General features: G+C 35.9%; 2 protein-coding genes across 2 annotated transcripts; one reads left to right on the top strand and one right to left on the bottom strand.

Moving 5' to 3' along the window:
* Window positions 1-28,169: 28,169 nt before the first annotated feature.
* LOC141620640 (putative disease resistance protein RGA1) lies at window positions 28,170-31,124 on the bottom strand. The gene has a single exon (XM_074437459.1). The coding sequence runs from the start codon at window positions 31,122-31,124 to the stop codon at window positions 28,170-28,172; it is 2,955 nt and encodes a 984-aa protein (XP_074293560.1).
* Window positions 31,125-46,809: 15,685 nt separating this feature from the next.
* LOC141617840 (phosphoribosylaminoimidazole carboxylase, chloroplastic-like) lies at window positions 46,810-54,308 on the top strand. Its single transcript, XM_074434977.1, has 15 exons — window positions 46,810-47,147; window positions 47,643-47,858; window positions 47,935-48,046; window positions 48,296-48,358; window positions 48,627-48,765; window positions 49,122-49,177; window positions 49,335-49,408; window positions 50,049-50,370; window positions 50,661-50,748; window positions 50,852-50,956; window positions 51,359-51,462; window positions 51,644-51,761; window positions 51,884-51,978; window positions 53,639-53,745; window positions 53,846-54,308. The coding sequence occupies exons 1-15, from the start codon at window positions 46,819-46,821 to the stop codon at window positions 53,937-53,939; spliced, it is 2,022 nt and encodes a 673-aa protein (XP_074291078.1). The 5' UTR covers window positions 46,810-46,818; the 3' UTR covers window positions 53,940-54,308.
* The last annotated feature ends 17,781 nt before the right edge of the window (window positions 54,309-72,089 follow it).

Below are 72,089 nucleotides of genomic sequence, written 5' to 3'. Positions count from 1 at the left end.
AAATCAAAATTGACTGATTTAGAAAATAAGAGCGTATCCCTTAATTCTTCTGTTCCAGCGAATAGTTTAAACTTGCTTTATGTCATGAGGGGGAAATAAAGCAAGTGTAAACTATTCATGGGGACGGAGAGAGTATTATTTAGAAGCGACAACCATATATAAATTTGCTACTCAGTAATGAATAATATATTTATCACAACCTTATCAAAATATAATCGGAAAATGCTCCTAATGCTAATAGAAACGTTCAGATAATGGAAATAAGATACGTGTGATAGAATAAAAGAGTATGACGTTTTTGAGGAGGCCAGTAATGTTTGGCTCAGGGTTTAAGAGGTCAATTTATAGTTTCTAATTTAAAATATAATCGAAAAATACTCCTACATAAATGATGGTGGAGATGAAAAATCAACAAATTAATGTAAATGTAAATAATTCTCAAAGGTGAAGAGTAAGCGTTTTATGTTCCATTTACTTGTGGTTTATCTCATTTTATAATCTTCTAAATTAAATAATGAGTAGTATGAAATGGACTGGGGAGTATATGAAACGCTTTTATTTATTTATTTATGTTTAATTCGCAATTGTTTTAGTGATTCCTTAATCTAGCAGAATCACCAAATTCAGTGATGCCACGTAGGAATTGTTCATTCAAAGGGTGTGCCATGTAAAATGTTTAAGTTTGTCTTTTTATAGTATTTATAGATTTCAAACGTGGCAGTCCGTAAACAAACATGGCATTTTTAAATCATGCGTGGCATTTCTAAATCCTATGTGGATTTGTCTACATGGAGTTTATGGGTCATTTTAGCCTAGGCTTTTAATAGTATTTTATAGATTTGCAAGCACTAGAATATATGGCTAAGCATGAAAGCTAAATGGACCATGGAACAAATTACAAGGCCAAGCATGAAAAAATGTGAAATGTAGAATGTTAATTGAATCACAAAATGAAGCCCACATTACAAGTCCACAAAATTCTACATAAGATGCTCAACTTAGGGCATTAGCAATAGACAAACCTTCAATAGGTTTGTTCTTATGCCACATAAGATAATATGCAAATTCATTTACTCACAAACCTCATACCAACAATAGATAAACCTCTTCAAGGTTCATAACATGACCCACTATACTATTTATTCTCTCACATTCTCACTCCACAAACCTGGATACTAATTTGTAACCCCTTTCATCCATAAACCTCAACACTCATCACCAACAATAGAAGGTTTGTAGACAAACCTCTAAAAAGATGGACATGTCATTCTACAAACCTCTTCATGAACCTCTATTGCTAATGCCCTTAGGATGCTCTTTGGAAGATCTTAAGATGCTAAATATCACACTTAATTACCAGGTTAAATGTGATATTTAGCATCTTAAGATCTTCCAAAGAGCATCCTAAGTTGAGCATCTTATGTAGAATTTTGTGGACTTGTAATGTGGGCTTCATTTTGTGATTCAATTAGCATTCTACATTTCACATTTCTTCATGCTTGGCCTTGTAATTTCTTCCATGGTCCATTTGGCTTTCATACTTAGCCATATATTCTAGTGCTTGCAAATGTGATATGAAAAAGCCTCTAAATGCTTAGATTCCTACAAAATGTAACAAATACAAACAATACACCTAGAACACAATATTAGCTCACAAATATACTAATTGAAATATGATATGCAATCAAAATCGAGCTAAAATGAGGGGTAAAAGTATATATAAAATGAACACATCAGTAATGTATATGTGTTGTGGGAATCTCAGTATTGTTTAAAGATGTGAAGTGAGTCATTTGGATTGTTGGAATTTGCTTCTAAATCAGTGTTTCAGTTTTATAAGCCACCCATTTTTTCCAGAGTTAACGACCAAAACTTTTGACTCGCGAAATTAGATAATTCATATTGATGGCAATATTAGTTTTGTATCAATTTCTACCGAATAATTGTTGTACTTTCTACATATGTTATAAGACTCTTGTGAGCAATCAAAAATAACAAAAATAAAAACTTATATAATATTCTAAAGTATGTTGATAGTGAAATTTATTGCAAATTCTTATGTAGACTATAGACGGGAATCAACCGATAAAAAAAAGTTAGTGATAGGAAAAAAAATTAGTCGTAGGTAGGAAACACTTAGTGTTTCAAAGCTCATTAAACTCATTAGAAGAATTTGAGTAGGACTTAAGGATCCCTACTGCACTATATATAATCAAAAGAAGAATTTTTCTTTAATTTCTAATTAACTGTTATACTGGGACGTGCTAAATCCCACACATCATTTTTCTCAATCCCGCACTTATTTCCCTCTTATTCCAAGAGTACCCCTCTCATTTCTCCCCTCCCCAAGAAAATGAGAGAGAGAAACATGAGAAATGGAAAAACCCCAAATATCTATTTCAGTGGCACCTGCCCCCGCATCCCTCAACCGGCAACCTTCCTCGCCGCTTGTCCCAGTGTCGTCGACCACACCCCCATCCACGCGACGGCCATCCCTTCTAACCCCTCTCCTCGCGCCGACAACCCCCTCTCCGTAGCTGACCATCCCTCGTCAGCCACCATCCCCGCCAATTACTCTTCTGCATCTTAAAGTCTGACCTTCTCAAATTCAATGGCCGGTCATGATGTCATGCTGCAACTTTTCGCAACATACATTTGAAGGGAGACAAAACTAATCACTGAATTCAATTTCTCAATCTAACTTTTGTGAATTCAATTGTTTTGGCAAACCCTAATTGTTAAAAAACCATTTTTTAATAAAAAAAATCAACTAAATCGACTAAAAGACGGGTCTTAATAAAATTATTGATAAAAGAACGAAATTACGTTTAATATGTGCGAATTACGATCCATAATAGTCGAACGATGAAGGAATTGATTAGGTTTAGAGAGAGAAGTCTTTTTAATTTTTTTTTTACCGAAGGGGCAATTATTGGAAAATTGGGGTAAAATGTGTAGGATTTAGCAAATTACCGTGCGGGATTTAGCATATACGTATGTTTATGCGTTTGATAACATAAGAATTTGACAAGGATTTGGAAACAATACAAATAGTGTTATTATTACCACCTATAAGGAGAAGGGGAGAAATATGCACTACCAAAAAGCCTTCAAAGATTGCGTTGTTTTACTTCGTTACATGTTTCATTCTCGAGATTTGGTCATGGTCTAATTCAAACTTGAATAGATAGTTTGATCCTATGTTTCTTATGTCATTTTTTATCGACTATCAATTAGTTTAACATCATATAGAAAACCGGAAGGAGTAACAAACTGCATAAACAAGAAAATGACACGAGAAGAAGATAGGAATATGTGATACATTAGAAGTCAAATTAGGAGCAATTAACAACTTTAAATGATACTCCAATACAAATACTTCACAACTCAATTACACTTCTTTAATATGCACTTATTTTAATTTTCCTTCTATAATTATTTTAATTGATAATTAAGTTGGATACATTTTCTTATTTCTTTTTTGTGTATGTAAATTTCTGACGTTGACGATTTAAATTGAGCTTAACATCACTCATGTGCATGCTACCAGTTCATACACATGTTTATAAGGTTATATGTTTATAACTTATAGGGTTATATGAATAATTTCTTGGGTGCCATAAAATTTAGTATGTATCATGTTCACTTATTAGTTTGAGTAAATAGGGAGAACATAATTTTAAATTTATGTTTTCGAAAATACTTCATGAATGAGTTAATGTCTTTAAGGTTATGTTTTTTTTTGGCTTCATTTCAGTTTCTTTTAGTTCAGTTCAGCTCTATTTAGTTCAGTTATGTTAAACTCATCACCTATAAGTTTAGTTCAGCTTCTATATGTTAAGTACAGCTAAATTAAGTGCAAAAGAACATAGTCTTAGAGTATTATTACATTATAATCAAAGAATATTACAAACTGGCATGGGCATCGCCCGTGCATTAAATCTAGTAAATATATATTTGAGGCTTTTTTCGAGCGGCGTGGTAGTCTCCAACTTTTTCAAAATACTTAATTAAATTTTAAAATTAATTACTTATAATTTTTCTATTAGAATTATGAAATAATTAATCATTTACAATTTTCCTATTAAAATTAGAAGATTATTTTTAATATTTTTTGTTTATTTATATATATGAAAACTTCGATATACTATTGAAAAAAAACTTAGATATATTCATAGTCTCTAATTTTATACGCATTACTCAATATGATAATTCACAACATAAAACGTCTGTAAGCTCAATTTTTTTCTAAACACTTAAAAAAATAATTAAAAATTAACATAAAGAATAATATAGAAAACCGTTTAATAAAAATTAACATATATATATAAAATAATATAGAAATAGAGTTTAATACTGTAATTATCTAAACATCATATTTTAAATATTATATCTAATAACTTTATAATAGTTTCAAGTCTTTGTAATTGTTCCGGGTGTAATTCCAGAGCAAGTATTGTTACCACCCGTGCTTGTAGAATGACGTCTTTGACTGAGTCCTCCTTTGGCCTCTCCTGAAACAATGAACAAACTGAGGGCTCGGCTTTGGCCGAGCGTAATTAATCCAAGTGACTTAATTTTTTTAGTACTAACTACTCTCGAGAATGCAAATGAATTCCATAACAATTCTCTCATTCTAAATTTGTTCTTAAATGACCTGATTGCTTTCTATGACAAGTTGAAATTGATCATTACACGATCCATTCATTGTGTATTTTATGATTATAAGAGCAAGCATGCCCATTTTATTTCATCATAATAATTTCTCGACCCTCGCTGAAATTTTGCTATAATTGCGTATTTGCCAATATCATTCTAACATCTAGATTTGCACAGATTTCCTGGGATGTCCAGCCTCTACTACACACGTAGTAATATACTCTATATTAAACAACAGTTTTTATAAGGATGTTTGCTTCAAAGGTACACGATAAGTTAGCTTAGAAAAAAAAAGTTTGACATAGACTATATTAATCAAATGTAAAAGAAATGATTGGGACGAAGATAGACCTGGCAAACGAGCCAACCGGGTCAGGTTCGGGTCGGGACAGTTTAGGTTTTCAAAAATTTGGTTTGAAATATGGGACGGGTTGGGTAAGTGGGAGAGTTAGGGGGGCTAGCAGGGGCGAGGGCGGTTGGAAATTTCATTGTTTTAGTTAAAATTTTCCAACATTTTTCGAGTTTACCTTAAACCATTACCCGTTTGCCCCTACTGAGATTTTTCGCTCCCGCTGGGGTTAATTTTTGGCTCCACCACTAGGTCGGGTTGTTTCAGGTTTAGGTCATTTTCGGATAGGTTATTAACACACTATTTAGGGATAGCAGTTAGTTCCAACAATAAACATTATAACCCCCGTTTTTTCCTCATTTTCAAAATTGAAATCAAATAATTTAAAAAAATTAAATTATACTCCCTCCATTATTCTTTCTATGTCGTTTTAGGTAATTGATAAATTTACTCTTTATATGTCGTTTTGCATTTTCTATGCACTCTCTTTTATAGTGGGATTGCAAATTAATTATTTATTGCCTAATTAATGTTATAAATACATTTAATGTACTTTCTTAATATTTGTGTTTCTTCCTAAAACGACATATAATGAATAATGAATAATGAAGAGAGTATTTAATATTTCAACAATATTCATTAGTCACCACTCACCATGGCTATATTGACCTAATAATAAAAATTTAGTTATTTTACTAAATATTTTATTACTAAATGATTAATACGTAGATTAAAAAAAACATTTGAAAGAAGTTCACGCACATAAAAAAATATTTGGCGAAAGATCGGTGTCGCTAATAGAAATAGAATAATTTTCAACTCTAAAATCAAATTCACACAAAGAAAAAGTAGCGATACGTAATATATATAAAAAGAAAACATAATCAATCAAAAAATTTGGTGAAACCAATATTATTTATTAGTAGTTTGCACAAATAGTTACAAAACACAAGTAAAGTACTATGTTTCGTATCGATAGTATAGTTTAGGAAAATAATATCATAGGCCATATCATATATCTCATATTAGTTCATCTTCGACTCTTTTGCGTAATAAAGACATGAAACAAGTAAAAAATAACGTAAATAGATACAAAATATAATGCTTTTGATGGGATCTCTCAAAATAATCATATAGTATGAAAAAAGATAAATAGATGTAAAACAAATATAGGTTAATCATCATATTTATCATCTTTTCACATACCCTACATTAATATGGTATAATTATTATTTTATTACCCTGCTAAACTCAAATGAGGTCTTTACCTCAAGTTGTTGCTTTTTTATTACTGTAAATTGATTTCTTCCAATTTGACAAAACTTCATTAAGTTTCGATTCAAATTAGGCCTTCATGACCACTTGGACGAATTTTTCTCTCCCCGTTTGTGAATAAATGTTTTCTTAATTACGTTTCTTTACATGTTGACGTGCGTTTATGTGTTCAAACTGTAAAGCTAATTGGATTTTTTTATTCGGTTTGATCAATTAGAAAAACATCTTAAAAATATTATCAAACGACATTTTTAAGGAAATTTTAACATAAACAGTTTCAACTTTACACTACCTTTTCATAATTATTCCAAGTTTTAACAACCCACGCGATTGCACGGGACATAAGGTCAACTTCAACTTGAATGGCAAGTAATACACTCAAAAGGGGTCTCTAAATGATCTCGGACAATCCAACCAATACACACCAAAAGAGCATACGACTACATTCATTTTGTGTGGCGAAACGCAGGAAAGCCGCTTATACTAATAAACAACCATCAAAAAATAATACTACATCATCTAATACTAATCCCAAAAATACTAGTACTATGCTACATAATACAGAAGTGAGGGAGATTGCTGTGGAGGTTTGTCAGAGCGAGAGTTCGAAGGCGGCTGAGCTTCGAGCTTTCAATCTGGATAAGGAGCTACTGCTGATAACTGAAAATCCTGCAACTGAAGAAGAAGGTTGGACTGAAGTCACTAGGAAAGGGAGTTCGTCCTCTTCGATTAATTCTGGTAAGCCTATACTCAAAATTGATCTAGCGGATGTACAACCTGAACTGGATTTCTGGTCCACCTCGGTCTTCTGTTATGCCCATGGAGCAAATCCACCTGGTACTATGGTGGGTGGATTTGTACGAAGGTTATGGAAGAATCTATCGATTGATAAAGTGTCTTTTATGGCAAATGGAATATGTTTGATTCGATTTCTTAAGCCTGAAGATAAAGTGACTGCTCTTCAATCTAGTCCTCTTTTCCTTGATAATAAGCCTTTTATTGTCAAGGATTGGAAGCCGGACTCTAAGTTGTGTAAGGAGAAACCAAATGCTATTGCAGTTTGGGTTCGTTTTCATGATTTGGATTTCAAGTATTGGGGAGCTGCTTTACCAAAAATTGCTGGACTGGTAGGGAAACCTATTAAGTGTGATTCAGCGACTAAGGAGAAGGAGTTTTTGGGATATGCGAGGTTTCTAGTGGAGGTTAAGGTTGGACTTCCACTACCTGATACTGTTGAATTTCTGGATGAGAAAGGAGTCTTACAAAAACAACAGGTTCATTATGAGTGGAAGCCCTTGGTATGTTCTCGTTGCCAGGGAATAGGTCATGATGAGGCCATGTGTAGGAAAGTTGAGGGAAGCAAGCGTCCTACTGTTGTTAAGAAGGTATGGGTGCCAAAAGTTACTGCTAAACCCGAAGTAGCTGAAGCTCATCACAAGAAACAGGATAGTGTGGAGGGGCCACTCCCTACTTTTGATCCTGCTACTGTGGTGACCCCTATGCCATACCAAGGCACTGTTCTCAATTCTATCACCCCTGCTAGAATGTTGCCTCATAGAAGAGAAGGGATTCAGAGTGGTCCTTCTTTTCTGGAGGCAGTCAATAATTCACTGAGAAGGAATATTCTGAATAGCTTGGGGAAGGGGAGGTTTGCCTTAAATATTCATCATGGATAGGATAGGTTTTTGGAATGTTAGAGGCCTCAATAAATGGAATAAGCAAGGTGATGTTAGGCGTTTCTTGCACATGAATAATGTAGGGTTCTTTGGCCTTATTGAAACTAGGGTTATGAACATTAATTCTAATAAAGTTCAGCAAGGGCTTGACTCTCACTAGAAGTTTATGATGAATAATAATATTCTGGATAAAGGGAGAATATGGATATTGTGGGATGCTTCTCAGTTTACTGTTGTTGAACTTGGCAAGGAACTTCAAGTGGTGCATCTGAGAGTTACTCATTTAAGCTCTGGATTCAGTTAGGTCCACTCTATGATTTATGATTGTAACAGGGATTGTGAAAGGGTTGATTTTTAGAGCTCTCTGAAACAACTAAAGAATAGTTTGGTGGATCCTTGGTTGATAATGGGGGATTTTAATAATGTTCTTCACTCTGATGAACGTATTGGATCTCCTGTTACTCAGGCTGAGGTCCAGGGTTTTCAAGATTGTGTTGATGAATGCGGTCTTTATGATTTAGTTTCTTCAGGTGCCTTCTTTACCTGGAATAACAAACAAGATGGCCTTGATAGAGTGTTTAGTCGTATAGACAGAGTTATGGCTAATGATCAGTGGCTTCTTTAGGGGCCTTCAGGGACTGTTACTTTCTTGCCTGAGGGTCTCTATGATCATAGCCCCTGCCTTATAGAGCTGTGGCATACTTATCCCAGGCAGAAATCTAGATTCATATACTTTAATATGTGGGGCAAAGATGATCATTTTTTTAGCATTGTTCAGCAGGTCTGGGATAAATCAATCACAGGGTGCTTGAGTTTCCAAATTGCCAAAAAGCTGAAACTTCTGAAAGGCCCTCTTAAAAAATTGAATAGAGAAGGTTATGGGGACATTGTCAACTCTGCTCAGGTGGCTAAGATGGTTTTGGAGGATATTCAGGGAAAGTTACATCAGGATCCATCAAACACTATGCTTATGGCTGAGGAGAGGATTGCTTCCAAATCATATCAGGAGTTGGAAGCTGCAAAGGTTCTGTATCTTTCTCAGAAAGCTAAAACTCTTTGGCTGAATAATGCTGATGAAAATACTCATTATTTTCATAGTACCATCAAGGCCAGAAGAGCTATGAACAAAGTTTTAAGTATCCATGATATTAATGGTTAGTTGTGTGTTGAAGCTGATACCATTGAGCATGCTTTTTTAGAGTTTTATGAGAGACTGTTGGGCACATCTGAGGCTGTGGTTAAAGTATGTGCTGGAGTTGTTAAACAAGGGAAGTTGGTCTCCCCTGAACAGGGTGCTGCTATGTGCAGGACTATTACTAAGGAGGAGATTAAACTAGCTTTGTTGTCTATTCCCATTGAGAAAGCCCCTAGCCCAGATGGTTTTTCTTCTGGATTTTTCAAGGATGCGTTTAGTATTGTTGGAGATGAGGTGTGTGGTGCTGTCTAAGAGTTCTTCAGGACTGGTAAACTGTTAAAGCAGTTTAATGCCACTATCCTTACCTTAATTCCAAAAAAAGACTGTCCTGCTTCTGTTACTGACTATAGACCCATTGCTTGCTGCAATGTGATCTATAAGTGCATTTCTAAGGTCATTTGTAATAGAATTGCTAGCACCCTTGCTGAGTTAGTGAGTCTTAATCAGAGTGCTTTCCTTCAAGGGAGGGATATCATTGATAACATAATGATTTGTCAAGAACTGGTCAGACTCTACAACAGGAAGACCTGCTCTCCTAGGGTCTTGATGAAGGTTGATCTCAGGAAAGCCTACGATTCTATTGAATGGGAGTTTGTAGAGGGAATGTTGTATGCTTTGGAGTTTCTTGAACCCATGATAACCTGGATCATGCAATGCCTCACATCTCCTTACTATTCTCTTTCCCTTAATGGGACTCAGTTTGATTTTTTCAAAGGCAAGAGGGGTCTCAGGCAGGGAGATCCCATGTCTCCCCTGCTCTTTACCCTCTACCTTGAATATTTTACTAGGATTCTGAATGTGGTTACTCAAAGACCAGAGTTTAAGTTTCACCCCATGTGCAGGAAACTAGGCTTGTGTCATCTTGCTTTTGCAGATGATCTCCTTCTGTTTTGCAGAGGTGACATGGGCTCTGTGAAAGTTCTTATGAGAGTCTTCCTTTCTTTTTCTGAGACCTCTGGTCTTCGCATGAATCAAGAGAAGTCTGATATGTATCTTCATGGATTGTCTGCTCTGAATGCTGAAGCAATTCTGCAGCTCTCTGGATTCAAGCTTGGCAAGTTCCCCTTTAGGTATCTTGGCATACCCATATCCTACAAGAAACTCACAAATGCTGAATGTAACCTTCTAGTGGATAAAATTGTGGCCAGGATACGAAGTTGGGGGGCAAAAAACTGAGTTATGCAGGAAGACTAGTCTTGGTAAGGTCTGTGTTATCACAGCTGCACAACTATTGGTCTAGGATTTTCCTTATACCTAAGGGTGTCCTCAGTAGAGTGGATGCAGTGTGTAGAAACTATCTGTGGTCAGGCACAGATGATTTCCACAAGGTGCCAGGGATTGCATGGGATACTTGCTACCTTCCTTATGATAAGGGTGGGTTGGGTATCAAACATAGTTTCTTTTGGAATCTGGCTGTGCTAGGGAAATATACCTGGTAGATTTCCCAGAAGAAGGACACTTTGTGGGTGCAATGGGTTCATCACATATATTTAAAACAAACCAATTGGTGGGATTACAAGGCTACTACTAACTCTAGTTGGACTTGGACACAAGTTTGCAGAGTTAAGGACATTTTACAGTCTGGTTTCTTATCCAATGGGTGGCTAACTAAAGATTATGCTCTGAATGAGGTCTATGAATGGCTGATCAGGGATCATTTGCAGGTCAGTTGGGTCCCTTATGTTTGGAATAGGCTCTGCTTACCAAAGGTCTGCTTCATTAATTGGGTGTTTGTCTATCCAAAACTGATGACTAAGGATAGACTACTGCGGGTTGGGGTCATTAGTGATGGGATTTGTGATTTATGTGGTGCACATCAGGAGAATCATCAACATCTCTTTTTTTATTGTGTATACAGTCAGAGGTGTTTGGTTTAACTTCAGCAATGGTTGGGTTATGTCTGTCAGAGAGATATTGTTACGTGGCTCATAACATGGAGATGTAGGTTTTTGCTACAAAAGAAGGTAGTCATGACAGCTTTTGCAACTTTGATTTACTTCATCTGGCTCAATAGAAATTTTGCTCGAGTTGAAGGAGTGGTACAACATCCTCAAGCTGTGCTGGGAAGGATTCAGAATGTATTACGAGGGAAGATTAGCTCTTTAGGAAGTTGTAAGAGTTATAGGAAAGCATTGATTTGACTTCATAAGATAGACTTAGTCTAATATTACTTGAATCTTGTAAGATGTGAAGTGCTTGGTGTAATGTTCTTAATTATTAATACAATTTACATTTCACCAAAAAAAAAAATACATTCATTTTGTGCCATGGGGAATCAAGAGGGGCGTAATAGATTGGGTTAACAGGCGTTTGAAGTCAGGTTTTAAGAGTGTTGGCAATAAACCAAAAAGAGCAAAGAAAATGAATAGAAGAAAGTTATTGCGGGTCCAAGGGGTTTAACATCGAGTTGACCAAAATCACCAAAAGATTAAGGATAAAAGATCAGAGTAAATCAGGACGAGTTGAAGTGATTAAGGTTTCAAAAGAGTCTAGGATGAAGGTCAAATTAAAGGAGTAGAAGGTAAGTAGAAGATGACAGAACGAGGGACAAACCCACACAATGTGGATGATGCTCTTACAATAATGGTCACACATGCTAAAGAAGGCAAAACATGCAAACCTCGAGAGGAGAAACTAACATTATGTGAGAGTATACCCCACCAAGCAAGCTACAAGAAAAGAAAATTACGATGCTTGGTACATGTGGAACATAATCATTTAAGGTTAGCTATGAATAGATAAGGTGAGGGTTAGAGCACTCTTTAGAATAAGAGAAGTCTAAGGAGAAACTTTTAAAGTAACACCAATAGTTGATATAACAGTCACAATAAGGTTAAAAAGAAATTGAGTAACAAGATATTTTGATGATGAAAAAAGAGCACACTAAACTCATTGTCAGAAACGGTTCAAGAGACATTGACAATAATAAAGATATGAAACACATGGTTGAGATGGGAGGATAGGTCCAAAAAGAAGGGATCTAAGAGGTTTAAGGGTATACTGCATGACTGCATCTATATTAGTCGTTTATCATACTTTAAATTCAAAGATCAAAAGAGAGGAGGCGTATACATGTTGTATGTTGTTGGAAAATGTGTCATCAACAATAGTGTGATCACATGATTTAATATCATAATTAAATATCATATTAAGAATACGTGAGGGATGATTTATTATATAATCAACTGATCGTCATTAATCGGTAATGATTGGCTGACTAGAGTTTGACATTACTGTCGTGTGACGGTGGTGGTTAGTTGATCCCTTAAGGTCACACCTAAAGGACAATTCCCTTAATGGATAAATTGATTAATTGTATGATGATACAAGGTAATCAATTCCTTAAAAATTGAACAATTTACTTGTGATAGAGAATATTCGTATCTTATTGTAATGGGATTAAATAAGATTTATTTTGGTAATAAAAATGCTTTATTACTAAAATTGCTTATTGTTTGAGAAACAATAGAGATAAGAATGAATGATTGATTATAATTGCAAGTTGTTGTGAATTATAATTTTATGACCCATTTTATTTATGTAATAAAGTATCACTAGTCAATTTGTTCTATGTAATTTAATTAATTTATAAAATGATATTTATGTGATAAATATGCATTAAATTAATTAATAACATGTGAAATACTACATGTGACATATTGTGTGACAAATGACAAATTGACAAAATAAAATGGTAGTCCTTGTTATGGAGGTTGGACCAAAATGGAAGGTGTGTTAGTGGGTTTTTGGTTGTTTTATTTTATTTGATAAAGTGGTATGATGATGCCTATCTACAACTAGCCTTAGACCTATTCTTACACATCTTACACATCCTATTCTTGTGAATACAAAAAGAGGAAAGTAAGATTCCCTTTTGGACACACCCTACCCGGCCACACCTCCTCTTTAAGAGAACTTTTGTTCTCATTTTTTTACTATACTCATATTCATTCACATCTACATGCAAAATACTTGCTTATCCTTCTCTCTAGTTTTCTCAAACAAGTTTTTGAGATTCACAAGCATTTGTTCATCCATTCTAATATCACAATAAGATTACTAGTGTAGTAATAGTAATAATATTAGAATCATTTTAAGGGCACTAGTATAATAATCTAGTTAATTAGTATACTAGTTTAAGGGTAAGTCTTGGGTGCAATCTAAGGAGGATTTCTATACTTGGCATCTTGGAGGATCATCCATCATATTAAGCTCAAGAACAAGTGAAGGAAGGTGACCTTACTTGTGCCCAATATTTCGAACCAACCTACAATGTAAGGGACATTGTTTTTCTTATAAATCTTTCATTTTGTTATGCATGCACTAGATCTAAAAAACAAATAATTAAGAAGTTAATTAGTTCACTATTATAGGAGTCTAATAAGAGGTAAATAAACCTAACAAGTGGTATCAGAGCATAAGGTTGTTGCATGCATAATCGGTTAATGTTATTCCGAGTTAAAAAGTTAACATATAAAACTCAAAATTTGTGATTTATAAGTATAAGCCACGAAATCATCGTGCATGTTATATATTCTGGTCCTAAAATATTTTTAGGTCATTTTTATGATTTATGGAAATTTATTGTTCATTTTAATGATTTTTGGTCATTTTATTACATTTTTATGACTAAAATGGGAATCAAAATGCTAAAAATAGTTAAACTAAGTCTCTAACCTTAAAAATTTTATATGACCTCACATGAATATTTTACAAGTTGTGTGTAAAAGCTCGTATTAATTGGATTAATATTGCATGATTTATGATTTTTATGACATAAAAATGGATTAAAAGAGGTAAAATGGTTAAAAATAGTTAAATTTCGATTTAGGCCATGAGATTTTAATATGTTGTCACATGCATAATTCACAGAGTGTATGTAAATTTTGAGAGTAAATTAACTCATTTAGCATGATTTATGAATTTTTAGAGTTAAAATGGCATAAATAGTGACTATTTTAGCATAAATAGCTAAAACGATTTGCATGGCATGAGAAAATTATTTTAGGTTGCATAAATATCCCACTAATCAGATCTAAAGTTGTAAAGTTTATTAGATTAAATTTTGGATACTTTAGATGTTTTATGAGATAAAACCGATAAAATGCAACTATATTTTCTCAAAATTAATTCGAAAATTTTAACCATGAATTTTGACATTATTAGTGTCATGGAATTATTCCAGAATGTTCAAAAATTTAAAATTCAAAATTTAAAATTTTTATAATTTAATTTGGATTTATTTCATAAATATTATGATTTTAAGGTCAAAAATGAGCATAAAATTAAATCAAGTTGAATTATTGTCAAAAATTGAGTGATGACTAATTTTTGAGTCCTAAAAAGTGTTAGGATAATTAACTTGAGCTTAGATGTGATTTAAGTGTTAATTAGTGATTATAAAAGGTTATTATCACGCATTTTCATAAAACCGGGTTATATATACGACATAAGTTAAATAGGGCGATTTGGCACATCATTTGGCATGATAGGTACATATTATAATGCTGCATATTTCAATTGTTGAATGTATTTTATTTAAATAATTTTGAATTATGTAATTTTATCTTAGTATGGCCTTAGTTTTAATCGATATTACCCGTAATGAAAGGGAATATTGATTCGGTTGTAATTTAATGTGATCTCGTATCACTTTTATTTTATTAGTTTTTCCATTTTACAAATGTATAATAGGAATAACTTTGTATTTTTATTATTATTTGTAATTATGGAGTATCTTCAAGACGGTGCCATTCGGAAAGGTGATCCGACGAAGACGGAGTCTTGGGAAGCGTGCCATTTGAAGATTCAAGGGACCAAAGGAGTTGGTTTCCGAATATGTAATAGATTATTAGATTTTCTATTTTAGGAAGGCCATACTAGGAATTTATTTTATTTATTTCTTTGCATTTCTTTTAATATGTTACATTCATTGCCAAATCGCCATAAACAACAACATGCATTTCAAATCGAGTCATCGACCGTGTCAATTATAATTATCGTAGTTCACCGCTTTAGTTCACTTAAAACGTGATAGATAATAAATTGACAAGACCTCTCACATATAATAATTGAGAAATAGCCTTACCAAATAGTAGAAACTATGAATCCCAATTTCATAAGGGAGTTAAGCCGGCTTCACCGTAATACAAACCTTGTTACGTTGGGTAAGTGGGTAATAAAATGTTATTACATCGAAATTTGGATTGAGCTCAACGGAAGTATTCGTGACCGTAGTCGCATGTGTTCCGGGTTAAAGATGAAAATTAGAGTAATTTTTATCAACCGAGAGTTCTAAAAGTAGAATCGATTAAGAGGTTAATCCACCGAGTTATATTAATAAGGGATGACTCGACTCACCGTACCCGTATTAATATGAATTTGGATCTCGGAATCATTTATGTTAGTTGGGTGGAGGTCACTACATAGATGCTTAAATACTTGTATTAAAATATACGAGTGCTATAAAACGATAAATGTTCATTAATTCCTTAATTTCCTATTTTGTAGTCAAAATTGTTTTAGCAATCGCAATGGCAACTCCAATCACGTCCGCATCCACTAGTTCGACCATGCTCACCAATGTGTCATGCCTCCGATCCTTCATAGATCGATGTAAGTTAGAAAAGAATGGGTCTAATTTCGCCGATTGGGACGCGCAACTTCGCTTGGCCGCGGAGGGTGACGACAAGCTTCGTTACCTTACCGAGGCATCTCCCACCGAACCTAATGCTAGGTCTACCGCCGCTGCTAGGTTAGCCTATGAGGTTTACCAAAATGAGTCGGCCGCGATCAAAAACGTGTTGATCTTTGCCATGGAGGCCGAACTCCAACGAAGTGCTATAAAGATTAGCACCGCTCATGAGATCTACATGAAGCTTGTGAACATGTTTTCACGAGCTCCTAGGGTCATACAATATGAGGCGGCCTCCGCATTCTTTGATCTTAACATCAAGGAGGGCCAAAAAGTGAGCCCTCATGTGCTCAAGTTGATGGAGTATGTTGAGACCTTGAAAATGCATAAGGTGGAGATTCCCGATGAACTCGTGATTGCTCGCATCCTTCATTCCCTCAACAAAATTAAAGCATATGTTCAATTCCGGGTGAATTTCAATATGCAAGATAAGAAGGTTTCCCTTGATGAGTTGCACAAAATGCTTGTGCAAGCCGAAAGGGATATGGGGTTAAGTGTTAGCTCCACCAAACATGTGCTCAATGTCAATCATAAGAGCAAGGGAACCTTCAACAAGAGCGGGAAAAGGGGGAAGAAGCGAACTCCCAACAGGAATATAGCTAAAGCTTGTGAAGATAGTACCTCCAAGCCCAAGTACAGTGCCTCCACCAGGGACAAGTGCCACTATTGTTGTGGTGTTGGGCATTGGAAGAGAAACTGTTCCAAATACCTTGGCGACATCAAAGCTGGAAAGGTTATTCCAGTAGGTATATAATTATCCCTATCTTTTATGTTTCAATCTCAACTTTGGTATGTTGATACAAGTTGTGATAATTACCCTTTTTATTGTAAATAGGGCCTCCTAGAAAGGACAAAAGCAAGGAGAAGCAAGCCTAGAGGATCATGTGGGAAGCTAGAGTAGCCAACCGTGGTGATGGATCAATGGAAGCTTCGCTTTAATTTGCTTTGTCTTTAACTTTATGATGTAATTGAAGTTTTTAGAACTATTTTGATTTCCTTGTGTGACTTGAAAATTGGTTTGTAATCCTTTAAACAATTGTCGTGCTTTGGATATTTGTGGTTTGGTTTTCAACCCAAATCACTTGTTTTATCACTTGTTCTAAAATCATCATCATAAATTACTTGCATAGTGAAACATTAGATATACAACTTAAATTGATAAAATAGACGATTATGATGATTAGATCATTATATGTCCATAAGCTATGAATTTGATTTTTCTTATGTCATTGTTACTAAATGTAACAACTTACTTATGTAAGTACAATTATAAAGTTGTGATGAGCTATTGAACTCATAAAGTAGGGAATTTACGATACCATACGGACACATTATTCTAAACGGATGGTCAACCATGAGATACCTAGAATAGAGAGTCTATTAAACAGATGACATGGACAAGACTCGTATATTACATGAATCAAACTGCCATGTTAGCGATGACCTTTTGAAAACTAATTCATAGTCTAGATAAATTCCTAAAATTCCACCATATATATGTTTGTAACTCACAAAGCTATCTCTCAAGAAGATAGATGTATTTCTGAGAGATAGAGTGGGAGTAGATTGGATCTTTGCAAACATGTTTTATAATGTTACTTTGTGATAGTAATAGAATTATAGAGTGGGAGTGTAGTTGAACTATAGTCTATGAAGATAGAATGGGAGCATAGTTCAGTGGGAGTTTATCGCACATGCCTTATTGGTTAAAATATTACTTTGTGAAAGTGATAGTATCATGACCTTGTTACATACGAGCCATAGCTTTACAATCCGAAAATGGTTACTCATGAGTAGATTTACTTTAAAGTAAGGGTTTCTTTAAAGGTAAATAGAGCTTCAGAGTACACAAATGCATAAGATTTACATGAAGATGTTGATCAAGATAAATTGTGTTAGGAATTGCCGCATTTCATTTTAATGAAGAATGACAAATAAAATTCGCTTTTCTAAAATGGAAATTTAGAGAAGGAAGTGTTTGAAACACAAAACCTTAGATAAATATTTAAGTGTCCTAACATCTTATGCGTAGCTTTCTTAAGTGAACCTAGGATGGTCTTAAGCAAGCATTAAGGGATTATACTTTTCATGTGATAATAGTGAATGGTTTCATTCACATGATTGAAGAATCATGATTATACATGAAGTTAAGTGGGAGCCAGAATCATGTTTCCATGTCTTATATATTGAAGACATATTACTTATTGAGAATAATGTACCAATGCTCTCTTCTGGCAAGAGTGATGGGGAGACTTGGAATGGGATGCAAAGTATTCTAGATTTTTGAATCTATGTGAGAGAATATTGGCATAGAGTAGAGAGTCTTATGACGATAAGATCTTTCATACATGCTGTACATCAACAAGATCAAGTAAGCTATTCATGTTGATAGAAGTGGAAATACTATGATGGAGTCATAGTCATTCACTAAACCTATTAAGTTGTTGATCACATGAAATCGATTGCTAATGTTTCCGCCATTAGAACGATCATGTATGCCAACAGACGCACGTGCTGTGATGAACCATATGCTAGAAGCATGATAAGTCAATAACAAGTTAATTCATAAGATGGTTTTGTGAAAGTCTTAAAGGACAATTGAATACTTGTTCATATGTTTGGATGACAAACTAAGTTAAGTGTTGAAGGGTTGCACAAATTTTAGTTTCCAAACTGAAAAGGATTTGTCAAAATCCTAGACTGCTTTATTGATTAAGGAGTAAGAAACTAAAGAAGTGTTTTAGTTTCGATCATTGCAAATTCTACAAAAGGAATCTAAGTAAATTGTGATAAAATGATCAACGTAGGGATTAAGAGTGAATCCCTCTACAAATGACTTTATCACAAGTTATGCGATAACAGTGGGAGCATATTTCAAGTTAAAGAGCCCAAGTCTGGAAAGAGCACTAGACAAATGCTTAGAGATAAATTTAAATTATTAGAAATAACATTGAATAGAAGAAAATAGCAATTGACAGAGTTGGAATATATGGATATAGGGTATATCTGTTTGCCAAGCTTTTATTGCATTTAAACTAGTGTTAATAATACACTAAAGATTATGGGATATGAAGTAGTAATAGTGTATTAACTATTCATATGTGATAATCGCATTTATCGTTTGAGTTTTATTAAACTCACCCATTACTTTGTTAAATCCAAATGGGTTGTTGAGAACAAATTGAACCCCATTAAAGTGAACTGGATTGACATGGTATTCGCCCCTAGTTACTTATATGAGGTGACGTCTCGAAGTGACTAGAGTGTGATATGATTGATGGCAAGTTCAAGTGCCATAGAGTCATATGGGATGACTAGTCGATCACATAGACAGACTGTATGGGACACTCTGTCGGGCAGTGACCACTTATAGAGTTCTGGTAATTCATAAAGCCCGGTCGTGGCAAGATCTACTATAGTATTCTTATTAGTCAATTCTTTTGACTAGAGACTATTCGCCCAAGTTAGCGCAAATTTCTGATTAGCTTTGATTTATACTCTACGACTTCGTAAATGAGGTCAAACTGGGTATATTTTGGGTTATGATGAACTGTGGCTGAACAAAGGGAATAGTGCAATAGAAATTGTCCACCCCTTGTCAGGGTTGTTTGAAATCTTAAGGCCACTCGAGGAGTAGTTAACTGGAAATGCGTGGCCACGCTCGGAAGGTATCTATGGTAGATAATTCCGGTCAGACAGTTACTCTCCAGATCGAGAAAACCACTCAAGATATGATCAAATGTAAGTACGACCTGCAAGACACCTTGCATTGAGTGGGAGATTGTAATAGGACAAGAGAATTGGTGACGCACACTTGTCTCGGACAAGTGGGAGATTGTTGGAAAATGTGTCCTCAACAATAGTGCGATCACATGATTTAATATCATAATTAAATCTCATATTAAGAATACGTGAGGGATGATTTATTATATAATCAACTGATCGTCATTAATCGGTAATGATTGGCTTATTAGAGTTTGACATTACTGTCGTGTGACGGTGGTGGTCAGTTGATCCCTTAAGGTCACACCTAAAGGACAATTCCCTTAATGGATAAATTGATTAATTGTATGACGATACAAGGTAATCAATTCCTTAAAAATTGAACAATTTACTTGTGATAGAGAATATTCGTATCTTATTGTAATGGATTAAATAAGATTTATTTTGGTAATAAAAATGCTTTATTACTAAAATTGCTTATTGTTTGAGAAACAATAGAGATAAGAATGAATGGTTGATTATAATTGCAAGATGTTGTGAATTATAATTTTATGACCCATTTTATTTATGTAATCAAGTATCACTAGTCAATTTATTGTATGTAATTTAATTAATTTATAAAATGATATTTATGTGATAAATATGCATTAAATTAATTAATAACATGTGAAATACTACATGTGACATATTGTGTGACAAATGACAAATTGACAAAATAAAATGGTAGTCCTTGTTATGGAGGTTGGACCGAAATGGAGGGTGTGTTAGTTGGTTTTTGGTTGTTTTATTTTATTTGATAAAATGGTATGATGATGCCTACCTACAACTAGCCTTAGACCTATTCTTACACATCTTACACATCCTATTCTTGTGAAGACAAAAAGAGGAAATTAAGATGCCCTTTTGGACACACCCTACCCGGCCACACCTCCTCTTTAAGAGAACTTTTGTTCTCATTTTTTACTATACTCATATTCATTCACATCTACATGCAAAATGCTTGCTTATCCTTCTCTCTAGTTTTCTCAAACAAGTTTTTGAGATTCACAAGCATTTGTTCATCCATTCTAATATCACAATAAGAATACTAGTGTAGTAATAGTAATAATATTAGAATCATTTTAAGGGCACTAGTATAATAATCTAGTTAATTAGTATACTAGTTTAATGGTAAGTCTTGGGTGCAATCTAAGGAGGATTTCTATACTTGGGATCTTGGAGGATCATCCATCATATTAATCTCAAGAACAAGTGAAGGAAGGTGACCTTACTTGTGCCCAATATTTCGAACCAACCTACAATGTAAGGGACATTGTTTTTCTTATAAATCTTTCATTTTGTTATGCATGCACTAGATCTAAAAAACAAATAATTAAGAAGTTAATTAGTTCACTATTAGAGGAGTCTAATAAGAGGTAAATAAACCTAACATATGTAACACATACAATGTTAAACGAATTAAAATACAAATGAGTTGTCATTTTTTGTTTTGTTTTACCAATTAAACCTCTCCAAATTACTATCTAAGGGAAAAAATGTGCTATCTATTAAATGTCGATTAGTTTAACATTAACTACTATCTAAGCAATATTTACTGTTAATCAAATATGTTAGCATTAAAGTTGATCTATAGTCCCTTTTACACAATAAAGGCTAAAATATCCTTACGCATTTTATATTTATTCAAACAATTATTTTAGAATCCGTGCAATGCACGGACATCACACTAGTAATTTATAAAAGGTAGATATTACTATGCATATGAGTGAATATTTCAAAATTATCATGAATGTATGGTGGATCATGATAAGTCGTTGGTTGAAATAGGTGTAGCCATGCAAAATATTCCATGAGTTAGATAATAGTAATGTCAGTACTAAGTGACAACATAAAAACTTTAGACATTGTAATTCCAATGTTGCATACTGTTGGGTTCTCTTAATTGATGATGACATACCCATTTAACGTGTGCCTTCTTAGTTTACTATTTCAGGTTTAATCGATCAATTTGCAAGTCTTAATCAATCAAGGATCGTCAATCGTTTGCTACCCAAGACATAGAGTCGTTTGGTCAACCTATGTAAAAGATGAAAGAGTAGAATACATGTAATAGTAACAGTCAGGCATACCGTTTCTTATAACGGGTAGTAGTATGCTTGACCATCTCGTTGGACCCGTCACACTTGGAGCAAAACTTTCATTTTAAATATTTCACTTTTATCAAATGGGCTTTCATGCATCAGTTTACAATCTTGAAATATTTAAAAGGGTGGTCTTTAAAAAGGAGTTTGTAAATGGTACTTCAAAAGATTTCCTCTTTTATGCTACAACCTTTGTTTGTCTTTTATGAAACTTGGTTTGGTTCTTTCTCTCTTTAACAAAAGTTGTCTTCTTGTTAATGTCCTCTCCTCTTTGTTTCTGAAAACACAAAGGCTCTTTAAGGTTAATTACAAAATCTCTTTTCTCCTTTTTGCTTCTTAGAAAGAAGTCCTTTTGGTGCTAGTTTGGGAAGGTCAACTCTTTTGTCTCATGACCAAAAGTCTTGACCAAAAATCCTAGCATGCACCCACTCGTTTTTCCCTCCATAAAAGGAGCATCACCCTTCACTTTGAAAGTAAGACTTTTACTTGAGAAATCAAAGCATTTTGCAAAATCAGTTTTAAGAACTCAAAGCTTTTTAATTTGCAAAAATTTTCTAAAGTCTTCAAGTGTGTCAGTCGAAATCACTGTTACTTCAAAGTATTGTACTCTCTCATCTAGAAACGTTTGTAACAATAAGTTGTCCTTCTCAATTCTTTTCGAAGAATCAGTCTAAGGAAACTTGGTTTGTAAACATTTTAGTTAGAGTGTAGAGTTCATAGACGGAGTAGTCTTAGAACTCGTGTCGCAACCGGAGTAGGTTGTTGGTCCTTTTGTTGTTAGTGTTTTACAGTAGTTGGAGTAGATTACCTCACTTATCAATAAAAGAAGATTGGACGTAGGCCTTTAGAGTGTCGGCTGAACCAATTCAAAATCGTTGTGTTGCTTTTCTCTTCACTTTTAATTCCGCTGCAACATATTTACTCGTTTTCAATTTACGATTTTGTTAGTAACAGTCCTGAATACTGTCACTCTTGGTCTTCTGTTTTTACTTCATAAACTAAGATCATCGAGTAACAACATTCACTTCCAAACATCACTTGTTTCCTTGAACTTCCGTGATACACATTTAATCACTTTATTAATTGATGTATCCATTTGTTCTTCACATTGTTCATCAACTTATCTTTAAACAATAAAGATTTAAGTTGAAATTTTAAAATAGTACCTAATTCACCCCCTCCCCCTCTTAGGTACTTAGAATCCATAACTCTTCAATTGGTATCATAAGCCAAAGTAGTTGAATATTGCTATTTTTTCAAAGGTAAAATGATGAAAAAAAACAAACAAATACCAAAATAAAAATATACATTTGAGAAAAAAAAAGAAAAAAAAAACTATTAGTTATTCACGTTGATGTCGTTAATCTTGTAGTTAGTCTCCAATATATAATTATTTAAGCTATTCTAGTATTTTACTTCTCCATATAGTCTTCTTTTTCCAACGAATCGACCCTATAATAAAAAAAGTAACTAAGTAATTAGTCTGAATTAACCAACAAAATAGTGAAATTTGTTTTATGCAATATTATCGTTGTTAACTTAAGTTTCCTCTTAAATAGTGAAAGAAAAAGGGAATGGGAATGAAGTTGTAGAGATGTAAGTATATTACCTTTGAATAGCTCAACACCACAAATCTTGATAGCCCCTAAATGAGAACAAAACAAACACAAACGATGAAATTGAAAATGTGATGAACATTTCATAGCCCAATGGAACTTACATAAAAAGTAAATAAATTAGTTAATAATTTTAAAACCATAATACACTTGTCTTGATGTTAATAGAATGATAGGAAAGTTTAGAGATACATTTAGTTCTAGAGACGATAGAGATAAGAAAAATTTTGGCTTATAATTTTTCTCTTCCATAAAAAATATATAAAGAATTGACGATATATATGAATGTTCACTATCAAGTGACACGTGACACATGAGCGTTATGTGGTGTACCCCTTTTGCTTTTGGTCTAAATATTTTTCCTCTGATTCTAGCTATTGGAATTCTAGTCGTTAAAACATAATCACACAATAATATCTTCTCTACCGAAGATGTCTTAGTCTAGTGGCTAAGACAGAGGTATTGTGGACAATAGGTCCCAGGTTCGAATCTCTCCTCCCCTATATTGTAATGCGACTAAGTGTGCGCTTCGATTGACCAAAAAAAAAAACAATAATATCTTCTCTTAAAGTCTGGTTTTATTACCACTCATTGCCGGTTTAATGGCCATTAATTTGGTGATTTTTTGGCATCTCTATGTGGTTGTTGGAGCATTTTCTTCACTATAAAAGCTTCCATTCTCCAACAGTTTTACACACACAAAAATACAGAAACATTATCTCTATATCTTTTATAAACTATATTCTGAGAACAGTTCCCACTTCCGTCTTTGCTTTGGTGTGCAACAATGTGCGGAAGGAGTCGTTAACCCTGGAATCGGTGACCATGGAACCCAATGAGCACCTGTGTAGGAGTCTAACTGATTTAGGGCAGTATCTTACACGACGTCTCGATTAAGGTTATATCGATCAGATAAGTTCATATTTCCTACAATAGGAGGCGTTAACCCACTTATTTATAAGCTAATCTCTTCACTATTATTCTACCGATGTGAAACAATGCCCCTCATACATATATAAGAAGAGACCACAACATAGTCGGTGTTATCAGAGAGTTCTGTTTAAGTTGGCAACATGATTGAGCATTTTTGTGCGTTGGAAAATTTATTAGGGCCAAAGTTCGAAATTTAAAAATTCGGAAAAGTTCGAAATAATTACAATATCCGTAGACGGCAAATTTAAAAGTTCGAAATAATTACAATATCCGTAGTCGGCAAATAATTGCAATATCCGTCTTATTATTTCAAAAAAAAATAACCTATTTGAAATAAAAATTTGCATATTTTGGGAGCAGCCAACTAGTCAAGTGTCATCAAGTTGACGAGTCCTAAGTTTTCTGCAAATTACCGCCGCCTCATCCCCTCCTAAAAATCCTCTACCTTCTGTCTACCTTTCCTAACTCCTAAGTTTTCTGTAAATTACCGCCGCCTCATCCCCTCCTATCACCGCTGCTCCACCTCCGATTCCGCCGGAGGTTTGGCCCTTGTGTCTGATCTCCGGCGGTTTCCCTTACCTTGATCATGGGTAGATTTGGTTCTGTCCTTTAATCTGACATGTTTCCTTCAATCTCCGACTTGTCTTAGTATCCGAGGTGCGTATTTGTCCAAATCTGCCTTCATCATATCTTATGCCTCTTTCTTGGTTTTTGATTAATTTGCTTTTGATCTTAGTCAAGCTTTTCCAAGAGATTTACCTCCCCCGATTTGATTTGGTTTTTTTTTTTTTTTTTTTTTTCTCATTTAACACCAAGGAGTTTTCCTTCAATCAGAGACTTAAATCTCTTTTCTATGTTTGTGTTGAGGTTTGTCAGGTTGTCAGTTTATTATCTCTTAAGGCCTGCAATTTTATCTCTTATTATCTGCTTGTGACTTGGAGTTCCAGTCTTTCTGTCACTCTGTTGTTCTTATTTCTTTACACTGCAATTTCTTGCTTCTAAGCCGATCTCTGGCTCTATGTGCAAGTTTCTTTCAGCGGTCTTTGGTCGGAGGTTGATAGGTCCTCGTATTTTGGTGGTTCCCTTTTCTTTTGGGTTCCTTCTCCCATGGTCGTCAAAATCTTTCGGAGGTGGTTGATGGTCGGTTGTTGAGGCGGGTGGGGTTGGTTGTAGTTTAGTTTATTTCCTCATTTCTTCGTTGTTAAGCACCCTGCTTTTTCTCTAGTTTCTTCGTCTTTAAGATTTCTAATAATGGATTATCAAATTTTTCTTCTCAACCTTTGCGATTTAGTTGTTTTTACTAATCATGCTTTTGAGGATGATGCTCTTGCCAAGTGGATTTTGGAGATGGGAACGCTGTCAATCTCAAACATTAGCTTGTTAAAGGATAGGGGTAATACTCTCGTTAAGGAAGGTAATTTCCCTTTAGCTGTCCTTCATTACAATTTAGCCCTTCAGTTTTTGTGTTTCCTTGGTCTACCACCCTTATCCGACTAACCCTTGGGATCCTATCTTGCATTTTCTCTTATCCTAAACTTAGCCTTTTGTGAATTACGACTTTCTAATTTCTCTAAGGCTCGTCTTCTCTGCAACTTTGTTTTAAATTTTGAACCCTGCAATGTTAAAGCTTTGTATCGTAGAGGCTTAGCTTTCAAGCAGATGAATTTACTCACCGAGGCTCTACATGATTTGGAGTCTGCTACGAAAATTGACCCAAGCAACAAAGATATCACTCGTGAGCTCTTTTCAGTTGTTAACGATTTAGCGTTAAATATTAACGGAAAGCGTGTTGCTTATCCTTTTGATCCTCTGGCCTCAACCAAAAAAGGTAAGAAACCAGTTCCTAGTTATTGTGTTGCTGACAACAGTGTACCTCCTTGTGAAGCACGGATAGTTTCTAGTTCTGCAGAATCGTCTTTGACCACTGATGTTCCTTGTGTTCAAGACGAGATTGGTACTAGCTCAGACGTGATGGAATTCCTTATTGAACCATCTATGTCAGTTCAGAGTGATGAGCGTTCTGACCCTGCTCCATCCACAAACACTAATTCAGAACCTACCCAAATCATCTTTGAGTCCATGAATGAAAACTACTCGCCGTCAGCATTTGAAGCTGCTACTCCGTCCTTTGCCTGTACCCCGAAACAAGCCAAATTTGGTTTCACCAACAAAAAGCAAGGCCACAAGAAATTACATTTTTCTGCTCAAGACTACAATAATTTGTTACTCGGAAAGAATATCGAGTTTTTTCACCCCAGATCTGGGGCAGTTTTGAGGGTTCGCCCCCTCTCTCCAAAAACTATCCAGCCGGGAACTCTCCATGACGATAAGTCATGGGATGCGGCAGTTCCTATGTCTGATCATTTGCCGGATATAAGTCCGTCAACGGATGCACCTTTGCAAACTGATTCTGGTTCAACGGATGCATCGTCGGTTCAAGATGAATGCCTCGTCCAAACGGATAAAAAGAAACGCCTTTCTTGTGACAGTTCTTGTGCTAATAAGGTCTCCATAATCCAATTTAAATTTGACGCAGCTAGGACGCATTCGAAAGAGCACGTCTGGCAGAAAAGGTTTCGTTCCTCTCCTCGTGGACAACTAGCCCGTGCCACTGGTAGTTTGAAAAAGAGAGTTTCGGTTTCTGTCACGTGTTTATCTTCTTTTTGCAGGTACACCACTACTAGTGTTGCAGATAGCTAGGAAGACAAAGAGGCGAGATAACTACCCGATTCAGTTCGATGATTACTACCCACCATTCAAGAAAAGTCGTCTTGGTGTTTCACTTTGTTCTACCTTAGAGTTTAGTTCGGTTAATTGGATGTCGAGTCGTCTAGCAGTTTTCGGTACCCGCCCATTTGACAATGGGTAATATGTAACTGACTTGTTATGTACACCTTCTTTTATTTATATCAATTTACTATTGTCGAAAAAAAAAAAAAGTTGACGAGTCCTGTTTTAGCTGTCAAGTGTCAACTTTGGGCAACTTGGCTGAGCAGCGTATTTTGTGCGTTGGAAAATTTAACCAAAGAAAATTCATTAATGGTCCCTGCTACCATCCTCATTCCACCATTCACGAACTCGAGAGGGAAGTATTTGGAACCTTAGAGACTATTTCCCGTAACTTATTGTTAGATAACATGTTAAAGGATTCATGGGTGTAAATAAATATGATGTGTTAGGTGGAGAGAATCGGACCCTAGATCTTTCCTTATTGTTAAATCGTTATTTCTATTAGTCTCGAAATATTAATTAACAACAAATTTCGCTTGTGATCTCTCACAACCCTCTCTCGTCTCTCCCACCTGCTCTCCTACCATTACTTTAATTGGTGTGAGAGGTCACAAGCTTGTGACCGTCATAAATAAAAATTAACGATTAATTTAATAGTTTTGTTATTCAATTCTTAGGTCATGGTTTCGTGGGTATGACGAAAGGAATTACATTTAAATTTTGGACGGAGTCAGGCTGTTCTCGAGTCAGACAGGAGTCCGAGACAGCAACTTAAAACCAAGACGTTATTTTGCTCGTAAATTTATTCATTGAACTTTACTGCAAGTGACCTGCAAGTCGACTACTATTGCAAATTTATCTTAGCATGATGTCCTAACAAGAAATAGCTTTTGTGTTATTAATACAAATATAAGGTTGTATACATTCAACCTTCTTATGCATGAAGCACTAAGATAATGTAGTAGACTCGATCCAAACAGACGCAATCTGCACCCTGCCCGATCGATACATTTACCAGGTCCATAAAAGGTCCGAGACGCAGCAAAAAGTATGACTTACAACATATATCTAGTGGCAGATTATAGCAAGTCCCTCGATTGTAAATAGTGATTTTACAGAGCAATTTAATAACTCAGCAATTGTTTAAACAGGGCTGTACATTCCAACACTCTCGAAACTCAATCACCATGTTTTCCTCCGGAAGTGTAACCGTGTGTAAACATCCATTGGTGTAGGCAACCCGTCAGTGCTGCATCAATATAGTCTCTCTCAGTGTCATATTCATAGTCGCAGATACTAATTATCCTCGATTTTCCACGCGGTGTTGGCCACGTCTTGAACACGTGGCGGAACTCTTTTATATTATCGAATACCGTGGCTTCAGGACAATTACTTATTCTTACATGTTTCAGATGTAAACTCATTGGAATGGAAGTCAACATCGGGCAATCATCGATGTACAGTTCCCTTAGTCGAGGAAAATAAGGGGCTGGTTTCGATATTATTAGACGCATTTTCTGCACCCCTGGACACGATCCTGGCCACCACCCTTTCAACATGCTCAACTCTTTAATGTTAAGTCGTTTGAGGCGTGGAAATAATGTTGACCCTTCACCCAGGCCGGGCTTGACTTTCAGCATGTATTCCACATTTGGCAACTTCTCAAGGGTGAGATATTTGAGATGAGGCAATTCTCCTAGCGAAGTCAAGCACCCAAAGAAGATACAATGCGAAATATTCAAACTGACAAGATTAGGGAGATGTGATAATGCCGAGTTATCTTCCCTCCTCAGCCATTTAGGCATAAGCTCTCCCATATATCCTTCCAACCTCAACTCCTTGAGATCACGGTGTGGCTGCATCTCTTCCAGCAACGCTGTTGCTTGATCACTCTGTAAGCTTTGGTACTCTTGAGTTCCATATTTAAATTCAATATGAATCTTCTTTAGACGTTCTTTATTCCTAAGATAACCTCCTTTATTGTGGTCTTCCTTGACACAGTTTGGATTATCATGGACCCAAATCCGGACTTCAAGAAACCCTTTGAGATTACTCATGGATCGCAAGCCTTCCAACCCGTGAAAACATTGCTTCCCTTCTGAACTTTCCTGCCCCACTACAAATAAACCCAGGGTGTGTAGACTGGTTAGGAAATCCATGCCCGATGGCATATGACTCAGGTTTCTGCAATTTGTTACGTTTAAGGTGCTTAGGTCAAGTAGCTTGCTCACATCTTTTGGCAATTCCTGTAAACTAGTGCAGTTAGATAAATCTAAAGTCTGCAAATTAACGAGTTTATTGATTGAAACAGGAAGCGCATTTAACATCTTAGACCCCGAGAGATTCAAATACCTCAAATGAAACAGCTCACCAATTGATTCTGGTAAACTTTCTGCACATAAATCACTCAAATCTAATGACCATAAACATGCCCAGTTCGCTAGTGGATTACCCGCTAGTAACTGGTCAGAAATACTCTGACACCACTGCTCACGAACTTGGACGCAAGTACGAATGTTACTCTTGTCGAAGGTCTCTTGTGGACAAAAGCCATACAAAAGAGACAGGTGACGAACTTTCTTACCCACTCTGTGAGCATCAAAGCTTAATCTAGAAATATCCTCGCCAACCACTTGTTCAGCAATATCATGCAAGAGATCATGTATCTTAAACCATCTAATCTCCCCCCATTCGTCCACCTTTAAATCTTGGAAAAAACACCTTTGTAACAAAATAAGAAAATATTCTTCGCCCACATATTCGGTGGTGATGTAGCCTTGAGCCATCCAAAGGCTAATCAACAGTTGCTTATCAATCACAAAATCCTTGGGAAAGAGAGCACAATAAGAAAAACAACTCTTCAAGGAAAAGTCAAGTTGATGGTAACTTAGCCTTAGTATATTGTTTATAGTATCATCACTTTCACTAATATTAGCTAGTTCCTTATCTCGGAATGATTGCCACTTTAACTTAGGTTCACCGCGCAAAAGACTTGCTACTACTCTAATAGCAAGCGGGACATTTTTACACTTTTTCACAATCTCTTTGCCAAGTTCTAGCAATTCATCATCAGGATTTTCCCGTTGCCGTTGTAAAAATGCCATACTTTCAAACAAACGCCATGATTGCTCTTCCGGCAAACCTTGTAACTCATGCACTTGAACATCTCCTACGATTACTTCCGCTGTTTTTTTCGAACGTGTGGTTACTAATATGCGGCTCCCACTTGCCCCTACCTTCAAAATCTTTTCAAGGTCCTGCCATTTATGGTAACTTTCGATCCACACATCATCTAACACAAGCAAATATTTTTTCCCTCCGAGTTGTTCCCTAATTTCAAGATGCATTTGCTCCGATGAGCTTGAATTGCGCCTATCACTTGTAGATAGTTCTTTCACAATCTTGCTTAAAATCTCGGTCAAATTCCACTGATCCTGATCTGCGATGCAAATCCAACTTTGCGATTGGAATGCACTCAAGACCCTAGGATCATTATAAATTAGTTTGGCTAATGCAGTTTTTCCTAACCCTCCCATCCCCACAATGGCAACGGAGGATACCTGATTTGGTTGATCAACATCGTCAGAGTTCAGTAACATCCCTACAACCTTCTCCAAATCTTCGTCCCTCCCAATTATATCATTTTCAGACACGAAAGAAGATGAATCCGGCTTTATAAACCTCTTTGGCTTATTGTCAACCTTAAAAAGAAACTTACTACTACTTGACGCAATATCATCCAATTTCTTATTAACTTTCATAACTTTGTGAGACAGATTGTGAATACGAAGACTAAAATGAGAAAGGAATGATCTCACCTTGTTAGACAATTTATTATGAGTCTCGTTGACAGCTTTACGTTGCTTGACTAGAGTCACGAATTCATCAAGCACGTCATCAGCTTCATAAATTGCATCTTTGAGCTCTTCAATGTAAATCCTTTGTTGAGAACTGAGAGCACCTTGCTTGGCATCAGCATCCACTAGAACAGACTCGACGATGCTGACTGTTTTTCCTAGACGTTCAAGCTCGTCTTTATATTGATACAAGGAGAACGTGGACTTGATCTGATCCAAAGTTTGGATAGCTGTAAGGATAGTTTGAACAATAGAAAGTACCGTTGCCAAGTCCATTTTGGGATGATTTAGAGACAGCAACGAAAATGGGTACAAAGGAACGAAGGAGGATGCTTTTTGATAAGGTTGAGTATTGCGTTAAACTTGCTTTGTTTGATGGGGCCATTTATAGGAAAATCATTAGGCACCACTTCGGTTTATCAGCCTCTTATCTACGGATCAGATAAATGATTTATCTATGTAACTAATGACTCCCAAAATCATTGGCGGAGCCAGGACTTTAATTTAGGGGACGGAAATTTCAATAAAGTCCAACTAGTAACAGTACAAGGAAAACTTGGAAAAATATCGTTTTATTATTTCAGAAGAAAATGGCCAGTCTGAAACAAGAATTTGCGTATTATGAGAACAGTTAGTATCATCAAATTGATGAGTCCTGTTTTAGCTCATTTAATGATAACAATAATTAAGGCATAAAAGCGTTACAAAACCTTTATATTGACATGACGATCTTACATAACAATTTGCAAAGCGTCTTTAACTGTGACGCTAATCCCGTCATTAGGTGAAAAACTCTCACAAAAAGGAGAGGGACAAGTGACACCCCCATGTGCTCCCCCACTCACCTCTCATGGGTATTTTGTGAGAGGAAACGGTATCCGTCACAAGCTTGTGACGGATATCGCCGTCTTCAATGAGATTTTGTGAACTCGCCATAAGCGAGAAAAGTCATGAGTTAACTTCAAGTTATTTTTTCTGGTTAAGCTTAGAAAAGTATATGGAGTTGTAAAACAGAAAATTCAAAGTCGTCGAAATCGCTTTGTCGGCAAACTTTGAGACTTGTCAGTGTCATCAATAAATCATATTATCACTCGACAGTTAAGTGATTGAATTTGTCATGTATTGTTCATATGAGTAATTTCCTCACAACACAATTTTATATGAGTAACAAATTTTTTTCTCCATTACTTTTTTAGGATGAAATTACCTATTTAGTTCATTCCCCGCTGAATGAAATTTCGATCCATTAAAGATAATGAACGATGTCGCTCAATAATCTCAAGGAGACGATTTGTTTAGGTATATCCGTCCCAAAACTTGGTCAATCGTACTGTTGGGGCATATTCTGCACCCGCTGACCGAGTCAACATATTGACCTTGGTCAAACCAAAAGATAACAAGTCAACAAGAAGGACGGCCTAGCCGACGAAGCATGCCGGCCTGTCACTTGGGTCTCGGCCCCGGCAACTAGCCAGCCGAGAGAGACATATCCGTGTACTCACATCCAGTCCCCTCGGCATGGAGTCAACCAGGCCTGCCGGCCTGCCATGGGTCCCTCGGCCGAGGGTAAGACAGTCTTTCCACCTGCTCTGCTACTTGGCCACTACGTGACAAAAGGTGAAAGTCTATATATACTCCACTTCTCTCATTGAGAAAAGGACCCCAAAATCAATCCGAAAATCACATAATCTGGTATAAACTCCCTTATCTCTCTACAATATACATTGCCAAGTAACATACAACTTATCTCTCTAAGTTTACTGACTTGAGCGTCGGAGTGAGTACGTTCGGCCCCAAGCCGAGCCCTCAGTTTGTTTTATCTTAAACAGGAAAGAGTGAAAGAAAGAGACAAGCCGTGACATCATTCTAGCAGCTCACGTGGTAACAACACTGCTTCGAAATTACAACATAGAACGGCTAAAAACGATAAAAAAAAAAATGCATAATGACGATTATGGTGAAATCATGCAACGCGGTTTTTATATTTTGCGTTAATATATGCAGTGAAAGATTGGTAAGAATAAACTTTTAATACCCGTGTTACCTGCACCTAATACAACTAACACGAAATAAAACTTGTAAGTCATTAATTGTCAAAACAACTCAAAATCATTAGATAAAACTTGCAACTTACAAACCTTTCTCGGTAATCTTAAAATTTCCAAACAATCTACGAAGTATAAATTTGTTGATGACTATATCAAAGAGTAAGTCAGTATTCTTGAGTACCTTGCTCCTGAAAATATTATTAAAAAATAAATCAACTATTAGTACGTATCAACAAAAGATGCAACAATTCACAATTTAACATCATCAAGCTGATTAATAGAAAAAAAAAAAAACTTAAATGCAACAGGTTAGTTTGTGTATTAACAATAAGCAAATAAAACAAATATACCAAAAATATAAGGGGGATAATGAAGAATAAGAATTAATTGCATCCTTTTATAAATAGATTAATGTGTTCTAGTTGATTATGATACAAACACTATGAAGATTAGAATAAGTTTACATGATTATCTTTTAGCAATAATAATATAATAATTTATTAATTTATTTGTGTAAAGCACCTAACTTCTTATATGTTCATACGGTAGATTTGATTATGATAGACAATTAGGATTTAGGAGTGTTAGAACTCTTGTATTATAGTACTTCTTATTATTTTTATCCATCATAGGTAAAAGTCTCCAATTCATGCGACTTCTTTAAATACTAGGATAAATATTTAAATATATTTTTATAATAACTTAGTAGTTTAAAAAAAAAATTGGACTCTTTGTAATCGCTCGAAAAAAGTCTCATTTATTAATATAGACTAGACTAAATTTAATGCCCGTGCGATGCACGGGCCTAATTGTATTTGTTTTATATAATATGCTTATATATAATTGACACTTCAATATATTAACACAAACTATTTTTGTATGAATCAAACTTCTATTATTATTAAACAATAAAAGCTAAAATCATAAATATGAAGGTATTAGGTTTTTGTACCAAATTAGTCCGTTTGACTTAGGTTTAAGTGAAGGATAAGACCAATTACAACACATCTATAATATTATTATACGTAAATATTTTAAGCTTTACTCGACAGAATAATATTAAAACATCTAAAAATAAATGTCTCTTTAATTTTTTTAGGACTCTCTGTCAAGTTCTTAGGGTAGCCAACTCACAGCATAAAGATTAAAGAAGGCTCATAAGCATCGCTACATAAACAATTTAGATTACTATATTGTCAAATTTACTTAGAAAATACAACGATCAAATTTAAATGAACCAAAATTTTTGTTTCTTTTCCAAATACTACCTTCATCTCATTTTTATTGTCTTCTTTTTTACAAAATTTATCCTATTTTTATCGTCTCCGTTCTTAATTTAGTATGATGTTACTCTTGTTCTTAATTAGAGAGGCAGAGTAGTAATTTTATCAAAAGGCCTATCTTGAAAGTCATGTAGCGCTAATTTGAAGTTAAGTAGGAGAATGACTCTTGTAAAGCCAAACCAGATACATAGATTACGGTAAATATCTAACACAATGAACTTCAAAACAGTATACTACCATTAATTATAGCCTTATAGAGTTATAGGTATAAAGCGTCAACAAAAAGTATATATCTCCTTAATTAGTTTGTGAGAATAATAATAGCGATAATTCATTTCTTTTTAGTTGTATCATATGCTCCTGCAATTTCACGGTGCTTCGCAGATTCTTCCATCGCAGGGTTTTGTTTGCTACGGCTTTCGTATCCGTCGCAATGTGTCTCTATGATTCCTTTTTTTGTAGTTTAGTATGTCGATTATGCATGAGAAATGCCTTTTACTCCCTCCATTCAACTCCACACTACCATTATCTATTTTGTACACTATTCATTGTTAAGCCTTTAATTTCAATTTTCTCTCGATACATAAGTGAAAATATATTCATGTGGATCTTGTTTTATTCGTTGTTACGAGTACATTAAAAATATCTAACTTTTATATTTTTTGCAAATACGTAGCTAACGATATTTAGCGCGTAAAAGACGCGTTGGCAAACGTGAAAAAAAGAAAGTGGTAGTGTGGAGTTGAATGGAGGGAGTATAGAAGTAGTGATTATTAGATGTTCGGTCTTTCTAAACTATGAGGCATCTATTTCGTTTTGGTACTCTATCATAATTTATCATATAATCAAGTTTTACCCTACTACATTTACAATGTAACAAAAAGATGATAAAAATTAGGGAAAAGAAATTGTGATACTCTTGCATGTCTCTTTTTCTTTACCACGCCACTATGTTTTGTTTTATTTAATGAAAGCTTCATCTTTTCCTTGTTTCTGGACAGTAAGTGTTTCATACAATATACTCTCTGACAAGATATAACAATCCTAAAATGAACAAATAAATTCCCTATGCAGTAACCTAGCTACGCCACCGAGCCTCGTGTTAGTATGATGTTAGTATGTTATAAAATAATGGCAGGCTTTAAACACAATTCGGGATGAGACGGTCCCCAAGCCCAGAATTCATAAAACAATGCCAGAATAAATGAACAATGCCACAATCAGCAACTACGAAAAGTAAGATTGGTTTTTTCAGAATAAATCCATTCTTATATAATGAGTAAAAATCTCCAGAATAAATTCATTCTTTTACAATGGATTACTCGTATATAGTTATATATTAACAATTAAATAAACCAAACAAACCTTTAAATTAATTTGATCCGTGTTTTTCCGTGTGAATTACATATATATTAGGGTTTTTTGATAACTGCTACCACAAGTAAACCACTTTTTGAGAATTGCTACCAAGGTAAAAAAAGTTTGAAAACTGCTACCATAATCCTTGGTTCGGTTAAAATTCAGTACCAATTCATTAAACGAGGTAAAATGAATGAATCTCAGCCATTCATTTCAATCCTTAGATTAAGTCATATTTTCCTATTCCTATTTTGCCCCTTCCCTCCTCCTTACAATTCTTCTTTTAGATTTATCTTCTACTCCATTAATCTTTCTTCTATCTTCATCTTTGTTTCTTCTATCTCATTTATCTCATTTAATCTATTCTCATTCTCTCTCCTTTAATCTATTTTATGGGGTAAGTTCTTAACCTTTCACTTCAATTTGTGATAACTTTTAATGTTTTCTGTAACACCCCCATACTCCGAGTGCCTTACCAGGACCACTCAGGTATGGAGACATCACCATCTCGGTTGCCCGAGGTATGATAATCAAACAACAGCAATAAAGAAACAACATTTATTATTAATCGTTTAATGAATGAATACAATCCTTGAAACCCAAACTGATAGTACGATACATTATTCCAAACTGTCTATTCAAACTGAAATGTAAATAAAACTAAACTACAGCGGAAGACTCTATCGTCACGTCGTGGCCATCCCAGCTATCCCGTATCATCTCTATACCTGCTCAATATCTGCTCACCATCCCCGAATGGATCACCGCAGGTTTACAAAACAACACCGGGGTCAGTACTAATCACACAATCAAAACAGACAACAACAATAAGACAAACAGACAGCTGAACTGCCACACACACACACACACCCATCCAACCGTCTCAATCACTGATCGTCCACTGGACCCGCCCGCAGCGTGGGGGACCGCAGCCGTTCCCACCTAAGCCCCGCTCATCGTACGAGCGATAACCCCGTCCATTAATGTGCACATCCCCTTTCGTGGCGGGTTCCACTAAGGGCGAAACTAGGGCGTGAGATCACTCCCGCAAGTGACCCCACTCGGTAGAGAACGCATCTCGAGAACCATCAACAACACAACCACAATCACAAACACAAATACAATCAACAAATCAATTAACTAACTACAGCACATCACCAACATCCCATTATGGGACTAATACGAGTAGAAATCCTACCCGGAAAGCACACAAGCAGACGATATCTACAAAAATGTCTCAAAACGCCTCCTCTATGAACTCTCCTCCTAACATATACACATGAATACTACTATTCAATCACTTATTCATAAAAACCCCCAATTACTAAAATTAGGGTTTCACTAATCTTAACAAAACGTTATAAAAATTATGCTAGAAGCTTACCCTTGACGCAAGGAATCCAACGACACAAACTACGATGCAATCCGACCGTCTGAACTCCGGAAATTGTCAAGAACGCGATTAGGAAGAAGGACCAACTGCTTTCTCTCTTAAACAGGTTTTAGGTTTTGGCAAAAGTGTTTTAGAATAAAGACGAATATGTTTATATACCTTAATCGCGTAATTAACAAAACCCGAGAAAAACCCCCGATAAACCGGACACTCGATCGAGTACCCAAGGTACTCGATCGAGTACCCCCCTACTCGATCGAGTGCCCCAGCTACTCGATCGAGTGCCCAACAGGTCAGAAACTATTTTATTCTGCGACACACCCTTACTCGACAGAGTAAGGGCTACTCGATAGAGTACCCCCAAGACCATAAATACGGAGTATTACAGTCTTCCCTCCTTAAAAGGAACTTCGTCCCCGAAGTTCAAACCACTACCAAAACAAAGGTACTCCCATAAGCTTCCCGACTCGAAGGTCAAAATAAACACAACGTAAAACATGCTACCTAACCCAACTTATCCCGACAACATACCGACACAACATATACAAAAGGTGCATAAAACTCTTAGAAACTCTCGCGATCATCTCCTACCCCCCTAAAAAAACAAGGTTACGTCCCCGTAACCATACATACCCGATCAAAAAGGAAAGGGTAACGCTCTTTCATGATATCCTCTGCCTCCCATGTAGCTTCCTCGGTCTCATGGTTAGACCAAAGGATCTTAAGCAACACTGTCTCACCACTCCTGGTCTTTCTAACTTTTCGGTCTAGGATCCGCTTAGGCACCTCAAGGTACGATAAAGACTCATCCACTCTAAGCTCTCTCGCCTCCAACACATGTGACGGGTCACTCACATACTTCCGCAAATGCGATACATGAAACACATTATGTACTCTCTCCAAAGCGTGCCGTAACGCCAAACGATAAGCCACTTCCCCAACTCGCTCTAAGATCTCATAAGGCCCTATAAACTTCTGACTTAGCTTGCCTTTCTTCCCAAATCTCATAACTCCGCGCATAGGAGACACTTTCGTAAGAACCTTGTCCCCAACCTGAAACTCTATATCCCGACGATGTAGATCTGCATAACTCTTTTGTCGATCCTGGGGTCGCTCTCATCCGTTCCCAGATCATCTTAATCTGTTCCACCATCTCATGTACCATCTCTCGGTCCTAAAACCACTTTGCCTCGGACTATCGTCCCAACAGATTGGACTCCTACATCTCCTCCCATACAAAGCCTCAAACGGTGCCATACCAATACTAGTGTGATAGCTGTTATTGTAAGAAAACTCTATCAAGTCTAACCTCTGCTCCCAGCTACCACCGAAATCCATCACACACGCTCTCAACATATCTTCCAAGGTCTTGATTGTTCTCTCGGTCGCCCATCTGTCGCAGGGATGAAATGCTTTGTACTCATCTTCAAAGTCGTTCCCAACGATTCCTGCAACTCCTTCCAAAACCTCGATATAAACCTCGCATCTCTGTCAGACACTATGTCCTTAGGGACTCCATGTAACTTAAGCACGTTCTTTCGATAGGCCATAGCCAATTGTGCCTTAGTCCATGTATCTTTCATTGGAACAAAGTGAGCTGACTTGGTCAACCGATCCACTATCACCCAAATCATATTGTTACCTTGTTGACTCCTCGGTAAACCCACAATGAAATCCATGGAAATGGATTCCCACTTCCACTCAGGCACCTCCAAGGACTGAACCTTACCTTGTGGTCTTCTCTGTTCCCCTTTAACTCTCTCGGCATGTCAAACAACGGACACAAACTCAAATTGTCTCTTTCTTCATCCCAGGCCACCAAAACGTTTTCTTCAAATCTTTGTAAAGCTTGTCACCTCCCGGATGAACTGAATATGGTGTGCAATGCGCTTCCGTCATGATTGTCCTTTTCAACTCCTCGTCATTAGGAACACACCACCTACCATCAAACCTCAAACTACCATCTGTATGAATGGAAAACCGGGACACCGTCCCTTTCTCTACTCCAGCTTTCCACTCCACTAACTTAGGATCCAAAGCCTGTTTACCTCGAATATCATCATAGAATTCCATATGTACTGTCATATCGCCCATAGCCTCTCCTTTCTGCAACATATGAATCCCAAAACTCGCTACCTCATCCCTCAGTCTCATCAAAGATAGAGCTGTACACAAGGAATGTACACTCTTCCTACTCAAGGCATCAGCTACAACGTTGGCCTTTCCTTCATGGTAGATGATATCCATGTCGTAATCACCAATCAACTCCATCCACCTCCTCTGTCTCATGTTCAACTCCTTCTGCGTGAAGATGTACTTGAGACTCTTGTGATCAGAAAATACCTTAAAGGTTGCTCCATAAAGGTAATGTCTCCAAATCTTGAGAGCAAACACCACTGCACCCAACTCCAGGTCATGAGTAGGGTAATTCTCCTCATAAGGCTTCAACTGCCTAGAAGCATAGGCGATCACTTTACCATTCTCGCATCAAAGACACATCCCAACCCATTCTTCGAGGCATCCGTATAAACCTCGAAATTCTCGCTCCCTTCAGTAATGCTAGGACGGGAGGCGTGGTCAAACGCTCCTTTAATGTTTGGAACGCCTTCTCACAACTCTCATCCCAACGAAACCTGTTCTCTTTCCTCATCAACGCCGTCATCGGTCTAGCTATCTTGGAGAAATCTTTCACGAACCGCCTATAGTATCCAGCTAAACCCAAGAAACTCCTCACCTCAAAGAACATTCTTCTGCTTCCCACTTTGTCACTGCCTCAATCTTCGCCGGATCCACAGCTACCCCATCTTTAGAGATTACATGCCCCAGAAAAGCAACTTTCTCCAACCAAAACTCACACTTGGACAACTTAGCATACAACTCATGATCTCTCAACGTCTGCAACACGATCCTCAGATGCTCCTCATGCTCCTCCTTAGTCTTTGAGTAGACTAGGATATCATCGATAAACACCACCACGAACTGGTCCAAGAACTGTCTAAAGATCCTATTCATCAAATCCATAAACACTGCCGGCGCATTGGACAACCCAAACGGCATCACCACATACTCATAATGGCCATACCTCGACGTGAAGGCTGTCTTCGGTATGTCCACATCTCTAATCTTCACCTGATGGTATCCTGACCTCAAATCGATCTTAGAAAAGACCGTTGCACCACTCAATTGATCAAACAGGTCATCTATCCTTGGCAAAGGATACTTGTTCTTTATCGTCACACGGTTCGACTCCGGTAATCTATGCACAACCTCAAAGTTCCATCCTTCTTCTTCACGAAAAGAACTGGTGCTCCCCAAGGCGATACACTTGGTCTAATGTATCCCTTCTCTATCAACTCATCCAACTGCTTCCTGAGCTCCTCCATCTCCTTAGGACCCATACGGTACGGTGCCTTAGAGATTGGCCCCGTCCCTGGCTTCAACTCAACGGTGAAATCTATCTCCCTCTGCGGTGGCAACCCCGGAATCTCCTCTCGGAAAGACATCTCGCATACTCTCCCACCACTGGTATCTCCTCAATGCCGGCTCTCTATCCGATCATCTCTCACATGGCACAAAATCGAGGACATCCCTTCCTCGTATACGACTTCAAAGCGACAGCTGCAATCAACTTAACTTTGGGTTTGACTAGAAACCCACGGTAAGACACACTAACTCCCTTAGGACCTCGTAGGGACACTTTCTTTTGATGACAGTCTATCTTAGCTTTATACTTCCCTAACCAATCCATCCCAACTATCATCTCAAAACCATTAAAAGGGAATTCTAGCAAGTCTACAGGGAAATCGACTTGTCCAACTATCAAAGATACATCTCTAAACAACCTCCCACACGTTACAGACTCACCTGAAGGTATGAAAACTTGCTCCCTAACAGACTCATATACTCTCAAACCCAACTGCTTTACATGACTCGAAGACACAAACGACTGAGAAGCCCCCGAATCAAACAAAACAAACGTAGGAACGCCATTAACAAGAAATGTACCGGTGATAACGTGCTCGTCCTCCTCAGCTGCTTTCTTGTCCATCATGAACAGCTTGCCACTTGACTTCTGCCCACCTCCCCGGACAAGATCTTGGGCGATGCGGTCGGCTTAGCACCCGACCCTTGATTGTTGTTGTTGTTCATCGGCGTCTTCGATAAGAATTACCGCCGTTGCGGTTGCCTCCACTCTCGGTAGCTCGACCTCCACGGTTTGGCCATGATCCGGCTGGTCCATTTGCTCGCGAAGCTCTGCGCAGTCTGGGAAAGATCCCGGTGCACTTGTGCACTCATGTCTCTTGTGGCCTACACCACCACAACCGAAGCGAGTCACTCCCAGTGTTGCTCACACTTCCACGACCTCTCCCAAAGGATGCTCCAAAGACTAAACCCGGAACCAGAAGAAAACCCCTTAGACTGATTGTGGTTGCCTTTCTTGAAATTAGATTGGCCACCACCCTCGCTCTCCGACTTCCTCTTCTCTCCACCCGACCTCTCCCTAGCCATCTCCACTAGCCTCTCAGGCTCTCCCACCCCCTCTCATATGCTTCCTTCACATCCGTAAGGACTCCCACGGGTAACTTATCCATAATTGTCGTGGTTAGCCCTCTCTCAAACCTCAAAGCCGATTCTCCTCACTCAAACCCATGTCCTCGGATATCCTGGATTTCTCATTAAATTGCTGTAGTACTCGACCACGACATCTCACCCGTCATCCTAAACTTGTCGAACTCCTCCCTCAACTTACTCCTCACATGCTCGCACGAACTCCTTCCTCACACCCTACGAAACTCCTCCCAAGGTATAGCAGGTAACCCCTGGTTGGTATATAACTCCTTGGCACTCACTTTCACCGAGTCCCACCACTTGCCACCGCCTCCCTCGGATAGAATGCAGCTTGATCCACCCTCATCTCATCAGGACAACGAACTAAATCTAGTATGTTCTCCATCTCCCTCGACCAACTATCAAGGTGATTAGGTTCCTCAACCCCCTTGTGTACTCCTTCGGGTTAAACCTCGCGATATAGAGGCTGACTTTAGCATGGTCAACCTCCTTCTCCTTACTCTTATCCTTGTCTTCATTCACTCTCTTCAGGGTCTCCGTAAGAGCGTCTTGGTGTTCCAACATCTTAACGATGTCATCCGTAGTCATAAGCTCGGCTCTCGCGTACAAGGCATTTCTCTTGGGCGGCATCTTGAAGCTATAGAAGAAAGGGATAAACATAAACACGCGTACTAAACTTCAAACACGAACACGCGTTGCCCAAAGACCTACTCGATCGAGTATCCAAACCCACTCGATCGAGCAACCTAGCTACTCGATCGAGTGCCACCATGTACTCGATCGAGTACCCAAACTCCAGAACTAAACGGACCTTCTGATCTCTAACCCACTCGATCGAGTATCTAGGCTACTCGATCGAGTGATTTTCACTCGATCGAGTACCCTAGTTACTCGATCGAGTGCTCCAAAACTCGTTTACGGACTCAAAATCGCCAAAAACCTACCCGATCGAGTCAGTCTCACTCGATCAAGTACCCCCAATACGTACAAGCTACCCGCATGTTATTCGTATACTAACATGCCAACTTTATCAAACCTCATGATAACAAAGTAAATATGCTATGCATCTACGCTACTATCGATAAGATCAATTCATCATGCTATTAAAGCCACATTATAAACATCCAACATGTTATCATCTCATTAACATGTTCACATATCATTTTCTTTCACATGCTCAACTTCCTATTTCAACACCAAACATTCAACACACTTCATCACTTTATTGCACAAGTTACTAAGCACATACATGACTCAAACACATTTTCCCCACGTGACCGGTTCAAAGTTGTAGGGCGACCCCTTGCGACTTTAGGACGTCTCCCAAGCCTTTGCACTAGCTCCTACAACTTTTACCCCGGGTTCATTTTAATTGACTCTCTACGTTCATTAAATTCATTGGTTACAGGTTTCAGGATCGTCGCTCTGATACCATTTGTAACACCCCCATACTCCGAGTGCCTTACCAGGACCACTCAGGTATGGAGACATCACCATCTCGGTTGCCCGAGGTATGATAATCAAACAACAAATATAAAGAAACAACATTTATTATTAATCGTTTAATGAATGAATACAATCCTTGAAACCCAAACGATAGTACGATACATTATTCCAAACTCGTCTATTCAAACCGAAATGTAAATAAAACTAAACTACAGCGGAAGACTCTATCGTCACGTCGTGGCCATCCCAACTATCCCGTATCATCTCTATACCTGCTCAATATCTGCTCACCATCCCGAATGGATCACCGCAGTTTACAAAACAACACCGGGTCGACTAATCACACAATCAAAATGCAGACAACAACAATAAGACAAATGACAGACCGAATCGCCACACACACACACACACCCATCCAACCGTCTCAATCACGATCGTCCACTTTGGACCAGCCCTGCCCGATGGGGGACCGCAGCCGTTCCCACCTAAGCCCCGCTCATCGTACGAGCGATAACCCTGTCCATTAATGTGCACATCCCCTTTCGTGGCGGGTTCCACTAAGGGCGAAACTAGGGCGTGAGATCACTCCCGCAAGTGACCCCACTCAGCCGAGAACGCATCTCGAGAACCATCAACAACACAACCACAATCACAAACACAAATACAATCAACAAATCAATTAACTAACTACAGCACATCACCAACATCCCATTATGGGACTAATACGAGTAGAAATCCTACCTGAAAGCACACAAGCGCGATATCTACAAATGTCTCAAAACGCCTCCTCTATGAACTCTCCTCCTAACATATACACATGAATACTACTATTCAATCACTTATTCATAAAAACCCCCAATTACTAAAATTAGGGTTTCACTAATCTTAACAAAACGTTATAAAAATTATGCTAGAAGCTTACCCTTGACGCAAGGAATCCAACGACACAAACTACGATGCAATCCGACCGTCTGAACTCCGGAAATTGTCAAGAACGCGATTAGGAAGAAGGACCAACTGCTTTCTCTCTTAAACAGGTTTTAGGTTTTGGCAAAAGTGTTTTAGAATAAAGACGAATATGTTTATATACCTTAATCGCGTAATTAACAAAACCCGAGAAAACCCCCGATAAACCGGACACTCGATCGAGTACCCAAGGTACTCGATCGAGTACCCTACTCGATCGAGTGCCCCAGCTACTCGATCGAGTGCCCAACAGGTCAGAAACTATTTTATTCTGCGACACACCCTTACTCGACAGAGTAAGGGCTACTCGATAGAGTACCCCCAAGACCATAAATACGGAGTATTACATTTTCAAATTAGGGTTACCATTCATGTCTTATTCGACAAAAATCTGGGTTTTTTCGGATCTTTATTTGTAGCTATGTTGATGAAGGATTCATGTTCAGAGAGAAATTACAAGGCAACTAAATATGGTTGTAGTTAATTTAGTTGGTATGATGAAGAACAATTAGAGTGGCAAAAAAATATAATTACTCAGTTGATGATGGAGAAAAAGGTACTCAAATGGGATATGATGAAGAAAAATAAATAGAGCGGCTGACAAATACAATTACTAATCTTGGTATATAATATGATATTTGTCAAATTTGTGAAGCTTAATCAGGTTAGATTTGGATTTCCCCAAATTAATTGAAAAAAAGGTAAGTTGATTGGTTTTTAGTTGGGTGGGTAAACAAAGGGGTGAGGATTCAAAGATGGGTAGATGAAATAATCTGGGTATTGTAGGTGAAATCTTCCAATGATTAAGAGAATGACAAGTCGATTTTATTTTGGATGAAGGAATTTGATAGAGTATTAGGTCTCGTTTGGTTGCCCTCTCAAAAATGGGTGAATTGAAAAATCCCATGATTTGGAAAAATGAGGGATGTTTGGTTACCCCAAATCATGGGATTTTCTTTTTCCCATGAATTCTCAACTCCTCCATAATGGAGGAGTTTAATTACCTAGCCCTCCCTAGGTAATTGGAAACTCCTGTGTCAATTTAATTCCAGGATGTCAACCAAACGAGTTTTGGGCAATTCACATGAATTGGCCAATTCACGTGTTTTGTAAAATCATGGGATATTAATTCCCATATGGCAACCAAACGAGGCCTTAGTGATGAAATTGAATAGTTAGGTTGAAACTTGTGTTTTATGATTGGGTAAGAAAGGGGAAGGTTAAAGAAGGGGTATTTTTGTCTTTTAAAGTTAAAAATTGGGCTTCGGTGCTAATTGGTATTGGTTTTTAACCGAATCAAGAATTATGGTAGCAGTTTTTAAACTTTTTTTTACCTTGGTAGCAGTTCTCAAAAAGTGGTTTACTTGTGGTAGCAGTTATCAAAAAACCCTATATATTATTGTACTCCATCATTCCATCAAGCATACGATTCCAAGGACTGCATTGTCGCTATTAGTTTCCTGTGAAAACAATTCAAATATATCAGGAAAGCTCATGAAATCATATACAACGGATGATATAATAACGTAACAATAAAAATAATAGTGATAGTAATAATATAAAGGATAAATTACAAATAACCATCCCGTATTTGCGATTTCTTACAAATTACCACCCCGTATTTACGTTTTTACAAATAACCCCCAAACTTTAACGTATATTCCTCAATCACCCCCGTATTTTTAGCCCGAGCATCATTTCTCTTATTTCCCGACTTGTTAAGTGACGATTTATGTTAAATACCAAAACTACCCTAATCAAATTTACACTAACACACCCTCCACAAATAACACAATATTTCCCCAATTCAATTAAGAACCCTAAATTCCCAAATTCAAATGTTAATAGTTCTTGTTCCATGTTTTTCAGTATGTACTCAGATGAAATTTGACGTTTTTTCCATATTTTTGAAGTATACTGAATTGATGCTTTTACTTTGTTTCACCTATCTTTTCGACGATGATAAACAATGATAAGGTGCCTTCCAGATTGTTTAGCGTTTAGTAAACTTTTTGTAAGCAAAAGCGGCGGCAATGATTCATGATTGTATCAGAGTAACGTCAAATTGGTTAAATTGTGAGAAGCAAATGAATTGGGGAAATATATCATTTGATTTGGGAATTTAGGGTTCTTAATTGAATTGGGGAATGCTATGTTATTTGTGGAGGGTGTGTTAGTGTAAATTTAATGAGGGTAGTTTTGGTATTTAACATAAATCGTCACTTAACAAGTCGGGAAATAAGAGAAATGATGCTCGGGCTAAAAATACGGGGGTGATTGGGGAATATACGTTAAAGTTTGGGGGTTATTTGTAAAAACGTAAATACGGGGTGGTAATTTGTAAAAAATTGCAAATACGGGGTGGTTATTTGTAATTTATCCTAATATAAAGCACAACACAGAGTAAAGACATGAAAAAAAAAGTAGCGATAAAGAATGAAGAATTGGAATTTGTATTTGTTTTAAAATAAAGTTTACTATACATGTACGGTAGTATACGGTAGTAAGTAGTAGTAATTAATATGGCTTCAAATTCTAATAAGTAATAAAGCTAATATCCCTCTTGGAAAGAAACACTTAAACGTAAATCTTTGGTCAACATTTTGAAAGCCAAGCATGTGGGTTAAGGAGAAGTAGGATTTACATGAGATTGTATCTTCTGTTACTTTAGAATAAAAATTCACATTTAGATAAGAATTTATGTTAGTTGCTTATTTAAATAATTTTTAAAATTAAAAGCGTTTTATAAAAACTGGACTCTTTATAATCGCTCGAAAAAAGCTTCCTTTATTAATATAGATAGATAGATAGATAGATATAGATAAATAGATATATATAGATGTTATAATATAAAATTTATTAATAGTGATTAGAATACTTTAATCAAAGATACGGCAGAAGACGTGATGAAAGGGCGTGCAAGTACGAAAGTGAATAAATTGCCCAGAAACAAAAAGAGACGGGACTCGGGAGTGAGGGAAGTTGTGTTGTGCTACGCTGCTAGAATTTTTGCTGCTGCAATGTCCTCTACAATTCTTCCCACCTCTAAATCCACCATTTTCGTCCATTCTTCTCTCCCATTTCAACCTCAACCTCAAACTCCAACTGCTACTTCTTCTCTTAACTTCCCCATGTCTCATGCTAACTTCCCTCTTTTTTCTTCTTCTTCGTTGAATTTCAAGTCTCCTAATATCACCAAGAATCTACCTTTATTCTCTTGTCATGCTTCTCTCAAGTACGCTACTTTATTCCCTTCTTTTTGTTTTCTGTTTCCAATTTGTATGCGTGTGTGTTTCTGATTATATTTGGGTTTTTGTATTGTTTGAGATTGTTTTTTGTTTTTTGTTGAGTTGTTGCATTGTTACTGCTATTTGAATGATAGACAAGAAGTAGCAAATGAGCAGTTTTTTTCTTTCAATTTTTTGGTTTTTATTTAGAATAAAGCCTACATTTGAGCATGTCAATTGGAAATTTTGATTTCCTGTCTTTATACAACAACATTACCCTAGTGACTCAATGGCTCCCGCAAATTGCAAAGTAATGGAGGCTCAGATGTACGCAGCCTTACCCTGTAGTTAGCAATAGAAAGAGGCTGCCTTTATAATTTTGTAAAAAAAAAAAAAAAGGCATATGGGTTTAACGACTTTCGGAAGACTGTAAACTGTTTAATTTGGTTAATTGATTTGTGCATTGGTTGAATGACTTTGTGGCTTTGGTTTTGTTTATGAAGGGATGAAGAATTGCCAATTCATGGGGTGTCTGAAAAGATTGTTGGTGTATTGGGTGGTGGGCAACTCGGTCGAATGTTATGCCAAGCTGCTTCTGAAATGGCTATCAAAGTAGCCATCTTGGACCCATCGGAGAACTGCCCGGCTAGTTCTTTATCATATTATCATATGGTTGGCAATTTTAATGATAGTGCCACTGTTGAGGAGTTTGCGAAGAGGTTCGTCTCCTATGTCTTGTTCTCCATCTTTCTTTACTTGCCATGGTTTTGGCCTAATTTTAATTCTGGTAGCCAGGTGCGGAGTTTTGACTGTGGAAATTGAGCATGTTGATGTTGCCACCCTTGAAAAACTCGAACAACAAGGAGTTGATTGCCAACCTAAAGCCTCTACTATTAGGATAATTCAGGTATATGATTAGTTATGAACACATTGGTATGGTACATTCTGTTTGATAAATATCTCACGGAGTTGGCAACTGATTTCAGCATCTAAGATGTAGAACTGAAATGCTAATTCAGAACTTTTATTATACTTATATAGAACACTTGTTTTGTCCATCTTTGTGAAAGATGTGAATGTGACTAACTAGAAGAAAATTAGTTTCCATTTGGTTAACTATTTTTTTTTTTTTTTAAATCAACTCTAAATCGTGCAGGATAAATTCCTTCAGAAAGTACACTTTTCGCAGAATGGGATTCCCTTAGCCGAGTTTATGGAGGTTAGTGGATCTTACACCTTCAATAAAGTGATGCCCTTTTATATAAATTTATTAGGCATAGCCAATGTCTCGTCGTACTCCCAAAAAATTGAGAAAACTCCCTTTTTTTCCCTCTTCTTAAATTCTACATTGAATCTTTGATACTTATGTGAAATTTTACCACCATTCTGCTGTAATTTTCTCATTGGTTTGTCCTTTTATTAGTTAACCTTCAACATTTGTTACAAGTACTTTTCTTTGGACTATTTGCTCATTACGTCCAATTCAGATTGAAGATCTAGAAAGTACGAGAAGGACTGGGGAACTTTTCGGTTATCCGCTAATGATTAAAAGCAAAAGGCTTGCCTATGATGGCCGTGGTAATGCTGTTGCCAAGTGTGAAGAGGATCTTTCGTCTGCAGTTAGTGGTATGTAGCTCTCGAAACCTGTTGTCTTAGTATTGATACTGGATTCATGCATAGTTGTCTTATTTTGGAGAAGAGCCTGTAAATTTCATGGTTGTGATCTGTAGTTCTTTTAGAACCACATAAAAAGGTTAACATCAAGTAATTGATGAGAATTGTATGTCTCAAATTTCATTTAAGTTCTAACTTCTAATCAAGAATGGTTGTATTAGGACTTACGAGCAGCCAGATGAAAATGTTATCTTGCTTTCCATTTGTGTTCAATTTCTGTTAGGATATATTTTGGTTTCATTCTTTCTTTCCCTCCAGTATTCTACTATTTCCATCTACTCTAATGTCCTTTTCGTATAATGCAACAGCTCTTGGAGGATATGAACGAGGTTTATACGTTGAAAAATGGGCTCCATTTGTTAAGGTTAGTATCATATACTGTACTATTAGGCTGTCTTAGTTTGTATTAAAAATTGCTCCTTTTCGGTACAATGTTCATATGGATAGGATTATCTGTTGATTATACATTTAAACATTGCATAGTTTAAGCAATAAATTCAGTTACCTCTTCTTTCATTCAGGAGTTGGCTGTCATTGTGGCAAGAGGAAGAGACAATTCTATTGTGTGCTACCCTGTTGTTGAAACTATTCACAAGTATGTGCATACATTAGATTTCTTAATATAGCTACCTGTCTCATTTTGTTTTCTAAAACAACTATAACAAGACAGCCTTTGTCCCATATTATTTTGATTGGCTACCAAAGGGGAATGAATATAAAGTTTGAAAACCCTAAAAAGGTGATGAAAAAAATGGAGGAAAAGTAACAAAACGTAGTAACACTAGGAAATATAACAAATAAGATATTCAATGAAGTAAAAGATGTTTGGAAAGCAAACTTAGAGAAACGTATGTCAACAACATTACACCAGTTTCTCGAAGTTTCCCACCTATAGTGCGGTAAGGGAGGGGGTGGGTTGTATGTAGCCATTGTATTGAAAATACAAATAGGCTATATTTTTTTTTACATGACCTCATAAGGAAGGTTGATTCAAGTATTTTATCAATTGATTGCTCCTTCATAAAGTAAGAAGCACATACAATTCAACTAGCCATTTTGACATAATGTTCTCCACTCCACCCTTTACTGCGCCATTTGTTTATGACATCTTTAGTTGTTGTATGTATCATGTATCTCCATATTACTCTACTATTAATTAGGTTACCTTTACCGAAAAATAAAATTATGGAGGGATTAGGATGTGTAAATTTATACACTTGAGTATAATTTTGTAGGGATAACATTTGCCATATAGTTAAGGCTCCTGCAGAAATACCATGGAAAATAAGGAACCTGGCAACTGATGTTGCACACAAAGCTGTGAGCTCACTGGAAGGAGCTGGTATCTTCGCTGTGGAATTGTTCTTGACTGAGGATGGGCAGATTCTACTGAACGAAGTAGCTCCCAGACCACATAATAGTGGACATCATACTATTGAAGCTTGTTATACATCTCAATTTGAGCAGCATTTGCGTGCTGTTGTTGGTCTTCCATTAGGAGATCCATCATTAAAGACGCCTGCTGCCATCATGTATAATATACTCGGAGAAGATGAGGTAGTCATGTTTTCACAAAAGACTTATATGAGACGTTCTTCCATATGAGACCAACCCACTAATCCGATAATTAAATGAAGAATACACAAGGATTTCTCCGGTCTCACAATTGAGACCGTCTCATACAAGACTGTTAATGTTTTTCAATTGCATCAATCACTGCTGTCACTATACTGAAAGATACAAAGAGCTTTCAGAAGCTATATATTTTTATTCTTAGATAAATAGAACTTAAACTTTTCCAAATTCTTGAGTGAACTGACATGTAAAGTCTCGTTTTCACTATTTAGGGGGAGCGTGGTTTCTTTTTAGCCCATCAAGTTATGAGAAGAGCATTGAATGTTCCAGGAGCATCTGTTCATTGGTATGATAAGTCAGGTTCGTGAGATAAACTTCTTCCCATGTTATTGTTCTGCGAGAGATTACACAGTCCTTGTTTCGTACCGTTGCTGTTTTGCTGACCTGAAAAATGTCGGTTCAGATATTAAAAAGCAACGAAAGATGGGTCACATTACCATCACTGGAATCTCTATGAGCATTGTGGAGGCACAACTGAAAACATTGCTAACAGGAGAAAAGCTCGAAGGTTAGCATTCCAAGGCAAATGACTAGCAATTCGTATGCTAGTAACTTATGTGACCCCTGGTGGTGATACTTTCTAGAAATCGAGTACTTGAGCTCTTTCATGGTATGGTTGTTTGAGTGATGGTGACCTTTTGATGTTTGTGTGTGGTTACCGTTGGTAACGATTTATGCGCAGATACTAGTTTCTGACCTGGCTTCCCTGCTACCATCCTATGTGAACTCAGGGACAAGACTTGTCTTTTTTATAGCTCTCTACTTGCATGTTGAAAAATCGTGCTTTTTGTGGAATTTTTTTTATTCTTTTACCAGAAAACTATCATTGTGGTCTTTTTATAGGTACATATACAATTAATCATCGGCATAGTAAAATAATTGTTGAAATTTACGGGTACCTCATTTACAGATGCGGCCTCTCCTCGCGTTGGTATCATAATGGGATCTGATTCAGATCTTCCTGTAATGAAGGAGGCTTCCCGAATCTTAAATTTGTTCGGTGTGTCACATGAGGTAAATTTCTTTGACAATATTGTTCCTCGCAATCTTTAGTTTTAAAAAGCATGCCGCTTAAGCCCAAGATTTCGTGAGGCACTAGCCAAATTGCCCGGCTCTCAAATGGTGTGTAATTAGCAAGATAAACTTGTTGAACATTTTTAGTTTTGTAATGTGTTAAATACTTAAATTATGGCAGGTGAGAATTGTTTCGGCACACAGGACTCCAGAAATGATGTTCTCATATGCCAAATCTGCTAGGGAAAGAGGTGTCCAAGTAGTCATTGCAGGTGCTGGTGGTGCAGCACATTTGCCAGGTTACATTGTTAGCACTCATTTTCATTTAGATTTAGTTTTATTCATTTTCTCCTTGATTGTCCTCCATCATGGACAGTGACAATATTCCCAACAAAAATTTACCTGAGTACAAATTCTTCAGGTATGGTCGCTGCCCTGACGCCTGTACCAGTAATTGGTGTCCCTGTACGTTCGTCTTCTCTCGATGGACTTGATTCCCTCTTATCAATTGTTCAGGTACGTTTTTATATTTGTAGCATTTGACCCAATCAATCTCTTAGACGCGAATCCAAAATCTTGACCCCTGACAGAATAATATGACAGAATATAACTGAACAACTCCCACATCTAAGGCGAGGGTAAGGTTTATGTTCAAACTGACTCAATTTGACCCAAAACTAGATCTAATTATGCAAAGAGGTGTGCTATGTGTCGTCGACTTTTTACTTACCTCGTCGATTTTTTTAATATGTTTTTCCAACTTTACCCCTCCTTACTTTCTCACACACTCCTTTTTGGGCAATTATAACAATACAAAATGTGAATTAACAACAAACACGAAACTAACATTAACGACTTTGAATCAAACAAAAGAAAACGTAAATTGTTTTCATGAGTAAATTAACAACTAATACGATATTTCACAATCATAACAACTGTTTAGGAATGATTTATAACCTTAAATTGGTGATTAAGAGTGAAAAACATTGAATGGCCATAACTTTGCGCTTAGGTGTCAGATTAGGCTGATTGTTTTTTTTTTTTTTTTTCCAAATCACTTATTTCGATGAGATCTGCTTCCTTGCCTTGGTACATGGATTTTTCATTCCCCAGCCACAGTTTCGACATGAAACATTAACATCCCGCTGTAGGAATAGACGTGGATGTTTCACGACCAGACAATGGTTAGGGCGTGAAAAATCAACCTTCTAACCTAGGCAGGAACATAGGTCTATTCGGAATAAGTAATTTGGTAAAAAAAAAAACTGAGCGCAAAGTTATTGTCATTCAACGTTATTCACTCTTAATCACCGATATTTTTTTATATCAGTCTTGTTTTGTTAAAGATGTCGAATTTGAAATTCTTTATTACATTGTCAAATTTTTATTTTATGTTTCCTTTTTTCGTTCGATTTGAAGTGTTTGTTGTTAATCGTTAGACCTGTCAAAACTCGACCCGGCCCAAAAACCCAACCCGCCCGACCCGTTTTTCTTAGGGTTACAAACCCGGTTTTTTCGACCCGAACCCGAAATGACCCGTTATTTTAGGGTCGAGACCCGACCCGAACGGGTCGACCCGTTGGGTCAAGGGAAAATCATGAATTTTATTAAAAATATTAATATTTATATATTTATATATTATATTTGAAAATATAGTTAAAAAAATAATTTTTTATTACTTAAAATTGCAAATTCAACTAAAAAGTCAATTTTATATAACTTTTATAATATTTAATAATAAAATAATTACTAAAAAAACTTTATTTTAATAATTATGTCAATACAATTAATGTAAATGTTGAATATGATTAAAATAATAGTTTTAAATATGTTTTACTTTTAAAAAAATATTTTAAAAAAGACGTTAAAAATTATTTCTTTACCCGTATTCTGACCCTAACCCGACCCGTGATCCGTATCTGACCCGACCCGTATTCTGACCCGATCCGGGACCTGACCCACCCGACCCGTTTGAAGGTCTAATTATCATCCTTTGTTGTTTAATTTTCGGTGTTGATTGTATAATTAACACGAAAAATGGAATGAGAGAGTGAAAGTGGAGGAGAGGGAGAGGTATTTTGGAGAACTTTATATCAAAAAGTCGACGACATCAGATAAAGGGGTTAATGCGAATCAAAAATAATAAACATAAAACAATATTACAATGTCATTGCAGATGCCTCGAGGTGTACCTGTTGCTACGGTTGCAATCAATAATGCAACAAATGCCGGGCTTCTTGCAGTGAGGATGCTGGGAGTTGGAGACTCAGACTTGCAGGCTAGGTTGTAACTCCTCCGCTCGGCCCACTCCCACTTCACCCTTAGAATTTTATGCATGCATGTTACAATGTTCAAACTTCTAAAACACTTTGTTTTCTTGTAGAATGGCCCAATACCTTGAAGATGCAAGGGATGATGTATTAGTTAAGGCCGATAGGCTGCACAACGATGGATGGGAAGCCTATTTAAGCAATTGAGACTTAATAATGTTTTCTTGTAGAATGGCCCAATATACCTTGATAACTTGTTCCACAAGCAACGTAAGTCCATTGCACGGGGATTGTTGACTGAAGAATATGCGTAGCTATGATAGCGGACGCTTTCCATTGTACCTGGCTGGAGCAATGTTGAAAACTACAGAGAACCATTTTTGTCACCCATTAAGGAAGGTCGTTTATGTACTAGTTTGTTGCCTTTCTTTTAGGCCTTAGGCTTTATGAGGTTGAGTGTAAAATGTGATTTTGACCTTGTAATAAATAGTCAGTTGTCGATTTACTCGTCACTAATATTCATGCTGTTTGGCAGAGTAATTAACCGCCATTTGATTTATTTGAAGTACTTGGAGATGTTAATGAGCCGAGATAAACTTGATCAATACTTCGGAATAACTTAAATTAAGTCGAAATTCATAATTGTGAAGTCAATCTTGTATGAACGACTCAACAAAAACTCAATACGTATGTATATGCTAAAATTTACTACTCTTAATTACGATGATGGATTAAAATGAAAGAAAGTTGTGTAAGTTTTGAATAGAACAAATCTTTAGCTAATATTGATAGGGAATATCATTTTTTTTTTGTGATGTATAATAGGGAATTAGTTCTATTACCCGTGAAATTCACGGGTTTAGCTGTAATGTCACGTTGCTAGTGTGTTATACAATTCTGGATTTGCGGTCGCATTGAGCCATGTTGACAAAAAGGACTCGTAAGATTTTTTTAATCAATCTATACCTATATTTCCATAATATATCGTCAAAATATATTTTCTACAATATACTAAACGTTTGGCATGAATTATTAATATTTTACCACGATTATTGTTAAGTTTATTAGTGTTTTGTCACGATTATTGTTATTATTATTATTGTCTTTAATTTTGTTTAGCTATGTAATTAATTCAACCTAAAAGAAATTTTTCAAAATAGATATTTTTATATTTTTATTTGTGAACAATAATTCAAGTTAGTCAATGGTTAGCATTATTTTGAAAGATTATGGTGGCGATTATAATCATATCATATATTAATCCTCTAAGTCACTGTTGACATGGCATCCTAGAATTTCACCTAATATGATATGATGTTTTATAAGAGCATCTTAAGATTTATTTCCTAATTTAATACATTAATCCTCTAAGAGCATATTAAAACAGAAAAAAAAGATATACTGCAAAAAAATTCTTTCCTAGTTTAATGATATTGATTGTGTATAATAATTACGTTGTATGATTCAATCATTTAACAAATGTAGATGATGTAGATTTTATTTACGGAAAAAAACGTTATTCTAACAAAAAAACAAAAATTAATTTGTTCCTAACTAAGATCTCTTTGAAACTGGTTTACAAGAAAGTCAATGTAAAATAAAATACTTTTTTTTTTTGGGAATAAATACATGTAGTAAAATAATTTTTTATTTTTAAAATAAAAGTAATTTTTGTTATTTGGGGAAGACCAATCCTAATTAATATTGTAAAAGAAATTCCTTTTATTTTATTGAAATATTATGATTCACCAGGCAAATCACGAGTATTAAGAACACTTTTAAATTAATTTTATGTGCGTCAAATAAATATTTTTCGTTAATCTTTTTATATAAGGTTGATCTCACATGTCGTACGAGTATTGGTAGATCTGTCAAACTGGTCGAACGAGTGAGGTCGCAAATAAGGTCATACGGATCGGGTCAGAATACAGGTCGGGTTATATAGGTTACGAGTTGGATATGGTCAGAATACGGGGAAAAAATTATTGTCCAACGCTTTTTTTTAACATTATTATTAAATCGAGAAAAATATTTTTTAAAAATAATATTAATATTTAATATTAATATTTTAATCATATGAAATGGCTATACGGAATATCAATTATATTAACACAATTACAAAACTTATACCTAATATAACACCACTTTGCAAATTTTATATCTAAGATAATTTTTCTTTAAAACTTATACCTAATATCCTAAATTCTTCCAAACTTAATACCAAATTGTAATTCCGTCGAAAAAAGCCACCCAAATCCGGCTGAATTCAATTTTTAATCAAAAAATATGTTATAGTTTGACAATTTTACCCTTATCCTAATTAACCTAACATATACCCAATAATCACCCCCTTAGCCCTTACCAACACTCATCACAACCACCACAACCACCCACCACTAACACTATCACCGACAATACCAGCAACACTCGACAACATCACCGACCACCTCATATGCCATCGTGGCTCTGCATCCCCTTCGTCAACCACGATTTGGAATCCTCTTAGTCTCTTCTTTCACCTCTTTTTTATCTCTATTCAATACCACAATCATGACAAACACCCACAAACTCCTCCAGTAGTCACCCAGACCGGCAGAGTCCCTATGACCACCACCTCACTAACGCCATACCATTAACCAAGTATGGCCAATAAACCAAAACCAACACCGCTCTAACGAGACCCATTGAAAAGGTAGAAGAAGAAGAAAGAAGGTAAAAAGGGAACCTAATTGTACGTAGTAGCTAGAGCAGAAGTGGATATGTGTGGTGCTCGTCGGCGGTGTCGGAATGATTGTTGATGGTTATCGTTGTCTACATTGCTTGCAGAGCCTCTTCATCCTTGCTTATTTTAAGTAAACAGTGGGGCAAGAATTTTGCGGTGGGCGATTTTTTTTTGGTTTAATTGGTGTTGTGGTGGGTGGGGCTAGGGTTCAGATAAGGTAACGAACTAACGATAACGTTGATGTTTATTAGCAAAGGGAGCCACAAATGAGGTGGCAAGGAGGTCGCCATTGTCGATGAAAGGGTTTATGTAGTGGTGGTTGTGGGCGTTGACGAGTTAGATTGGTGGGAAACATGGTTGTTAGTTTTGAACGGTGGGGATCCAAAAGGGTGTTAATGAGTTAAAAGAATAAGGGTAAAATGGTCAGTTCGTCTTAATTTTTGCCGGAATTGTATTTTGGTATTAAGTTTGGAAGAATTTAGGATAATAGGTATAAGTTTTGAAAAAAAATTATCTTAGGTATAAAATTTGAAAAGTGGTGTTATACTAGGTATAAGTTATCAATTTACCCATTTTTTAATTATTTTTATAACCAAAAGTAAAGGAATATTTTATTATTATCATTTCAAAGACAATATAAAATTATTAATATTTTAATAAAAAATTTGAATCATCTGTGACCTAACATGTCAATCAATTCGGGTTGGGTTTCGACCTTAATTAACGGCTCATTTCAGGTTTGGGTTAATAGGGCCGCGGGTTGAGATTTTATGGGTCTTGACCCTGAAAAAAGCAGATCAGGTGGATAAGTTTTCAGGCCGAGTCAGAATTTAACAGCTCTAAGTGTTGGTCGTAAACTAGGAAGTTGTTATAACTTAGTCTTGGATAGAGGGTCAAGATTGAAGGGTTTATATGACCATGAAAAAACGGTTTATGTTCAGGCAAATTTGCAATTCTGGTCCATTTGACAAATCTACATGGTATGTAGTCATGTAGACCAGTAATGTTTAATTTTTTTTGTTAATGAGGAATATCAAAATTTATTTATTTATTTATTGTACAAAGTAAAACATTAATTGCAAAACTATTATTCACGTTATTTAATACTTCCTCCATCTTTTTACCTTCTCATTTGCTTTTTGAAAGTCAAAATTTCTAAACTTTAATCGTAAATATGTTGAAAATAAAATATTTACTTATTATCAAAATTTAAGTATCAACAATTTTTAAAACAGACCGTGAATTTCACGGGTTTAAAACTAGTTTATGTTTAATATTAGATGTACTGGCTTTAATTTTAAGTGTAATTTTTTGTTTAATTTTCTTAACAAATAAAAGACAAATATTAATATTTATTGTGCTTTAATTAGTTTTTAATGTTATAATTTTTTAAAAATAATTATGATGATGTGACATGCTCTAATAGTCTTAAAAGGTGAATGTTGAAAGCTAATGTTTAAGCTTGCCTTTTTATATTATATATAGATTATGCTTAATTAAGTCCTAAATCTAGCTATTAGGTAGCAACTTTGGAAAAGTTGCAGCTTTGTAGGTAGTAATTTGAAAAAATAAATATAATATGTAGTATTTCGAAAAATATTGAAATTAATAGATAGTATTTTGCAATTGAGCCTATAAGGTCAAAAGTGTGTTAAAAACTATCAATTACACCTATTAATCTTCCCCTTTAATATTTTATTTTAAATAACTTTTGAGATATAATAATATGTTTTTATTTTTTAGATACACACTTTTTTTTGTGTTGTTAGATACACACTTTTAAATAGCTAATCTTGACATGTGATGTCAAAAAAATTACTCAAGTTATAACCTTGAAATTATATCATATATATAGATGTATATAATATATAATGAAATTGAGGAAGTTTATATTAAAAGGAAAGAGTTGCATTTATGAACGATGGAAAATTAGAGTGATGTGACAACATATTCTAACAATAAACGTGTAATTTTAATTTAGTATGTATTTTGATTTGTTAATTGTTGTTTAATTATTAAAAAATTAAAAAGTTAGTAATTATTATGCTATTTAAAAACTCAGTACGCATTTAAGGTTTGAAAATTAATTAATTTTTTGTTTTTTTCTTTTCTAAACAATAGTGTGATGAGATGGCTTACTAGAATTGTCTCAAAAGTGGATTTGTGTAGTGTGGTGATTTTAGATTGCCTTTTTATATTATTTATATATATATTTTTTTTTGACAGCAGGTGAATAACTTACATTATTGTACCCAATACAAAGTAAGCTACTCGACTAGGTAGCACCAGACACTTCATACCTAGATCTAGCACTACAAAGCCATACGTATAGATTACACAACCTTTATTCAAAAGTAAATCTACAACATTAAGGTAAGCAGGAAGAACGATGGTAGAAAGGCAGAAGACGACAGCTTGGTTGTGAACGTTGATGTCAACATCATTAACCCGAAAGGCCTCCAAAAACAGTCTAGTCATACAGCCGACGGAGTGACAATGACGAGGTGCACTTACGCTCTTGCGAAAAGAACGTAGAAAGAAAAGATGAGAAGCGAGACGGAGTCTGCCCTCGACGGAGATAAATCTCCTACACCTAAGACAACGCATCCATTGATCATAGAACAGACGGTCCGAGAATGCCGACGAACAATGAGTAACACGAACCCTCAAAGACACAAATACCGCAACACTAACATCATTAAGAGGACAAGGCTTACCACTAAAGTTTATTAAATGATAAAGAAAACACAAGAGAAGCAAGATTAACACCATACCAAAACGAGAAGACCACCATCTCAGACCCAACCAACTCCATCCCCGGAAACCCAAAAAACACGCCTCAAACAGGAAAACGAACCCCAACAAACTTGATCAAACCCCAACAAAGAAACAGCCGGACGCGACCAGCCAACCACGAAGACACGGTCCAACCAACAACCAACAACCACCCGACACTGAGACTCCAAATTCTAAAACGAACCCCCCCAGGACCATTGTCACACGTGCAGCCCAACTAACCTAGAAACACAACAGGCCGAGAAAACCACCAGGAACATGGACCGAGCTGGTGGGGGGAGGGGGCGAGGGGAAGGGGAAACACCAGATCGACCCAAAAACAACACCCTTAACAGAAGAGACCACCCAGATGAGCTATGCTCAACGACCAGACACAACATCGACCGACAACATCGCGACAACAGGACTTACCAGGGGTGGGGAAAGGGGCGAGGGAGAGGGGAAACACCCCTGGAGTGCACGCGATACTTCAATGACAGGACAGGGGATCGTCGAACGGAACGACCTCAGCAACAACCACAGCAAAACCTTTCAAACCCACCGGACGAGCAGGGCTGAACCACGAACCGACGAAAGAGGGGGGAGATCAATCCATAAAGGGACGCCACAAAGAGGATTCGTGAATAGTCACCGGAGATGGGTCAAGGAGTGACCCCATCTCCGGCGATGGGTAGGGGAGAAGGAGGGGAAGAGATTGGTAAGGGGGAGGCGGCGGGTCAGAAGGGGGAAATTAGGGTTTTCTTTTTTTTAGAGAGAAGGGGGAGGTTATAGAGAGAGAAGGGGATTTTGTTTTTTTATATTATTTATAGATATCATTAATATTAACGTATTTTTAAACATGTACTCGTATAATAAATAATCCATACCTCATCCTATGCAAGCTAATGTCTGATTTATTTTCGACCTGTTAAAATGTTTAGGACTGTTTCAGTTTGGGTTTGGGTTTGGGTTTGGGTTAAACGAGTCGGTCAGAATCCGGGTCTTATCCTAGTCATATTTTATTCAATCAGGCGGGTAATACGGTTTTCAGGTCCACAAACAAAAATAAGAACATCTGATGAAATTGTATTGTTTGATTGACGGTTAGACACACTTAAGCCTCTTAACTGTCTATCTGCTATACAGAAAATCCCTCTTTCTCTCTGATTTTGTCTGTACAATGAATTTGGTGGGTCATTTTAATGGTCACCCTTGCACTCTTTTTCATTCTCAATCCGCTAATTGTTAAGTCTAATCCATTTTGCAATTCAATTTAGTACTTAGATCATCTTAATCAAATTCTAACTGGGTTGTCTTTATATTAGTCCATCAGTTAGTCTCACCTAAGACGGACATAACCAATAATTGACATGTTTTAAGCTTAAGACGGATATGGTCGTATTAAACAAGAATTTTTGTTGTATTAAAGGAGCTTCCTTATATTTCAAGTTTTGGTGGGTTTTATGAGTTAATTGATTTTTGAATATGTGCTGTATAATAAAAACTGATGAATTATGGTATTTTAGTGAGGAAAATCATGCCTATTAGGATGTCAAACAAGGAAATAATTTCGGGAGCAAATGCTTTGTTCACAATAATGGAAAAGACAATTTAGAAAAATTTGACCCCCGAAGTGACGAAGCTGTTTTTCTGGGATATTCAGATCATAGTAAAGCTTAAAAAGTATTCAATAAGAGAACCTTGCGCATAGAAGAAAGTGTTCATGTTCATTTTGATGAAGATAATGTGTTTGATAAAGTTGAACAGGAAGAAGAGGATCCAGATGAGCCCGATTTCTTTTTAGCAAGAGATGAACCATTAAATGATGATGAGAATATAGAAGGCATTAATGATGAACTAGATAACTCTGCAAACGATCCTAGGAGAAGTGATAAGTCCGTAGTTAATGATACTATCGACCCTTCTCCAAATAAGGAAAAAGATCTTGAAGTTATACCTAATGATGTTATAACTTCTGATCCAAATCATGATAATTCTGATGAAGTTAATAATACTTTTGAAGTCCAACTCAGGGGAAACAAATCATGATTCTTCGTATGTAGAAGGTGCGAGTTCATCAAATAATAATGAACCTAGAGTTCTCAAGAAGTGGAAACATCAAAGTTCCCATACTTCGGACAAAATTCTAGGAAATCTAGAACAAGGTGTTAAAACTAGAAGGTCCTTGAATAACTTCTACTCGTTCTTTTCTTTCCTGTCAACCATTGAACCTACCAATATCAAAGAAGCTCTTGCTGAACCCGATTGGATATTAGCTATGCAAGATGAGCTTCAACAATTCGAACGCAATAAGGTATGGCATTTAGTGCCACGACCTAGTGATCGAACCGTTATTGGTACGAGATGGGTGTTCAGAAATAAACTGGACGACGAAGGAATTATTACAAGAAACAAGGCACGACTAGTTGTCCAAGGCTACAATCAACAAGAAGGGATCGACTACGACGAGACCTTTGCACCCGTAGCAAGACTTGAGGCTATTCGTCTCATTATCGCTTTTGCCACTCATAAAGGGATGAAATTGTTCCAAATGGATGTTAAGACCGCGTTTCTTAATGGCTATTTGGAAGAAGAAGTTTTTGTTGAACAATCTCCCGATTTTTAAATAGCAAGTTTCAAAACCATGTTTATAAATTAGACAAAGCCTTATATGGTTTGAAAGAAGCTCCCAGGGCATGGTATGACAGATTATCCAAGTTTTTATTACAAAATGATTTTAAAAGAGGATCTGTTGATAAAACCTTGTTCCTAAAACCCGAAGGTTCTAATTTACTTGTTGTGCAAATTTATGTAGACGATATAATATTCGGCTCTACTAATGAAAAATTGTGCAAGTATTTTTCAGATCTAATGACTTCTGAATTTGAAATGAGCATGATGGGAGAATTGAAATTCTTCCTAGGGTTGCAGATTCAACAAACAAAGGAAGGTATAAAGATTCACCAACATAAATATATCAAGGAACTGATTCGAAAATTCGGTATGGAAAATGCAAAGTCTTACGATACACCTATGGTACCTGATAAGAAGTTAACTATAGATGAACATGGTAAGTGTGTTGATGAGACTACATATCGAGGTATGATTGGTTCACTTTTATATTTAACTGCAAGTCATCCAGATATAATGTTTAGTGTTTGTGTCTGTGCGCGATTTCAATCGTGTCCTAAAGAGTCACATATGATTGTAGTTAAACGTATCTTGAGATATTTAATTGGTACATCAAATATATACTTATGGTATCCACTTGAGTGTAATTTTGATCTAGTAGGGTATTCAGACGCAGATTATGCAGGATGCTCATTAGATAGAAAAAGTACTTCTGGATTTGCTACGTTTGTTGGACCATGCATTATTACTTGGGGTTGAAAGAAGCAAAATTCTGTTGCAATGTCTACCGCTGAAGCTGAATATGTATCTGCTGGACTGGTCTATTCTCAATTACTTTGGTTAAAGCAACAACTACATGATTATGGTGTAAATGTTGGCCGTATGCCTATTATGTGTGATAATACGAGTGCTATAGTAATTTCTAAAAACCCTGCTCAGCATTCGAGGACCAAACACATAGATATTCGACACCATTTTCTACGAGATCATGTAGAAAAGGGCAACATTTCACTTGAATTTTGTAGTACAGAAAGGCAATGGGCTGACATCTTGACTAAGCCGTTAGCTAGAAAACACTTTGAGTTATTGAGATTAGAGATTGGTTTAATTAGCAATAATTAAATCTGTCATAATTATGTCTGGGAACTTGAATGGCTGGCTAGGAAAAACGAGATTGTACGATTGTGTCCGTATATTTTGTTGCAAGTTTAATTATGTTAAATGATATTTATTTTACGTGGTATATCTTGCTTATTTGTATGGTAATATTTAATATCTTGCATAATCACACATCTTTACAAGAAAAAAAGATCGACAAAATCTACAATATAAGGCCTAAGTATAATAAAGATATTTTCTATCTTATTATATTCTTTCACAAATATATCCTTGCCATATCCGTGCAACAAACTCTTCACAATCCTACCTAAACACCAACACAAAAGATTCTTTCCTTATATATATATAAAAAAAAAAAAAGTGGAAGGTACCGAAAAAAAAAAAAGAAAAACCGAAAAAAAAGGACCGAAAAAAAAAGGAAGGTGCCGGAAAAAAAAAGGGAAGAATAGTATATTTACCTAAACCCAAATTCTCCATATTTACCAAAACTCAAGCTCTTACATCCTATTTAAACCCTATTACCTTCTCAAAACTAACCATCACTTTATACATCTTCTCTAAACCCTAAATACCTCTACAAAATCTTCAACATCAATCATGGCAATTCATCCTACAACCCGTGGTCAATCTAAGAAACCTGTTGTTGTTGGAAAGAAAACACCTCGATCACCACCAAGCAACCACCGTTCCGGCACGCCACCCGGACCCACGTCGCGGTCACCACCGAGGGACACCCAAATCGACACCACCAATTTACCTATAGTTAGCAAGAAGAGGAGGTTGATTAAAGGTAAGGGAAAATTGGTTTCGGAAATAGAAGTAAGCTCAAAAACAGAGAGCTATACACTTCTAGATGGTTCTTCGCGTGTTCTTTACGCACAGCATATGGATGATTACACTAACACTGGACTGAATAATCTTCGATTAACTCAAGTAGAATGAAGGAATATCAATCAGGTTGCTCAATACCGCATTCACGCAGGACGAGTATATTCGGTTGATTGGTTAAAGCAATATAAAGCACTTGGGTTCTTTAGGAATTTTCTCAAAGATCAAGGTTGGGAGAATATTGTTCTTTATGCTTCGGTCCAGTCTTTTCTATTGAGGTATATCAATTTTATGCTACTGTTCAATTTAAGGAAGGAAATTTACTTGCTGTGGTTAATGAGACGTCTATACGTGTCTCAATTGGTGATTTTTGCGACTTGGGTCGAGTTCCTAGAGAGGGAATCGAAATTAACCCGAGCGTAGAATGGGGAAATATGTCGGCTGATGAGAGATTAGTAGTGAAACGATATTTAAAACAAGATGCGACTTCGTCTGAAACTATTTTAACAAATAAATTGTCGCCTTCTTTGAAATTCTTTTTGACCTTTATTTGGACTACTATTGTTCCCCGCAAAGAAGGTCGAGATAAATTTGGTGTTCATGAGATGCTTATTATGAAGGCTTGGCTTTAAGGAGAAAAGGTTAGCCTACCTATCCTTTGTGTTTTATAAAATTATACAAGCTAGTGTAACGGCTAAGATGGACGATCTGCCTCGTACTTTGAGTTTGCCTTATGGAAATCGGATTTCTCGTATTTTAGAGAAGAAAGGAGTTATTGGGAAGCATAGTTATGGAGTTATTGGAAGTGATGAGATGAACGATCTTTATTTACAATATATGAAGCTCGCTATTCATGACTCGGAATTGTGTTTTGACTCTAAAGGAGGAGAAAAGGGAGGTAAAAGTAATATGAATTTAGAGATGTTGGATTCTAAGATGGAATCAAATTTTACTTCTGTTCTTGGAAGAATTAATGAGCAAGACAAGAAATTATGTGAGTTGTTTGATCTCATTGCAAAGGAGAGGAGGGTTGATTCTAGTGGACCGAGTAGTGTTAGCCCGGCGCGATTATACACTATGTTGTCGCGGTTAGACACGCAAGTCGACCACGCTCAAAAGGCGGCCGTGCGCACACACTCCGAATCTACTCATATGAGGGAAGGAATGGATAGTATGGTAAAGTATGGGGATGAGCTATTGCAATCAGGAAAGGAAATGAGGTCTGAGATGCATATGATATATGAAGCAGTTAAAGCTATGACTTTGAAGATTATTAATTTTGATGCTCGCTTAGCTGCTCAGACCGCGGTTCTTGACCACTGTTACGCCCGACTTGAAGACCTAGAGTATCTAACCCGTCCGGTTTCTCGACCACCAAGCCCACGTAGCCCGTGATTACCTCGCCCTAAACCAGCCACAATTTCCAACCTAGCCTTAGTTTTCCAATTCCATTGCTCACAATAAAAGTCCACACTTATGGACATTAGCTTTTTCAATTCCGCATTTTATTACTTGTGTGATTGCAGGTTTTGGATATTGTTATGCTAATTAATAACTAGATTGCGTTTAATATAATATGGTTTTCATGATTATTTATTGTCTCATGATATATTATTCTAGTTGTTTTATGTCTGTTCTCGTCTTTTCAATGATGTCAAGAGGGGGAATTGTTCTTATGATTTGCGACCGTCTCAAGTTGATTCTCTCAAGGCGTTCAATAGTTATAACTTTGAAAAGATTATTAGTTTCTGCGCTCAACTATTCTATAATTTGGGAAGTATTGTGTTGAGGGGGAACTAGACTTAGACACAAATCATAGGAGACTTTTCATCATCAAAAAGGGGGAATTTGTTGGACCTTTAGTCCTAATTAATTGTTTTGATAATGACAGTAATGATTTGTATGTGGACTTAATATTATAAACATATGCGTGTAATTGTGTGCTCAAGTCTTACTATAGAAAGGAACAATTACAAAGACGCAAGCTTGATGTTTGGACCAAAGAGGTACAACTTCGAAGATGCAAGCTTGAAGTTTGGACCAAAAGAAGGTACAACTTCAAAGAACACTTGATTGTTGTATTCAAGCAAGATCAAGATCAGAAACCAATCACGAGACTCAAGATGAGAGACTTGTGAAGAGACGATTAAAATCAAGATCTTCCGAAGATTAGATAGTATAGGTCGTCATCCGGTAATGGTTTTACTTTGTTTGATAAATGTTAGTAAAGTTATGACCTCACAGCTATAACTTTACTGCTAGACAAAAATGATGCGTTAATTTTTGGAAAATATATTTTTAAATGTTTTTTAAAAATGAAAGAGTATTTATATAATTGGAATTATTTAATTAGAATTTAATTTGAATGGACTATTGGTTTGTAACACGATATGTACATCGTCATGCAACCTAGGGTTTCATTTAAATTCTATCTCGATTTGTTGTGGCTAGAGGAGGCCGAATTGGACCCAAGGAAAACCCTAGGTCCGGCCAAACCCTACGGAGCCGTCGACTTGCTCATCAAGTCGTCTAGGGTTTTACACCCTAAAACCCTAAACTCCTACAACTATAAATACTCTCATTCATTCAACATTTAAAGAGACTTTTGGAAAAATTATTTTTAAGAAAAAATATTCTTGTGCTTTCATTTTCATTATCTATTGCTTAAACAAAAGTTGCGCATCAAATTTTTCAATCACTCAAAGGAAAATCGTTATAGGATACTAAGTACACAAGGATATTATACTCACTCATTAACGCGAGATTAGTATTTATCGTTGTACTTTTCTTATTAACGTAAGAAGCAAAACTAGAGTATTTAGCGATACTCAATCTGAGTTATAATCATAGTGTTGATTATACGAGTGGATTGATAAGTTTTGTAATCCGTAGAAAGGTACTAAAAATTATTAATCGAGAATAGTGGACGTAGGTTTCGACTTGTGAAACTGAACCACTTCAAAATCCCGTGTCTCTCTCTATTTTATTGTTTTCGTTATGCGAATATTGCTTGAAATAATTATTTAGTTGATTTTAATTCATAAAATCAAGTAATTAACTATTTATCATATATTTCGAAAAAGTAGGGTTAGATTTTTAATACTCAATTCACCCCCCTCCCCCCTCTTTCGTATTCGATCAATAGACTCCACACCGTTTTGCAATAGACTTATTGCTTTAGAGTTTTTTTCGGCTTTCTTGTAGTCGGCCTCGATATAGTCGTCTTCCTTCTTCTCATAGGTAGTGCCTTCTTCGGATGCTACTAGAATTTTGTGTGGTCCGTTTTGAATAATCCTCCAACACTCCCAATCATGACCTTTCACATAGTGAGTCATCATGTTTTTCCATAACCCATAATTCTTCCCATCAAAGACGGGACACTTGAGGTATTTGGAATCCATTTATCACGTGATAGGCAGCGGAATATAAAACGATAAGAAAAATAAAAGATAGACAGATCAGCCTCTTTGCGGTTAGGCAATCAAGAGCACGAGGCTCTGATACCAATTGAAGAGTCTATCGATCCGAAATACTCAAGAGGGGGGGGGGTGAATTGAGGATTTAAAACTTTTTAAAGTTATTTAAAGTTTATTGATTAAACTTTAACTAATCAACTAATGAACAAGTAAAAACAAAATAAACAAACAAATGAAAGAGAGAAGACACACGGTTTTTAAAGTGGTTCAGTTTCACAAATCGAAACCTACGTCCACTATTCCCGATTAATAAATTTAGTATCTTTCTACGGATTATAAATTTACTAACCCAACTCGTACAACTAACCCTAGCTGTAACTCTATGAGTACCGTTAAATACTCGAGTGACTAACTTACGCTAATATGAAAGTACTAATGATTCTTGCAAAGGTTCACGTTAATGAACAAGTAAGAAATCTATTGAGCACTATTATCTTATAACGATAACTTAACAAATGAACATACGAGTTTAAAACACACGACCTTTTGAAAATAGCAAATCGGTTTTCTTTCTTGAAATACACGGTTTTGCTCTTTGAAAAATAACATCAATTTTATGTTGGGTAAATTGATAAACACTACCAACTTTAGTCCTCTTTTTCATAATCAATACCAACATAACCAATAATTAGTAATCAGTACCAAAATATTAACTTTTTTCTAGGATAGGTACCAAATCGCCTTTTTACTCTAATTTTTTTCCTATTTTAAAGGTGCTTTCATCTAAGAGAGAGAGTTTGGAAGTGGGTGAGTGGAGATTTGTACTTGAGTAATGCCTTTTTGGACTTTTTAGAGTAGGTTAAGATGGGATTTTCAGGCTACTTGGTACCTATCGTAGAAAAAAGTTATTATATTGGTATTGATTATTAATTATTGATTATGTTGGTACTAATTATGACAAAGGGTCATTATATTGGTACTGTTTATCAATTAACCCTTTTATGTTTAAGGTGTCTAATTTAAATGTTGCAAAAGCAAAGTATTTATAGGAAGGAAGGAAGCTAGGATAATCGGTTTTCACGAAACCCTAATAGCCGAAATAAGAGATATGTAAACAACTCATATCTTCTATTATTTCTTTCCTTAAAGCCTAAAAGATAATAAAGAATATTCCAAAAGATAGAATATAAATTATCCTATTATTATGTTTTCCATAAATCCAAAGATATGATAAAATTTTCTATAACAAGAATATCTTTTATCATAAACAACCATATCAAGTAAGATATAAAAGATATGTAGAGATATTCCTTACAGAATAAAATCTTTACAAAATATATCTTAGGTCACACGAGATATCGCGGCTCATATGCCTCGTGACTCGTGTCAACCCTAGCTCAATATTAGGTTAGAATTTAGGTTTTAGGAGTAGCTATATTAAAACCCTAATTAGTAGCATGGTCCAACTCATAAGTTGACCCAAAACGACTACTAACCAACGTTCAACATAAAACCAAATTCCGCACTAAACCGGGCTTTACGTATTAAATACTTTTACTAAAACATTTAAAATAAACTTAAATAATTTTCAAAAACAATTTTGAAACAATGCATGTCGTGTAAAATAAACTCAGCATTTCAATGTTATAGTAGAAGAGCTATAACATTGAGCTCTTTTATTAGTAATGTTATAGCTGCTAAGCTATAACTTTACCAATACAGAAATTCACTCTTAGTTACCATTACGAGATAATCACCTATACTATTCTAATCTTCATAGGAGATCTTCGAGCATAGGCTACTTCTCATCCAAGCTTGATTAATCTTTAGACGGATTCGTCTTCTCATAATACTTGAATGAATCTTTAGATAAGTTTGATCTTCAATTGAGGCTAGATCACCATATACTTCCATCACAATTCTTCTTTGTTGCTTGTAATAAATAAGTCTAATATAAAAGACATAAACAAACGATTACGCGCAACGAATATATAAATTATAAAGCACCTTGAGATCATCAATACATAAACATATATACTATAATATAATTACAACAACTAGTGAATAAACTAAGTGAAGCAAAAGAAGATTGTTGCCTAAGATAGATGATGGAACCATTGACATAGAGCTGTTGCTATGTGAACACTCATATTAGCAACTAGCTTAGAACCCGTGCAAATTGCACGGATATATATAAATAAATTTTACAAATTTTATGATTAATAAAATATTGTATAGATAGAATGGTATACATCATCAACACCATTAATTAATTAATTGCATGGTAAATTTCATACTTGAAAATCAATCTAAATGATTGTAATTGACAAATAAAAAAGAACAATGTTTAATGTATAACGCAAACGATTATTGCCAATCACGAAAATAATCGATATATCGAAGTTTTGCCTTTTGATTTTTGGAGAACTAAAATCTACTTTTACATAATAACTTATCTATCTGATACGTCTTGGTCTAAGTCAATTTGAGATTAAATCCCTTCAAAACCTCTTAGCTTGAGATTCACACATTCTCATTATAGACGGACACTATCCGTCTATACGTATAGACGGATACCATTTTCCCTCACAAAATACCCATGTGCCATAAAGTAGGAAGCACATGGGGGTGCCCCACCTTGTCCCCCCTACCCATTTTATTAGAGGCCTTTACCCGTCTGTTCGCCCCACCCGTCTATACCAAGACCTATTGCTTGAGATTATACCTTGATAATATTTCATACTTCCTCCATTTCAATGAATTTTATACATTTACTTTATACACGTATATAAATACTCGTTTTCTTTCATATTATTAAAAATTATAAAAATTTAATATTCATAATGTAATCTCACTTTTGAATAGTGCCCCAAAAACAAACGTATAAAATTCATTGAAATGGAAGAAATACTTTTTACCCGATATCTTATAGTAGCATTTTATAAATTCGATTAAAAAAAGGGTTTGTTTCCCTTTGTCGTTAAGTATTGGAAATTATAACTATGAAAATTAAATTTAGAAACTTCTTGCGGTAAATAATTATTAATTAGTAACACAACAAATCACTGTAAAAGTGTTTTAAAAAAAAAACTAAAAATATCAGTTGACCAAACTTAAATACACGTACTCCATATTATGCTTTATCTCAAAATTTCAAAGGGACCGCTTTGACTTTATTTGTCTCCATTTATATGCTATAGAGTAAATATTTTCGTTCAAAAGTATCTTGATGAAAACACATTTTTGTAATGAAGGTAAATAGTATTTTATTATCCTTTGAAGGGCACATGTTACGAAGCTAAGTAGAAAAACATTTGCAATAAAGTTTCATTAATTATGATAAATATTAGTTTGTACTTCAATTTCTTATGATATATTAAGCCCATACCTTGAAAGCTGATACATTTTATGAACTACAATTCTTTTATAGCATAGAGTTGGTCAATAGGAGAAAATCTCAAAGTAAGACACTAATGTTTGGTCTCACATTAGAAAAACAGTTTTTATTTTTTAAAATTACTTTTTAATAAGCTACTTCTTAATAAAATTGGAGGTATTTGGCCACTGTTTTATAAAATTACTTTGCAAAGAGAGCATTTTTCCGTAAGCGAATGGAAAATCAAAAATTTATGATCGAAAATATATCAATATGGGTCTCTATTTGTAGGAGAGGAAAAATATGAATGAATATATAATTATTTTATTTTATTGATACATTTACAATATACAAATTTTTAATTTATGCATTAAAATATCAGAAGTGGAAGCAAAAGCTGATTTCGGCTTGTATTTCTAGCTCAAATTTCATTCTTTAGTTAGTATGTTTGACCTAAATTATTAAAAATGGGTTTCTATTTTTCAAGCTTAATATTTTAAAAGTAGTATTCAAAACCAGAAACAATTGATGCTTTTATTTCTGTGGGCAAAAAGATTATTTTCTAGCTTTTGAGAATTTACTTTTTAACTTTTGCATAATAATGTGTTTGGCCAAAAAGTATTTTTAAGTCCAAAAATACTTTGAAAAGTTAGGCAAAACACACACTAAAATAAGTAGTTTTAGCTTTTCTAAAAATACTTGTTTGTCTGACTTGTGCTTATTCACCAGAAAAGTACTCCTAAAAGTTGGGTCAAACACATATTAGTATATTAAGCTTTTGAGTTTTATTTTGATAACTTGATATCTTATGAAGTGGTCAATTTAAAATATTAAGTAATTAAAATAAAATATTAAGTTATTAAAATAAAAATACACACATTATTGTATAGGATCATTTTATACATAAGAGTAACCAAATAAGACAAAAGCCAAATAAATTAGTTAATATCCTTGTTTAAAAATATTTTATATTCCATTGGGAATATGGTTGGATGAATATTTGTTGATAGAGTAAGTTTTTAATAATGCATTGGACTTCTACGTAAGATTTTTGTATGAATAGTTTCTTCATCCTTTCCTAGGCCGAGTATATTTTATTCCATATTCAATATTTTTATTGCCTTGTTGAGTTGATTGTTGCGTGGAAAGTAATCATGGGGGTTGTAATAATGAGTTGCTTATCTTTACCAAAAAAATAAAATAATGATAACCAAGTTTATTGAGAATTTCAAAAAGGTCTCTCCTAGGGTTTCCTATGGAAGGCTCCGTCTAAGTGTCATCTTCGCTCAAATCCTTCCGTTCGAGGCTCATCTTGCGTGCTACGGAACGTAAGTGCTGTTATTTCGTGTTGTTTTCCTTTTTTCTTTCCTATTTGGTGTACGGGTTTCGCTAGGGTTTGCTCTTGGGGGAGTTTGCTTTCTCTGAAATGGGTGAGCCATCGAGGAGAAAGGGCAAAGAAGTGATGGGGGAGATTGTGGGTAGGGATGGTG

The sequence above is a fragment of the Silene latifolia genome, chromosome X (genome assembly GCF_048544455.1).
Source record: "Silene latifolia isolate original U9 population chromosome X, ASM4854445v1, whole genome shotgun sequence".
Classification (NCBI taxonomy): domain Eukaryota; kingdom Viridiplantae; phylum Streptophyta; class Magnoliopsida; order Caryophyllales; family Caryophyllaceae; genus Silene; species Silene latifolia.
Note: the sequence above shows the minus strand (reverse complement) of the source record. Positions and strands in the feature narration are given on the sequence as shown.

Coding starts and splice junctions, on each gene's coding strand:
- LOC141620640 (XM_074437459.1), bottom strand. CDS start 31,124: ATGGACTTGGCAACGGTACTTTCTATTGTTCAAACTATCCTTACAGCT.
- LOC141617840 (XM_074434977.1), top strand. CDS start 46,819: ATGAAAGGGCGTGCAAGTACGAAAGTGAATAAATTGCCCAGAAACAAA. Junction 47,859..47,934: donor GTTGAGGAGTTTGCGAAGAG/GTTCGTCTCCTA, acceptor TCTGGTAGCCAG/GTGCGGAGTTTTGACTGTGG. Junction 50,957..51,358: donor AACAGGAGAAAAGCTCGAAG/GTTAGCATTCCA, acceptor CCTCATTTACAG/ATGCGGCCTCTCCTCGCGTT.